The 66,856-nt window shown below is 32.0% G+C and overlaps 3 protein-coding genes across 5 annotated transcripts; 1 reads left to right on the top strand and 2 right to left on the bottom strand.

The window, feature by feature from the left end:
* The first annotated feature begins 10,329 nt into the window (after positions 1-10,329).
* LOC123916610 lies at positions 10,330-12,732 on the top strand. The gene is made up of 2 exons (XM_045968118.1): positions 10,330-10,753; positions 12,009-12,732. The coding sequence occupies exons 1-2, from the start codon at positions 10,491-10,493 to the stop codon at positions 12,496-12,498; spliced, it is 753 nt and encodes a 250-aa protein (XP_045824074.1). The 5' UTR covers positions 10,330-10,490; the 3' UTR covers positions 12,499-12,732.
* A 2,345-nt stretch (positions 12,733-15,077) lies between these two features.
* On the bottom strand, positions 15,078-35,564 carry LOC123916599 (myosin-15-like). Of its 2 annotated transcripts, XM_045968100.1 has the most exons (39): positions 35,432-35,564; positions 35,152-35,323; positions 34,936-35,082; positions 33,446-33,591; positions 33,180-33,336; positions 33,009-33,067; positions 31,913-32,069; positions 31,598-31,747; positions 31,347-31,483; positions 30,247-30,393; positions 30,052-30,153; positions 29,663-29,720; positions 29,435-29,536; positions 28,466-28,503; positions 28,249-28,375; positions 27,980-28,153; positions 27,752-27,883; positions 27,256-27,365; positions 26,900-26,963; positions 26,613-26,790; positions 25,828-26,033; positions 25,445-25,564; positions 25,263-25,361; positions 24,577-24,798; positions 23,794-23,933; positions 23,545-23,656; positions 23,262-23,309; positions 23,085-23,174; positions 21,655-21,825; positions 21,369-21,521; positions 19,043-19,219; positions 18,016-18,153; positions 16,983-17,053; positions 16,752-16,851; positions 16,625-16,681; positions 16,474-16,530; positions 15,857-15,937; positions 15,687-15,769; positions 15,078-15,576 (listed from the first exon to the last, which is right to left on the bottom strand). In XM_045968100.1, the coding sequence occupies exons 2-39, from the start codon at positions 35,269-35,271 to the stop codon at positions 15,432-15,434; spliced, it is 4,575 nt and encodes a 1,524-aa protein (XP_045824056.1). In that variant the 5' UTR covers positions 35,272-35,323; positions 35,432-35,564; the 3' UTR covers positions 15,078-15,431. The 2 variants fall into 2 exon arrangements, with proteins under 2 accessions (XP_045824056.1, XP_045824064.1); XM_045968108.1 differs by lacking the exons at positions 35,152-35,323; positions 35,432-35,564 and having other exon boundaries at positions 33,180-33,319; positions 34,936-35,074.
* A 4,695-nt stretch (positions 35,565-40,259) lies between these two features.
* On the bottom strand, positions 40,260-48,327 carry LOC123916591 (LRR receptor-like serine/threonine-protein kinase ERECTA). 2 transcript variants are annotated; one of them, XM_045968086.1, is made up of 27 exons: positions 47,162-48,327; positions 46,395-46,533; positions 46,219-46,290; positions 46,065-46,136; positions 45,892-45,963; positions 45,719-45,790; positions 45,553-45,624; positions 45,401-45,472; positions 45,227-45,298; positions 45,074-45,142; positions 44,891-44,962; positions 44,732-44,803; positions 44,554-44,625; positions 44,367-44,438; positions 44,222-44,293; positions 44,057-44,128; positions 43,861-43,932; positions 43,712-43,783; positions 43,562-43,633; positions 43,400-43,471; positions 43,226-43,294; positions 43,058-43,129; positions 42,867-42,940; positions 42,649-42,786; positions 42,126-42,473; positions 41,650-42,020; positions 40,260-40,964 (listed from the first exon to the last, which is right to left on the bottom strand). In XM_045968086.1, exons 1-27 carry the CDS (start codon positions 47,238-47,240, stop codon positions 40,593-40,595), a joined length of 2,955 nt encoding a protein of 984 aa, XP_045824042.1. In that variant the 5' UTR covers positions 47,241-48,327; the 3' UTR covers positions 40,260-40,592. The 2 variants fall into 2 exon arrangements, with proteins under 2 accessions (XP_045824042.1, XP_045824034.1); XM_045968078.1 differs by having other exon boundaries at positions 45,074-45,298; positions 47,162-47,989.
* Between the last annotated feature and the right edge of the window lie 18,529 nt (positions 48,328-66,856).

Below are 66,856 nucleotides of genomic sequence, written 5' to 3'. Positions count from 1 at the left end.
TCTTTAATATTTATATATTTTATTTCCTTTAATCTTTTTTGCATACATTCATAAAAGTAAAACATAAGTGTGCAAACTTTCGTAGTACATTGGTACTAGAAAAATAAAGATATATACTCTCTTCCGTCAGTCACTATTATAAGCAAATTTAACTTTTTGTGCATTAACAAAGTGATATATTTGGTTCATATTACGTACCAAATACATCATTTTTTCAATATACCAAAACAATTAAATTTGCTTATAATAGTTACTGGATGGAGTATTCTCTAACTATTTACAATAATTTTAAAATAAATTTATTTTAATTCATCCAATATTTATATATATTATATGTATTACTAAAAAATATGTGTCGCCTCTCTAAATATTGGGCCCTGTGCAGTTGTCCATCTCGAACTATGCTCAAGATTCCGTTGTTTGTGGGTATACTATATAAGTTTATTTTATCTTCCTATATTTGTCAAACTATTTTTCCGGTTATGATGGATTTTTTCACAACCACGACTATTGTGTTTATTTATACCTAAATAATAATAATAACAATAATTTGATGGATCTCACACTCACGTGAATCTCAACTGGTAAAAAGGGTATCTTGAAGAGTGCATTGTTAGTGTTAGAACAACAATTCCAGTTCAAAAGAAAACAGATACGTAAACACAAATAAAGAAAATACGAGATTTGATTACGGAGTTCGGCCTATTGTGCCTACATCTCCAACTGCAGAGTGGCATTCAAGCTTAGGGTTTACAAAGTATAACTTGCATATACCATGGTTCAATTTACTATCCAGTTTACAATATTACTCATGAACGATACCGTTCGAGTGACCTATCCACTTATCAATAGCTATGAACCATACATTCATATTTCATACCTGACGGTTAATATTGCTCTGAGAGTATAAAAAACTACTAACTAGTTATGAAAGGCTTTCACTAGGTCTCTCTATTTGAGACAACAATGCAACATTATTAAGACCAATGCTACTAACACTTTAATTTACCAGAAACTTACCAGAAACTTTTAAGCAATTAATCAAATAAATCAAGATTGCATCAAAAAGCATACGGTCTATTTGTTTAATTACTGTTACTTTAATTTACTATGTTAAACATACAATCTATATTATATTTTATAAAAAAGCGATAATTTAATTATAAAATTTGAAAATATTAACAAAATAATAAATTTAATGTACTAATGTATAAAAGAATATAAATTAGAGATTCTGATTTAAAATATATAAATTAGAGATTGTTTCAAGAACAACATGTGGCAATGTTTAATAAATAATTAATATATATTTCTTAAAATGTTGCCACTGATATAATATAGAGAACCTTCATCTTGTGTATACAAATTTGGATGCTCCACGTACCCATCATAATATATTAGAAAGGGCTTACTTAAAGTGTTTAAAGTATTTATTTAATAATATTTTATGAAAATTATTGCTTTTGAAAATTTAAATATATTTAATAATATTTTGAAAATTTAATTGTATTCATATTAAAAAACCTTTTAATTCTTTACCTAGTCCTATTCACACGGCTTCCGTTGTTGCTTTTCTTGTTTCAACCGCTATGTTAGTAAGAACCGCAACAGCCATTGGAGAGAAAGTGAGTGTGATATGAGAAAGTGGGTTTGGGAAACGAGAGAAAGTTATTTTGGAAATGGGTGAAAAATGAGGGAAACGAAAATGAAAATTGAAAAGTGTAAGGAATGCCATGTGAGGAGTGCTAGCAACACACTCTTTAACAAACACATTCTAACACACTTTCTTCTACTGGTTAAAATTTATATGGGTCTCATAAAAATTATATGGGTCCACATTTTTTTATGGGACCCATGTGAATTTCAACCAATAAAAGAGAGTGTGTTGGAGTGTGTTTGTTAAAGAGTGTGTTGCTAGCATTATTATTGTTATATAGGAGAAAGGATTCTCTCAATTTCTTTTTCCTTAATTTTTACTTTTTGGCCATTGATTCACTTTTCTATATTTTTTTAAAATTAAAATATTATCACATGTATTTGATCCAATGGTCCAAATGCACACTTTATTTCCTCAATTTATTTTTTAATGGAGAGAATTCATTTTCTCGTTATATAGTACTAATCTTTGTTGTTTTTTTTTTTGTAATTGCTACATCAACCTTTATTTATAATTATATGTTAATAGTTATTCAAGGCCTACATTTTTTTGTTGTTGACAAATTCGAGGTCTACATTTATACTCACCCGTCAAAGTGAAAGAAAGAACTTCTGATAATCCCATCAATGTCATGGAGATCCCATCAAGTGAATCGAACTTCTGATAATCATCAATGTCATGGATTGTTTAATGAGCTTAGAGGAAACTAAAAATCCTTGGTTAGCCCATATTTCGATCAAACCATTTTGAACTAGACTTGACTACAATATTAAGCAGATGTTTTCTCTCTCCACCCCCCGTGATTCTTTTATACCCCCAATATTCCGATTTTTCCCTTGCAAAAAATTTTGGTTCGCAGAAACCGAATTTTTTCTAGTACAAATTCAGAGTAAATTTCGGTTTTCAAGACAAAAAAAACTTCGGTTTCTATAAACCGAAGTTTTTTACAAGGGTAAAATTGGAAATTCAAGGGGTATAAAAGAATCACGGGGGGTGGGGAGAGAAAACATCTATTAAGCATGGAAGAGTTAGAACTTAACCTAGTATGGATCCTTTTCAGATCTTGAGAGGCCCCAAACAATTAGTAAAAAAGGCAGGTCAATGCGTCATTCATTTGATGAAAATACTAAAAACACCCCAATTTTTAGCAGAATATACAAGGTCCTAGAGTTTTTTTGTCTCTCAACATAAATATACATATCTGTTTGTACAAATAAGCTATAAGCTAGCTAGCTAGCTTATAGCTGAAAAGCTAGTTTATAGCTGATGGCTGGTAGCTTATAGCTGAAAAGCTAATAGAATAAAATTAAAGTGTTTGGCAAATTTAGTTGTTGTAAGTACAAAATAACATAAAAATACATGGTTAGTGGGTAGTTTTTTTTTTTTTTTAAGTGTTAGTGGGTAGTTATTATAATTTTTAAAAAATAAATAAATAAAATTAATGAGGGTAAATATGAAATAAAATGAAAAAGCTATAAGCTATAAGCTATAAGCTCATACGCTACTTGAAATAACATCTCAAAAAACGTTATAAGCTAGTTAGAGAAGCTCGTTACCAAACACATCATATTTTTTACAAACAAGCTTATAAGCTAGTTCAATAAGCTATAAGCTAGCTTATTGGACTTACCAAACAGTACCATACAGCAAAAAAAGAACATGTCCATGAGTTGTTAATTTAGAGATAAAAGTCTGGTCTTGTATCTTTAAGGGATGAAGTTTAAATCCAACTACCGTAACATGAATAATAATAATTTCCTCTTTTTCCTCTTGTTTCAACAAAAAAAAATTCCAATAAATTTTGAATTGGTTTAAAACTACAATAAGTGAATTAACATTTTGGGTTGATGTATGAAAGGTGAAATCTTTGGCACAATTTTGAGATGAGATAAACTTGGTTTGCATAATAATTAGTGTTCACATAAAGGGAATTAATCGCTATAACTTAGAATGATTGTTAATGGGACTAAAAGTACTTCTTCGGTCTTATTTATAAGAAACAACTTATTTTTTAGATTTATTAATAACTGATGTATCTAAGTATATAATATAGATCAAATAAATCAATGTATTTGGTTCATAATATTTGGTTCATAATATGACCGGAGAGAGTACATTGCAAAGTACTATCATATAAAAATGTTTAACCTAACAATATCAACATTACGAGTGAATTAGGACATATAAATTATTTGAATTAGTTTTTATCATAATAGTTTTGATTAATGGTTAAAAATATAACCAATTTATTTCTACCATGATATTTTTTTTAACAATCATACAAAGTTGTTTTTTCTTATCAGTTAAATCATAAAAAGTTAAAAATGAAAATACACATTATTTAGAGTAATACTATTTTGACATCAATTTCTCCTTGATATTGGGATAATTAACATTGTCATTAAAAAAATAAAAATATTATATTTAAATGTAAATGTGATTGAACTAACCTTTGGAATAGACTATATAATATATAAGGGGGACATCCCTCACGTTTAAGGAACCAAATTTGTCACATTAGCAAATTAATTTGAATTATAGAAACGTATAAGAAATCATGCTTATTTTTAAGTTACCGGTAAGCTATCTCTCCCATTTAGAGATTATCTTAAATAGTGTATGTAGGTTAATCACACCTACAAAAAGTGGTAGATAATTAATAGTGATTCCCTTCCACCACCACCACCACTACAACCACGTGATGGAAAGACGTGTAATTAATTACGTGATATACACATGACATGTTGATTGTTGAAGTTGAAGTGTTCCACATCACGTTCTTATCATTTCTTAATCCATTCTTCTACTTATCAAATTCCTATTAATTTGCTCTTAAAAATCACGTTAAAAAGGTTTTTTCTAATTAACCCTCTCATAAATTGAGGGTATATACTCTATGGTGACGTGACATGATGTGGCACCAATTAAATTCATCCACGTGTATTTAAATCAAATATAATTAATTTTTTACCATAAAGTAATTTTAACTACTTTTATTTTTAAATTAATTATATTTTAAGTATTATATTTTATGAATTTACATTTTGATCCTAATTGCTTCTAATTTGTTTGCCTCTTCTTCAAATTGTTTTACGGTCTCAAATAACTTTCTTCTTCGCATTAAAAAAAAAAGAAGCTTTATTCTTATCGTCAAAAAACTTTCAATTCATCTTCGTTATGATTTCACCTTTAGATTTGTTCTCTGATTTAACCTTCAAGCTTCAGATTCGTTCTTTGTATGGAATCTTCAAGCTTGAGAGTGATTAAAACATACAACAGAATAAAAAATAAAATCAATGTTACCTAACCGAATTCGATTCTGGAACAAACGTAACCGATGATGGACAAGTGATTCCGGAAGAGGTGAATGAGCGTTTGACGGTTGAAGGAATGGCAAGAAGAAGCGGCAATTGCAGAAGAGAAGAAACGGCGACGACGACGACAATTGCAGAAGAGAAGAAGCGGTCACGGCAAAGAAGAAGACCACGACGAAGAAGAAGTGTCTTGTTGAAGGAAGGATCGCAAGTGAAGCGGAAAATTGGTGGCCAATGATAAGAATGGAGAAAGAAGCGGTAAAAATTTGATGGTTGAAGCTTGTTGTGATGAAAATTGATGGTTAAGTAAAGCGTTTACACAAATAGCCTAAAATATAATTAAAGAAAAATAGTAACCTAAAATATAATTAATGAAAATAAAAGTAGTTAAAATTACTTTGTGGTAAAATATTATTTATGTTTAACTTAGATACATGTGGATGAATTTCATCGATGCCACATCAGCATAGGGCATATGCCCTCAATTTATATGAGGGTAGAGAAGTAGTCACCCGTTAAAAAATAGTAACCAATAAATTTGACATTAAAAACAACTTTTTTTTTTTTATATTTTAAAAATGTACTATAATACACATACTCCAAAACTCTTTTACCATAGTATATGACTCAATTAATCGATATATGTGATAGTTTAAGCTTTTGTATTAAAAGTTCCGTGAGTTTAATTCAGTTGATAGAAACATTACATTTTATATGTAAGAGCTGAAATTTGAACCCTAAATACCTCACTTATTTACTTTAAGGATGAAATTTCTAATCATCAGAAAAAAAAAAACAATGGCACAAATTATCCCACAGCCAACCAATACAACAAAGACCTCCGACAAATACACCTTACACACCACAGTATGAGCAGATCCAAATAAATACAATGGCAACCACCACAAGGTCTCACTACATGGTACACAGACCCCTCGTTAAATATAGCAACATGCCACTGACAACATATATATACCAAACTGATTGCTTGGGACACAATTAAAAGACAGAAGAACCCCCCACCCCATCACAACAAATATAAATGCTTCAAATGAGATAGAAACTCAATTTATTTATTTTAAAGTAACGACCGTCCACAAAAATTTAATTCTAAATATTTAAATGTGTTATATAAATGAACGTTTTATTTATTTATTATAATTTTTTAATAATAATATTTAATAAACACAGGCGGATTCTATAAAGAGAATGTTTATTAAAGCCGGTCTACTCAACAAGCACCAACTTCTTTTTCCCAATGGGAGTGAGTAATTATATGAGGCATACTGCTTATGCACACCATGCATAAATACCTCAGATTGCTTAGCGCGCCTCCCAGTTTGCTTAATGCGCCTCCCAGTTTACTTAGCGCACCCCCCGATTGCTTATCGCCCCTCAGTTTACTTAGCGCACCCCCAAATTGCTAAGCGCGCCCCCATCCCCAACATAAATAACACACAAAACCATTCCACAAGCAGAATGGTTTTGGATTACAACCCTCTAAAATCATTCGACAGTAAAAATGGTTTTGACATTATAAGTACATCTAATGTGAAACCATTCCAAAATAAAAATGGTTTTGGGGGGCGCGCCAAAAAATTTGGGGGATGCTCGAGAAAAAATTGGGGGCGCACGAGAAAATTTGGGGTGTACTAAGTATATGGGGGGCGCTAAGCAATTTGAGGGGTGCATTAAGCAGTTTTCATTATTTATGCATGGTGCATAAAAAAAAGCTTATGCACCATAACCACTCCCATTATATGATACGCAGCTTAGGATCGTGATTGTCTCACGTGAAAATTCACTAGAGGATCCCAACCCGTAGCTATTATTTGGTTAAGTTCTTTGTAGTAGATTGTCTAACACCCTTAATTTCTAAAGACCAACATTGATTGGATTCCAAATATTGTAATCACACTGCTTAAACTTTTTATTTGCATTTTAATAATTTAATTTTATATATGAAATTTTATGGTTCAAATTTGTGATGTTGAATTCCAAAATTCAGTTCAACAATGGGAGTGGACAAAATAAACGAAGATAAGATAATATGGTACTGGTAGGATAGGATAGGAAGGTTTGCATTAAATGTTTAATTTGTAGAGTGGTCCCCACCTTGTACTTTTTCTTTTGTGGATAAGCTTCACCAGACAAGCACCACATAGGCACATAGATTGAGTCTTACTTACATACCTCCAAGACATATTTTAAGAAGGGTCTTGTTAACATGTGCCCTTATGGCACATATTAAGATATACCAAAATAGAAATTTAACATTTAATGATACAAAAAATTTAATGCTTCAAAAGTTAAAATGCACAAATTAGCATTTAATAATTTCTATTTTTGCTTCCTTAACATGTGCCTTAAGGGCACAAGTTAACATTCTCCTTTTAAGAATTATGTTTTAAAAAATTATTTATTCAAAATATTTATTATTTAAAATGTTTAAATAATATTTTAGAGCTGTTCATTAGCATTTTTATTTAAAAGGTTAAGTTATGTTTAGTTCTGCCAAAATAAAATAAGTGATTTAACATGATTTAGTGGAAAATGCAACTCTTTAGAGAAGGTAGCTCGTTAATATGTTAGGTTCGAAATATTGTTGTTATAAGTTGCTGGAACAAGACTTCCATGCTCACATGATTATATAGATACATTCACATGATTTTTTGATTATGTACAAAATAATTAAAAAAATAAAATGAAAATGTAAATTTTGAGAGTGTGATTAAGAAAATTATATTTAGTCAAGTGACCAAGCATAATTCAATGTTAACGTTTTTTTGTACTTTTTTTTTGTTAATAAATTCTTCTTTGCTTATAAAAAGTTTACTTTGTCTAAAGAAAAAAGTTTATAAAAGTGGATTAAATATAATAAAAGTAAGTTTTTTTTGGTACATAAGATAAAAGTAAGTTAACATAAAACAAAACAAAAAAGAGGTTGAATAATAAATTTTTGTATAAATTCGTGTTTACTTATAAGTGAATTCTTCGGTACACATGTTATGTGGACGTTAGAACTACAATCTAACTTTAAATAAAAATTAATTCTACTTAAAACATGTCAAAATTAAATTTACATCCTATAATAAGTTATGATTACTCTAAATTTGGAACCAAAAATAAGTTAAGATGCGACACACACAAAATAAGAAGATGATTCTTATAAAAAAAAAATAAAAAAAATAAGATGATGTAAAATTTTATGACATGTTTGCTTCCCAAGTAACAATTTTCTTATTTTTGAATATTATGACTGTCAACCGTGACTTAGTCTATGAAACAGCATTTATATATTCATTCATTCATCTAGAAATACGAAGGTTCTTTTGGTATAAATGATGTTCAGTTGATAAAGAAAAAGATAGTGACAAGGCAAAAATTCAATAATACTATGTAAATGTTGAAAGATAATTAATTGTCCTTTTAGCATGCAAATTCTTCAAACGTTAATGTCCTTAATGTCCTTACATTACGCAATTACTTACGTTGTTAGCTTCTTCACATCTGCATGTGTCTCTTTCATTTCATTCAAGAGGCAGCCACATGAGAGGTGCTTTATATTACGAAGCCTGCAATCACAAAACGAAAGAATGTGTGGTTGAACGGGCGCTGCCAGAATTTAAGTATACTACCGTTTGACGTAACTTATTTCAAACTTTTTTAATCAATAAAAGGAGAAGTCAGGCCAAACAGGTTTTAAGAAGTTCGTGATAGAAAAAAATTGCTTAATATTTATGAGTAAAATACATAGATAAAAGACTTCCGAAGCTAAAAATTAACGATTGCCAAACATCTTTAGTTTTTTTTTTCTTTTTAAAAGCTATTATTTTCACTTTTAATTTTCAAATATCATCTAAGACCTAAAAATACCGGGTCAAACGATACCTATATCCTAATGTATGGCAAATTAATGGCTTTGTGAAAGAAAACAAAATCCTCGCAAGTTTTATTTGAACATCCTAAGAAAGGTAGTGTTATTCGTCGTGAATATAAATTTGCCGATATTTAAATGAGATTTTTCACTTATTTCATCTAAAGAGAAGAAATTCTGGCAATTAAACTATATATTCAACAAAAATAATGTGTTACTTATTTGCTAAATTTCCTTTGAATATGTTTTTGGTCATCTATTTTATCACACTTATAAATATAATTTACCTTTTTTTTAAAATTGTTGTCTTGAACATAATTCTGTTGGTAGAGACATTACAATATGCAGGGGCTTAGATTTGAATTCGAAATTTCTTACTTATTCACTTCAATGGAACAAAAAAAAAATCACTCTCACTTATTTAATATAGCAACAACTCCCTACAACAACAACAAGTAATCAATGACTCTTTCTAGCCAATCAGTCCAATGTAAAACCGAAGAATGACGACGATAGTAAAAACGGTCTAAAATCAATGAAGATATGGAGAGCATTGAATCCAAATTTTGATAGTGGTGATTGAGCCCGACCGTGAACACCAAGACATGACTACACACCAATTGTATCAATATTTCTAACCAGAGATTATGGAGACAACCAATTTGACAGAATTGATCCATAATAGTAACCCGAGTATTATTACCACCACCTCTCCAGGTTAACCTTGTGTAACCGTGATTGCATCAGCACATCCTTAACTTGATTTTCCACAAGCCAAACGTGATTCTTCCATAGTTTTCTCTAGCCTAAACTTCACAGCGAACTCCCTCATCCCGAATCAAACCAAGAGCTCTGATACCAGTTGATGGAGAAAACATGCATAGAGAAAATAAAAGAACGCAATCACAACTGGAAATTCCAAAACCGGACAAAAAAAAGACACAAATATAAACTTAAAGTGTTTACAAGTACTACTGCTTGGTGTGTTGAAACAAGGAACTTGAGGTGTCTTTATATAGCATTGAACTCCTCCACTCTTCACTTTTCTAAGCAACGTGAGACTTTTCATATATAATTTGTTTGACTTTTTTTTCTTCTTTAACAATGTGGGACTTACATTGCAATCAACCCAAACACCTCTCTCTTTATATGACACCTCTTTTTTATGCAGAATATTCTCATCTATAAACAAAAAAAGAAAACTAAAAAGTTGATTGGTATTAAAAAAATCCAAAAACTGAAAGCCTTATCAAGTACTAGTTGGAACAAGCACTGGATAAACAGCTCATTATTAAACATTTTTTTAGTATTAAAATTTAAAAATAAAAAAGAAAGAAAAGCTCTTTTTTTAGCATCCATCCAGTGAATTCAAAAGGGATAAGACCAAACAATAAAAAAATGTGTACTATGTTGTTAGGATACCTTATCCACCTAATTTTTTAACAATAAAAAACACATGCATTTATTATTATTATTATCATCACATTTTCTTTTCTTTCTTTTATTACTTGTCTTTTCCAAATTTATATATATACTCATATTCATATTCATTCATCCAAATCCATTTCCATTCATTCATATTTAACGCTATCTTCATCTTCATTTCTTCTGTGTAATTTGATTATTGTTATTATTATTATTGATGGGTTTTGAAACGGTTACGCGCGTGGCTTCACGCACTTCTGTGTTATTTGACGCGCCGGGGGATGATCATGATGATCAAGGGAAGGTTTTGTCTGATGAGGTGTCCAGTACGACGTCGTCTTCTTCATCGATCGGAAGAGATAGTGATGATGACGTGTCATCTGAGAGATCAATGGATGAAAATGAAAATGAAGCTCAAAGTAAATACAATGGTGGTGCTTTAGATGCCATGGAAGCTTTAGAACAAGTTCTTCCTATGAGGTATAAATTATTATCCATTTCTCTATTATTAAAATTTATTTTTTTTATTGTTTTCTTAGATCCTATCATGTAAATTTGATATTATATGAGATCCTTCATTTGTTGAATGTTTTATGTTAGTTATTATTACGATCGGAATTTGGACCAGATACATTAACTTTTGTTCGCTCATAGAAATATAGATTTTTATCTTAGTTTAAATTAAAATCATTTGTAAATTTGTTGATTTATTTATTTTTGAAGGGGGTTGTTAAGTTCTAAAGGTTGTATTTTATTTTTTTTTGTGGGGTATTAGCTAAACTAGGGTGCTAATTGTTGGATCAATTTCAAGATTTTTTTATGGCATGAAAATTTTGAGATTTGATAATTGGTGATTGTATTGTAAGTTATATCCATTTATTAGTGTTTGATGATGTGATCTATATGTTTTGTCTGTATTCCATTTGTTTCACAAAGTTAGCTATATGTTGTAATTGTACTTGGTGGGTTTTTGCTAAAAATAGTAAGATCTTGTAGATTAGATATTTGGTTCAACCAATGATTTCAGCATGTTTTTGGAAAATCAATTGTAACCCTTCAATCATTGTTTTCATAGAAGAAAACGTTTTTTTTTTTTTTTTTGCAGAAAAGAACATGTTTCTAATTGGTTTGTATAACTTTTGAATTGGATTGAAAAATAAAAAATTGAACATGGCCCTTTTTACTTATATATATTGTGTGGGGTGGATATGCAAAAAAGCGGCTCAAAATTTGATTTCTAGGCAGTGGTTTACATCGAATCCGCCCACGCGCGAAGTTTCGGCCGAAAAATTATCGGAATGATTTTCCACTTTCCAGTCCACTTATATATATTGTGTGGGGTGTTTACATAAAAAACTGTCTCAAAATTCGACTTCTAGGAGGTGGTTTGGTCGAGGACATTTGCAAATTCAAATTTTCTTTCAAGCTTAGTTTGGTGCGTGTTTGTAATCGCAGTGAGTTTGACAAAATCATGGTGGCACTGTGATTTTGTTGAAGCTATAAAGTGTAGCGTTTGTCAAAATCACAGCGGCTCATTGTGATTCTGACAAGCTCGCTTGGAATGGAGAGGGTTACTTTTGCAAACTCAACAAGTTGATTCAAACTTCAATCTAAATTGTGCAGTTTTATATTAAATTTACTATTGAAATAGAAATAACTTTCAAACATTGTACTCTTAATTTCAAATTAATTTTGTAATGAATAAAGGCTAATCCAAACTTTTATGGTTATGCAGGAGAGGTATTTCAAACTACTATAATGGCAAATCCAAGTCCTTCACAAGCCTCGCCGATGTTGTCACAACACCATCAGTAAAAGACATTGTGAAACCCGAGAACGCATACACAAGGAGACGCCGGAATTTGATGGCATTCAATCATGTTTGGGACAAGAATAGAAATTCTTCTTTGAGAAGCAATGGTGGTGGAATTTCCAAGAGAACAATGAGCTTAAGTAAAAGTTCTTTAGCTCTTGCAGTTGCAATGACAAATTCTGATAGTAACTCTAGTATTTCAAGTGATGATTCACCTTCTTCAAGCTCAAATTCTTCATCACCTTCATCATCACTTCCGCCACTTCCTCCACGAAATAGAGTGTCTTCTTTAGCATCTCCTTTGCAGAGGAATTTCTTTTCCTTGGCTGATCTACATCATTGTGCCATTGCTGCATCAATGAATATGTCAAGTTCTTCACTTGGACATGAAACAACTCATCATCCATCTTAGGTTACAAAACCTTATGTTAACTCATAGTGTTTATTAACTTTCTAAATTTTTTCATTTGGTGAGTATCTTGCTCTAGTTCTATTTGTTTGAGCAACGAAGAAGTTGTAGAAAATAATAATCATAGATAAGTCTTTTTTTTAGTATGGTCTCTTCACATTAACTATATATATTAGATGATATATAATGATTGTACATAAATCAATGTGTTTATAACGTTAGTGTTAGTCTTCTTGAGTTTACTTCTTAATTGATAATTTCCTTGCATAAAGCAAAGGCATCAATCTACTTGATAAATCCTTGTGATGACTTGAGAGAATTTTAAGTTTGATTAAAATTTCCTTTATACTTTGAATTTTATACTAATAAACTATAATTGATATATGATACTATTATACTTTGAATTTTCCTTTATACTAATAAACTAAAACTCCATTTAACCTTTTTTAAGCCAAAAGGTACAAAGGTTGCAACCAAATTACCTCAATTATGCTGACAGCCTAAAAAAGCCCATAAGAAGCAACTTTATATTAAATAAAAATAAAACAAAAATGATACAAAAGAATTTTGAGGAATTATACCAAAACTCAAGGGCTGAGAATCTCTCAGCCTCGTTAAAAATTTATTAAGGAAAATCCAATGAGATAAAACATTGAAGAAGGAAAAAAGAGTGTAGAGATGGAACAACGATTCAACATAAACAACCAAAATTAGTAAAACTTAGCTATATAAAGGTAATTCAAGCCTATTGTGATTGAAATTATTTAAAATAGAGCGAGACAAACTATTCTAGCAAGTGAAGCTATTTGTAGACAAATCAACGTTGACATTTTCTCAGAACAATAATTATTTTCTCTAAAAATGTAAGTGAATTTATAATGCATTTGTGAGAAAGAAGATACAAGCAATTTCTCCATCTATTATGAGATGAGTCTAATAAATATGTGAAGTTAGTTAAAAGCCAATATAACAAGTTGTTAATCATGTACCAAAAAAAATAAAACAAGTTTTTTTTTTTTTGACCAAAAAAAAAATAAAAAAAAAAAATAAAACAAGTCGTTAATCATTTTTTAATCAGAGATGATAAACTTTAACAATAATAATTTCAATGGTCAAAATAACTCCCATCAATTTTTCATGGCGAGCAAATGAAATACCATATACATGTTGTAACCATGTTTTTTTTCTAAGAAAGGTTGTAAACATGTTGTAATATTAAAGATTAGGTCAACATATAATATCGGTGGACATTAATAACGCGTCTCTTCCTCAATTAAATTTTAATTCCATGCAACAAACATAGAAATACACAAGTCGTCACCCTACTTTGACTACAACGAAAATGATAGAATACTCCGTCAAAAATAAGAAAAACGAAAATGGTAGAATACGTCATAAAATGTATGGTTCACAAATTTTTTGTTATATCTCTCAGATAAAGTTAAACACACACCTCAAGTACATCATCATTCAACAAACCGAGTACTAGCCAAAGTCATAAGAAATGACAAAAACTTATTTACAAGGGATGCTCTCACTATTCTATATGCGAATAGACAAATTTAGTCAACTTTTATTTCTTATTATTATTAAGTTAGTTGCTTAAACTCTTCGTATAAGACTCTCTTTGGACATAGGAAGAAGGTGACGTGAGTTGTTTTATAGAAGGATAAGGATCAAATGACTCATTTCTTAGTATTATGTCTCTCACATTTAAAAATCATTTAAAATGTTACTCCGAATCCGAAGAATCATATATCAATCTCACCAACAAAGTAATTTACAATGGATCATAATAGAACTTTATGGGTAAGTTAAGTTTGATTTTGAGTAGAAGAATTTAAATTGGAGACTTTTTCAATCCAACCCTTTAAAAACGTTGGGGTTATGGTAAACACATTTCCAGCAGTGTATTTTAACAGGTTCTATAAGTTGTGCCCGTCATTCTTAATTATAATTACAATTTATTTATTAAAAAAAAATTAGCCCCACATATATTGGAGATAAGACCTAAAGAGTTTATAAAAGTAATGTTTTCACCTTACAATATAAGAAACCAATATAAAAATCTATTATGATCATCACAATTTATCCATTCAATCACATGCCATTTACTTCCACTTACCAAACCTATAGGCTATAGAGTAGAAATAAACCAAAGTCTGGCATAGAGTAGAAATAAGAGACATGACATGTGAATTGATAAAAAAGTAACAGTCATCAAGCCATCACCATATATCAAATAATTATGAAAAACTATTTTTTTTTATACATGTGAATTTTAAGTTTTTAAAACCAAAAAAATAATTTTACAAGTCAGTTTTTCAGTATTTTTTTTAAAAAAAAAAACAATTGTAAATTACTTGAAGGGAATAAAAATTTGTTTACCAAAACTAGAAGAGAGTCAAATAGGCCCTGTATAATGCACATTCTATCATCAAAAAGAGTAATGAACAAATTCACCACAAAAAAAATGTAATCGTCGTACAAAGGGAATGTTTTTAATGAAATTATAGCATTGAATGCCTGCTCTAAGTTCTGTCATACAAGAGACACTACAATGCTGAAGGTAATACCAATAATTTAGAGTTCGCAAGAGCGAAAGTTCAATAAGAATAGTATTTACATCAATGAATGAAACTTCATTTCTAGTATAATTACAATTGCACTACCTATTTACAATACAAACATAAAAACCAATAGAAATATACCAAAGAGGATGAACTACTCCTATATTAATAACAGATGCAGCATGTCAAGCTTCCACTGTCTTCTATACATAGATCACTGGAATATGCTGATTAAATTAAACTAGGTAATTTAGGGGTAAATTACAAACCAACAAAGATCATTACTCTTCTCCCTTTGGCATCATGATTCATGAGCATGCTCAAAGTGATAGCAGCAAATCCAGAGTTGAATTATTAATCTAAAGGTCAAGCTTCAGCAACGACCAATCTACTTTGATGTGAATTAAGAAACTGGGCACAAGAATATTCTGACACGAATACTGGGAGATCAATCTCGTCCAGATCTATAGGAGGGATTGCCTTATCTACATCTTCGGCAGAGAAAGGAATGCTGCAAGGAGAATTGATACATATTGTTAACAGCAAGCAAGGGCAACTATTCATATTGATTGATATAACTACAAGAAGTTAAAAGAACTTGGATGGGAAAAAGCAGTGTACCTCAGATCATCATCCAATAGGAAAGAATTAGAGGGCATATTCTGATTGTCCTTGTTAACAATTTCCCTCATTACACTAACTACCTGTTCACCATATATGATTCAGAACTCCAAACAAACTACTAACATAAGTATACTCTGAAACCTGAATCAATTAAAAACACAACTTGCCTCATTGGACACACTCTGCGTTCCATACTTGTCATCCCAGTACATAGTACTTATTCGATAGATTTGCCTGACAGTCAATGCCTATTGAAAGAAAAGTGTTAAATCTTCTTTCCAATCTTATATGCTCAGACAAATGGTATATCAAGAATATTGCAAATACAATGCAAGTAGCATTTTTTTTTTGGGAGACAATCAAAACCCGTGCTAGACAAAATGCAAGTAACATATCAAACATACACTAAAAAGATAAACTATAGGAGAAATAACACATGTAGTAAAAAGAAGATCTCTATAGTGAATCTGAAAACCATATCCGGCATTGGTATTATCTCAATGAGTAGCAGGAATAAAAGTTTTGAAAAAGGAAGATAAGAAAGAAAAAAACAGTTATCTGATTTTCTATGTTACGATCATATTAACATACATATATATATGTTCTATATTAAACAACTAGAATCAAACACTCATGGCCCATGATTCCAGGTGATCGCGACTCTGAGAAATAGGTTTAATTTCTCACAAGCATCATCATAAAATGATAAAACTTACAAAACAGGAAAGTAATCCGTTTAAACATGCTAATATGACATTGCATTCCATTAATATAATAATCATACCGGACAAAGATCCTGTCGAATCTCTTCCAATGATTTTTTCCTCTTCTGATGTATTACCTGTATAGTTCAAACAAAGGGAAACATAAATAGGAGATAGCAATTTTATTTTGATACTACTAGATGTTCAACCAAAATAAGGCAGTGTTTATACCAAGAACCCAACAGCTTGCCTTATATAATTCAACTCATGCCAAGATGTTCCTGCATACTACATTTCACAAGTACTTAGTCAAACCCATAAAATGAAAAAATCTTGAAATGTTAGCTAGTTCAGTTACCATCTCCTTTGCATTGGCTATCCATTTCTCCAGCTCTGCGAGACCAGATTTCATATATTCACCATTGGAGAATGTGCAACATTCACGACGTAAAAGAAGACTACAAAAATGATGAGAAGATTAAAATAAAACAGAAAATAGAAAACTAAACAAAGGGAATTCAAACTTCACAACAAAGTAAATTGATGATTTGAAGCCAAAAATCTCATTCATGCAATCAAGGTTTTTTACCTGTTGAAGAGTGTAATATTGATGAAGTGAAAAACTTGCGTAACTAGTTTACGAATGAAGAAGGATGGCACCTGAACATGTAAAATTTTAGGTGAGAAAAGATGGCGGGAAAATAGATAATGGTGAATGATTGAATTTGAAACAGGTTAGCACAAAGCTGATAAATCTACAACCGAGAAATTATCACTGTATATTTGTTCTCCAAAACTTAGTGCGCCCCCCCAGTTTGCTTAATGCGCCCCAAATTGCTTAGCACACCCCCCAGATTGCTTATCGCCCCCTAGTTTACTTAGCGCGCCCCCAAATTGCTTAGCGCCCCCCCCCCAAATTGTTTTCCGCGCCCCACAAATTGCTAAGCGCGCCCCCACCCCCAACATAAATAACACACAAAATCATTCCACAAGCAGAATGGTTTTGGATTACAACCCTCTAAAACTATTCGACGGTAAAAATGGTTTTGGCATTATAAGTACATTTAATGTGAAACCATTCCACAACAAAAATGGTTTTGGGGGGCGCGCGAGAAAATTTGGGGGGGGGGGGGGGGTGCGTGAGAAAAAATTGGGGCGCGCGAGAAAATCTGGGGGTGCACTAAGTATATGGGGGGCGCTAAGCAATTTGGGGGGTGCGTTAAGCAATTTTCATTATTTATGCATGGTGCATAAGGAAAAAGTTTATGCACCATAACCACTCGCTGTTTACTACTAACTAACTACAATTTCACAGTTTACTACCTAACAATACATTCTTAAGACATGAAAATCCAAATTGTTCCATCAAAGCTTTGATTGAACAAACAAGAAACCATTGTAATCACTCTTTATATATAAAAAATTAAGCAAACAATTTCATTACCATGTGTTCCCATCATCTCATTCCATTCACCTTTCACTCACTGTATTAGGATATGGGAATCCACATCTCTTTGTGTATGGATATATAGATCAATAAATCATGATGAAAATGGATAAAAATATACAAAGAACTGATCAACACAGTAGCAAAGAGACTAATGAAATATTAAGGAACATACATGATTTCCACGAAGTTTGCTCATGAGTGATTCCAAAAATTTGACAATGTTGCTCCATTGACTACCAGATGATTGTTGAGAAAGGCCAACAGGAGATCTAGATGATTTTCCACCATGCCCTCTTCCTGTTTTGGGTGTCTAACAAGACAAGTATAATATTATAAATTACAAACAATGCATGCACCAAAACACAAAGGTAAACTTCAAATAAAATATTTAATTTTTTATATGTAAATTACCGAAACAAGGTATAGAAATTATTCCAAAGAAGTCGAGTACAATTACTAAAGTGTTTAAATAGACTATGCTATAACTAACGGGCCTGACTAACAGGTTAAATAAAACTCTGAATAAAATCTATAACAATAATAATAATAATAATAATAATAATAATAATAATAATAATAATAATAATAATAATAATAATACAATATTTACAAGAGAATCTAAAAGTTTTCCCAACTGCCAGTTATTTACATTTTAGGGTACTTATGGATTGAATTTATGTAATTAGGGTACTTGCAAATCTTTGTGTTATTGGCTCTATTTATATATAATATTCTCTAGTGTGTAACTCAATCATGTGGATTCTCTTATATGTTCTTCTCAGTTTCCTCTTTCTCAACACACCTCATTGTGAAACTAAAGTTCAGCTCATGTAACATCCACCATATAACTATGTTCAATGGAAGAAATTGTTTTATTGAAGGTGCTACACTGATATTAGAAAAACACATTCAGAAAAAATCAAAGCAATTCAAGCTGCTTTTGGAAATAGTGGATTAAGTCTGACTTAAGTAATCCCTCTCCCTCCCAGCATAAAAACAGAACAATGTTTTACAAACTCCATCTAAGACTGATTCACTTCACTTCAAGAATCAAGATAGATCTTCCCTTATGCATTATAAGTTATAACCATGTGATTACAATGGAACAAAAAACTGAATCACAATGTTTGAGCAATTGACATGGTAATTTAGTAACAAATCACATCTCCAAAGTATCAACTAAGAGTACAAAATGTCACCTGAATACATAGTTGCAGAAGTGGTGAAAGTTCTTTCTTCAAATTATCACGTAGAAGCCCAAAAATTTTCTCAACACATGCAGTTAGTTGTTGCTTGAAAAGTATAGCTGGATATCTTGCATCCACATGAGACATACCATCATCATATCCAATAAACTTCAATGGGGATTTTGGTCCCTGAAAGTAACACCAAGAACTACAATTAGGAGGAAGATATACTACGACGGAGGGGAAACCAATGTCAATAGTGTAAAATATATAAAAGTATATTAAAAACAATCAACAGTGAAAAACACAAATAAATCAATAAACCAAACAATATGGCAGTTACATTTAAGGAGACCTCAAAAATGATCTGTAAACGTGTAATGCTAAAAATTATCTCCACTTTTCTGTTGATTTCTTTGGGTAGAAAAACATAGAAATAGATATTTTGTTCTCCACTTTTTTCAACATTGAAAATTGGCGAACATACCATACCTTAAATCTTCCTGTTTGGGTATCTTGCCATCTTGGGTCCATTATGTGTTAGAAATTATATAAATAAGTAATTGTGATTGATAGTATCATGTAAATAGGGAAGCATTAATACTCATATTTATTTCATGGATTAGTATGTGTGTGTGTATAAACATATAAAAAAATACAGCTCTGTTGAGTAAGATACAAGGATTCTATCACTTGCTTCCCTGTTTTCTCTATCTCAAGATGGTATCAAGGCATAATATAGATCTATTATTGAATCGCCCACATTTGTCCACACTCCATATATCCAATCCTGAGTGTGGGCTACCCGCATTTTGTCACGAATATCGAGGCCTAACTCATCCTTACAAAACCGGCTTGTAAGGTGAGGATTGCCTCACCTTTATAAACTCTTCTCAAGAGTCCTATCTATCCGATGTGAGACTAAATCCCACCGAGTGTTGGCCGCTAACACACCCCCTCACGCTTCAGCCCGGCCCAATGGGCCTGAAGCGTGAACGATGTCGGAAGCCCAACGATAGACCCGATAGGCTCTGATACCATGTCACGAATATCGAGGCCTAACTCATCCTTACAAAACCGGCTTGTAAGGTGAGGATTGCCTCACCTTTATAAACTCTTCTCAAGAGTCCTATCTATCCGATGTGAGACTAAATCCCACCGAGTGTTGGCCGCTAACACATTTGTCCACGCTTCATGTGTAATCCTGGCCATGAGCACATGAGGAGGTATGTTGAGATCCCACATCGACTAGAGATATGACCAAAGTATATCTAACAAGACTCAGGCAATCCCCATCTCTTGAACTAGCTTTTGGGGATGAGTTAGGCCTAAGTCCGAATTAATTTGACTCTAACTTTTTTCTCTGGTGCTACGTCCCAGGTCAGTAGTGTTGTGCATCTATCACCAAACACTAGACAAGATTAGTTGTATTATTCAACTATTGGTATTGCATTGTGCTTTCCGTGTCCCCAAAGGCAAAGTTTAACCATTTGTATTGCAATATTATACTTTTCTTGCTCCCAAAAGTGCGTCAAATGCATTCATACAGTTTTCTATAGATAATAAACAAACACAAATTGTTAGGGTAGATGTATGCAGTCATACCACTACAGAGAGGCTGTTTTTATGATTTTAACATGTGACTTCGAGTTTGAGGTCACAAGGCAACAATCTTACTATTGCACCAAGGCTCATCCCCTGACGGCTGAATCATCTAAAAATCCACACTTGAGTTTGGGCTTTTTTTAGGGGTTTGGGTGGAAAACAGGTTTTAAAGAAGGATGTGTGCTTCTTACTCATTTCTGAATGGCAATTTCACCTCTCTGTTACTGCACGACCCCATTTGACACTTTCCAACCATGAAATGGTGTTTTTAGGTTAGCATTTGGCATTGTCTGCTAACCCATTCTCGATCCATAAACTCCAGGAAAGTGCTCTGTTTTCCTTTTTCTTCTCACAGTCCAGCAGGATGCTAAGGTTCTCTACTTTCTCTTTTCCTTTGTGCTCTGTTGTTTCTGACTTTTTGTTCAATTTTTTTCTCTTTACTGTGGTTCTGTTCTTTTTTGTTTCTTTTTCTTTGCCTTGTTATTCTTCCATGTGAAACAAGACTTACTTCCCTTGTTCCAAGTTAACCGTCAAGTGTCTTACAGTTCACCAATCTTACTAGGCCATTTTTATCAATTGACAACAGCCTTCATTTTAGACAAAACTAAATGCAACTTAGACTAAGTTGATTATCAACCACATAATATTGCTTACATAATGGAAGTAACTAACATAAAAACACATACTCACAAATACATATGTGATGATCCAAATGTTCAAATAGATAACTCACATGGCCAGTTCTGCTGGTCAAGCCAGACGATCCAGTATAACGTTGACCATTTGTAGCTAAAAAGCCATTTGAACGTAAGTTCCTCTGTAAGAGGCATAGAAGAGCAGAAGTATTGGACAGCCAATATGGCAAGACTATGTCATCTTCCCTAACCTGAAACATCCAATGAATAAATCTCAAAAAATTACACAAACATCATACAAATCAGAAACAGAACTATATAAGATAAACTTTGCCAAAGAAAATTGTCAAAGTAGAGGTTTAAAATTGAGACCATGTCATTTACCTTTAGAGCGTCATTTATGCCTTCAATAATGTTATCAAAAATGGCTGTCCGCTCAGATTCAAAAGCATGCCAGTGAAGAAGACATTTGTATATGATACGAGCTGCAATAGGTTTACCATTTTTGAATCCCAAATTCTCTTTGATACACCTAGAGAGGAATTCATAATTGTCCTGCAAAACATATGATATCTATCAGCTTAGAGTGCATGATTACATGGAAAAATGACAGGGTGCAAGCAATCCTAGCTTCTTATTAAAAAAATTAGTTCATTGCACTTTGAAGTTAACAAAGACTCGCATCCTTGCTTTGGACCACTTGTTGATTTTGTTCCCCTGTTCTTATACAAGTCAATTGACTTTTATCATTTTTAAGCATAGATAACATTGCCCAGCCATGGCAACTATTTTGTTAAAATGATGGCAGGAACACAGTATATTTAATGAAAAATGATATATTCTTCAAACACACCCCTGAATCCTGAACCACATGCCACTGGTTTTCTTTTATTAGATTCTGTTTCAGCATTTGTTGTAATCGCAGTGGTTAAGAGACTTGTTTCTAAAGCTAATGGCAAAAATTGTCTTTCACATTCAATTTTTTTAGGGTAAAAAAAAGGAATCCCTTCCTAAAAAACTACAAAATTGGAAATTCTATAAGTTTCAATCATTCAATGCAGAATTAGTATTTCTCCTAATCTCATTTTTACTTTTCTCAGACTTCTTCAAAATTCTGCAAGTTCCTCTTATGTCTTCAATATTCCCAATGTTTCCCCTGAAATTTCAAACATTCAAAGTTGGGTCATGTCCCTACTTCATCCCAAGTTAATCATCATCCTTATGTGCATCCCATACTAACTATATTAAAATCAGGGATAGTCAAACCAAGACTAATGCCAACTGTGCTTCCGACACATTCTGAAGCAATAACCGCAAAAGAGGCCCTTGCGTACCAAATTGGCATGCTTCCATGAAAACAGAATATGATGCATTGATGAAAAATCAACTTAGAACTTGTTCCTTTCCCGTGAATCTATTGGTTGCAAATGACTTTTTGAATTATGGAGAATCCAGATGGCTCATTAAACACATGTAACTTGTAAGGCCATATGAGTGGCAAAAGGCTTCCTCAACATCCAGGGTTTCATTACATGTAAAACTTTAATACCCAATAATTACTGTCAGAATTATCCTTATATTGGCCCTTACACAAGACATCACTTGCCTCTAAGGCAATCAAATGTGAATGTGTTTCTAAATGGTTGTTTGATTCAAAAAATTCCACAGCTTTTGTTCCCCTACATTTCTATCATTTCAAAACTTCAATAAATTTTAAATATATTGAGATATACAATTTAAGACAGAACCTGCACAGGGGGAGGGTACTGAAACTAGAGATATACAATTTAAGACAGAAGTTAAATAAGATCCACCTGGTGCCTCTCTGCTGTCGACTTAGATCGATGAGAGTCTGACATGCCTAGCGTAAAAGTAGCAGTACTTTTTGTGGGTGTGGGTGTCTCCTGCATCAAATTAGAGCAGAGTAAAATAATTGTAATTGTGTTTAGCGATTATTTTTATAAGAGGAAAACGATAAAGTAGTAGCTTACGAATACGGGCTTTCGCTCAGTGCGGGAGACTATTGGAGTTGAGTATTTCTGTAGCAGAAAGAAAAGTAAATTAACTAAAAGTGTCACTACAATGCAACTGTCAACATAAGGAAGCCATGTCTATTAAAGATCTTATTTGTATGGGAACATGAACCACAGAGATAACAAATTAATAACAGAAAAGGCAAACTACAGTAATCTATACTTTTTCAAATAAAAAAGATCTACAATAAATTTATAAATACACATTCTTGTCAACAGGGACATGAATGAGGCAACTTACTTCTGAAAACGACTTTGCAAAACTCGGGCGGTTACTCTTTCGAGGAGCACTTAAGGTTTTCTGACGAAGCACGTGATTTTCATCCTCCAAACTCAATAGCTTTTCTTCAAGGCTACATTAAATAAGTATGAGAAAAACAGTAAAATACAACCCTAACAAGCACAAACAACAAAGAGCATAAAATGTGGTTACATGTAACACCATTCAGTGACACAATCATTTTTTGTAGGAAGGGAGCAAAAAAGGCACCTTTTCACATTTTGCTCGAGCCGAGAGCATTTCTGTTCAAATCCCCTCAGTTTCTCAATGGTTTCGTCTTGGCCTTTTTGAGCATTTATAAATTCATGCTCTAAAGATGTGTACTTTTTCTCAAAGGAATCCAGTGCAAACTGAAAATATAAGACAAGGAAAGCAATACAATGTATAAATTCAGAAGAGAAAACAAACAAACAGGCCAGTAACATAGACTGTGCTTGGATTGGCTTATGAACAACTTATTTGGGCTTCTCTATTGGCATAAGCATTTGGAAGAGCTTATGAAAAAAACTTATAGCATATATGTTGTTTTTAGCTTATTCCAATATAGCTCTCTCGGGTAACTTACGGAAACAACTTAAAACTTCTATAAAAACAGTTTAACCACACTTTCTCTTTAATTATCGAAATATCTTATAATTTTCTCCTAATGATGCTCCTGGAGATGAAAAAAATTCTCTGATAACTTTTAGAATAAATTGTTCATAACATTGGTAACTTAACAGAGTCTCTAAATAGTAAATACTCCCTCTAGTCCTTATTATATATAAGAATTTACTTTTTAGGTTCCTTTAATGATTGATGTATTTGGTCTATGATATATTATAGACTAGATACATTAAACATTCAATGAATCTAAAAAGCAAACTTTTTCTTATGATAAGGACTGGAGGGAGTACTATTTGGGCTTGTGCATTATTCCACATTCATGTATTAATATGATGAGAATAAAAAAAATTGTCAGCGATGAAAACATTCTAGCAACTAATGAAGCACCTTTAGCATAGCATTTTCCTTTCGTAATTCATCTACAGAAACTAGCTCTCTCTTTAAAGCAGATTTTTCCTTGGCTGACAATTCCAATTGATTTTGCAGAACAGCATTCTTGTTGCACTCATTAATTGTAGCCAATTTGGCCGCATCTAATTCAAGATTCAGAGCTTCTAACATTTTTCGAAGTGTAGAGTTCTCTCTTTGTTTGACCTCTTCATTAGAAACCTGCACAACAATGCAAAATCATGATAAAAAGTACTATATATCTAACTGTATTAAAATTATGGATTTTTTTTAAGATCAGACTCAACATCGCAAAGGAATCTGCACCAGTTAATTAACTCATGGACAGGTCTTACACTTAAATTTTACAAAAGTAGGAAACAAATAACTTGAAAGTTTAAATTTTTAAGAATATGGCAATGCTGCATATATTCATAAGATGAAATAATTATACTAAACTAAACAACCTCCTGTCACCATCTTGTCATTTAAAATCATTTGAGCCCCATAGTAAAAATTAATGAAATGCTGGCATAGCAAGTGCTAAACTTATAAGAGAATGTTGAAGCAGCAAGAACAGATTGCATCCCAAAACACAATTGATGCAGGAAGACTTTCTATATAGAAGTATTAAAATGCACAAGTATGCAACCCATCCATAATATCATTTCTTCTAGAAGCAATACCCTTATTTTCTTTTCTAGGTGCAAACGCCATGTGAGCTCTTCCATTTGCTTCTCAAGTTTAGTTTTAGCCAGACGGAGGGCACCAGCTTCATTAGCCTCCTAAAAAAAGTTGACAAATAAAGACAATTAGAACAACTTATGTTACAATGGATCTCCCATCCAATGAAGAGGAAAAAACTCACTTGTTTAAGTCTACGAAACTCCCTTTTTGCTTGTCTACACCGCCATAGACACTGTATTGCCACAACTGAAGCAAGATATCGCTGGAAAGCTGACCTAACCTTGTACATCCTCCAACAGGCCTATAATATCAATATTACATATGATCAATAAAACAATATAAAAAATCCCATCATCCACAAGTAACCAGCCATAAATGGAAAGATATTGAAAGTCAATGCAAGGACAATTGAATCCAAATCACTGAATGCATTGACAACCACGATTAAAATGATAAATACAAAATAAAATCAACTTCATTAAAGTGAAGTGATTAATAAGAAAAGGCCATGATATTGACTTTTCAAAGTTCTACCACATAACAACAATCTCTTGATAAAATTACCTGAACAGATATAGCGGCTCTATGTTCTTTTCCATGCAAGAATCTTTGTTGAGTAATGAAACCTCGAACATGCGATTGTATGATAATAGCAGAAGAATATAATTTCATGTGTGCATGCCTTGTTAGCCACATACGTATATACTTTTGCACAGCAATAGCTGCTGCTGTTTCCCTTTTAGCTGCATACATCTTCTGGGCAATGTATCCTACAAATACAAAAACCTATGAGGACCAGGCTGATGTAAGTATTGAAGTAGCGATCCCTAATTCACTATGTTTTAAGTGCTCACAGAAACAAATTTGAATGAGTTGACTAGATCTAAACAGGCAGCCAATCAACTTGCCACAAATCCATCAAAAGTTATCTTGGACCAAGAAACAAGTGATGAATTGACATGTTTCTGATCTTGTCGTTATGAAAATAAGTAAATTCAATTTAACCTTAGCTATATTAATTCAAACCACATTCAGAACTACTTCCCCACAATTTGTAATTAAAATTAATCATAAGGCCTCAAGACAGTTGACCATGTAATAGGAATATAATAGGTAGGCCAACTATTTTTCCAGGAGCAATGATTCAATTACTGGAAATCTTCGTTTGTGAAGGGGGATAACTAGTTCAAGTCAGGCAGTCGTCCTCTAGGTAAGGCTGCATACTATAGAGCACTATATGTCGGAGTGTATGACCCTTCCTTGAATCCCATCATGGAGGGAACAATATGTCACTTAGCCCCTCCCAATAGACAGCCATAATATTAAAAATAAAAATTAAGAAAACTAACCCCTGCAGCATGCCTGAAGAGACACTGCAGCTGCTCTTACTGAAATGAAATGCCTGCGTGTAATAAATGTCCTCAGTTGGCACTGAATACACTTAGCCGCCTTGTCCAAAACCTCAGCACGTTTGGAGTCCAAAACACCAATTTGGCCAGCCCTGAGAAATACTTTGGTCCTGCCCAACTGAACAAGGAAAAAAAAAACGAATATAGCCATTAAAGATGCAATCACACTTTTATATTCCTAGTTTTGTATGTAAAACAGCTTCATGTATGGTCCCTAAAGAGCATACCTGAAAATTATCAAGCTTGAGCTTATGTAAAATTTTCTCAGTTGCAGCTTTATCATCATAATAACTGTTAACGCAAACAATGCATTTTTATCAAATAAGAATTACATACAAAAGTTGTCAATGAGAAGATAATGCAGTCTATGCCATAAAATAAAAGGATTAAATTGTTCCAGTAACCATGATTGTTTGTAACAAATATTAATATTTAACGATAATATCAAAATAAGCAGATGTAAACCAACTTGGTATAGCTCAACACTTTAGCCAAACAAAAACATTGAAAATAATTGGAATGCAAGTAATAAAGTAAGATACAGTTAGCAGGTAACACTGAAAACCATCTTAAAATAACTCACCTTCCATCCAAAATCTCAGGGCCTATTAATCCATAGCGATCTACAAACTCTGAATATGTTCTTCGGGTGGGATAACCTGCCAGACTGATCCGAATAGCTTCAAGGACGCCCTAAATAAAATATAAATTATAAATAACACTGCTCGATAAATGAAAATCTGCTAGAAAGTAAACTAGAAGACAGACATGTGAATCATGGCTACCTTATTTGCATGAAAATTTGAATCAAGCCCACACAATCATTTTGGAAGTCATAAGTTAAAAAATGGCAAAAACAGGAATAGCGGAAAAAATAAAATGTACTGCCATTGAGGACCAAAATCATGTTATAAGTTGTACCACATCAAGTATCGGTGTTATAATTCGGTGAACAAAATTTCCATACACGTAATGTAACAAAGAAGATAACAGCCAAATTAACAAAGTTTACTAATTACATGTTGGCAAATTATGTTTCATGTTGCAGCTAATTAAAGAGATCTATATAGGCTACTAACCCCACAGCGTAATTGGTGTATGATGCTCGCATTCTCAAACATTTGTGGTTGATTCAATGAATTTGGCTTCACACATCGTATGTAATGAGGCTCTGTTGACTTGAGGGTCTCCATGAGTGATTGCAGTTGTTGCTGGGAATACAAACAGACAATAACGACCCCCATCGCAAATAATCAACAAAGTAAAACTGATTTAGTACAATATGAAAAGGTTGTAGGTTTTCACACCTTAAATCTGGTAGCCACCGAAGAAAACTTGTATGATGATCTTGAAGATTCCTCTGGTAGTGGAGGGAAAAGACCAGACACAAAAGGGCAATTTGAAGAAGAAAATAAATTACAATGTTCTACAACAACATAGTCACGATTTTTGTCCAAAAAGGTATCTGTATGATAAGTGACCTGCGTGAAACAGTGAAGTTCTCTTTAAAATTTGCAAAATTATATCACAAGATTGCTAGTCCAAATCAAGAGAAAGTAAAGGAACATATACTCACCTTTCCAGCATAATGAGAAACTATAAAATCTGTTTGTGAAAACTTTTCCTTTTCCAACCTAGGGTGAGACCGGAAATGCTGAAACAACTTAGTAGAGAATGTTTCATGTGTTGATTTTGGAAACATGCTGCAAAAAGAAGGGATTCAGGAATAAAGCTAAATTTGCAATGATATCAACAAATACACACCAATTAATATTAAAGAACACAAACGCTACCAAGCTTCATCCAACAGAGCAATGACACCAATGGGTTTCTGCAAAAGAAAGCAATAATAAGACAATAAGAAACTGAAAATTACACATAAAAATTGAAATCAAAAGAAAACAATGACTTACACATTTGTAAGATTCATATCTTAGCAATGTATACTCAAATGAAACTATATCACTTTTTATTGGCATGATCATTGTTAGTATATAAGATAATATCTTGGTATATCTTCTAGGATCAGTTTCTAATCTTAGAGTGTCTTTTAGGATTAGCTTCATATTCTTTCGTTATTGTCACAATTTGTTTCCTAATTTCTCTATTTATTTAGGATTAGAAGTATTGTATTTCGATAAATAGGGATTAGTGTTTAGTCTTTTGGATCAAGTCAGTATCTGTTAAGAAGTCCCGCATCGGATGAGTTGCCTGGACAAGGGTTTATAAGTAAGAGGCAATCCTCACCTAACAAGCCAGTTTTGTAGGATTGAGTTAGGCCCAACTCCCAATTGTAATATGGTATCAGAGCCTCTCCAAGATCGGTTATCCTCTCACCTAATAAGCCAGTTTTGTGGGGTTGAGTTAGGCCCAACTCCCAATTCTAAGAGTATCAAGTTGTTATCAATAATATTAAAAGTTTTTATTATTTCTCTCCTCATATTATCTAAAATCATAACTTCAACAATTATGATTGTATGAATCCTAGAATAAGCAGGTCATGATATATTGCCGACTAGCAGAGTCGATTGCTTATTTAAAAAGATCCCTTTGCACTTTCAGAACCTCTAACCTGATGTACTTGTTCACAGTTCCTCGGCCACCATTATTTCATACCCATATCTCCCGCTTACAACAAATAATGCATTTACCACAAAATCATATATGAAAATACTAGTACTACATAGCAATAATAATACACAACTTACAAACATGCACCTAAAAAGGCAATAAAAAATTTAAAATAAAACAATAATAAAAACCTTTTCGATCAAGTCTAGAACATCTTGGTTGTCCACAAATTCAATGTAACTCCAGTTAATTTCTTCTTTACCATACTCCTCTTGCTCCATCTTGAATACATGCTGGAATAAATGACATGGCAAAAGTTACAAAAAAAAGATAGGTGAAAAAACATCAGCATGTCCAAGTTCAGACAAGAAGGCATTAATTTGGTAAATGCAAATTAACATAAAATAACATGTGGATACCTCGTTAAAATGTTGCTGAAGCTTTTCATTTGCAAAATTGATACAGAATTGCTCAAAACTGTAGGAAGTGAATATTGTTGAGCAAAATAATCATAATGAAAAAAAATAAGCAATATGAATTAACAATCGCAGTGAATAAACCAAAATGTAATTATGGGAATAGAATATAAACAAGATTAATATATAGATCATAGCTGATACTAAAGAAAAGTTAGTATTAAGCATTTTCTACTAGTGAAAGTACACACACGAATAAACGCCAAACCTATGCATTGTAATGTTCCATAATGTAAAATACACAGTGAATTTACTTGTACTCTCCATAATCGACTGAAGTATTTACAAAACAAAAAAATACTTCAAGTGACAAGCAACTGAAACCAGCTTACCTATTATCCTTAAAGCACTCAAAACCATAAATATCCAAGACTCCAATTTGCATCGGGGAATTGATATCTTGTCCAACAGACCTATTGATCTTATCAACAAGCCTGTTACAGCAGCAAAAACAGATGGAGCTGTTAGCCAAATATGCATAATAAAAAATTACATGTTTGTTGATTTTGCATTGACCACATGTATACCAATCAAATAAACGAGCATAAACAGTTTTTGCCAAAGCATCCCGACCAGCAACAGCAGCATTACAATCAAGGGCCTTGATAATATTTCCTTCTCGAGTGTGTATTGATCGAGTACACAATGTTGCCAGCAGTAGGTCTACATCACACCTAGTGAAATAAAAAATTAAGTCATTAACTTTAGCAACGGACAAAAGTCTCAATAAAATTATGTCTAGCCATTACATTTAAAAGGAGAAACAACCAATAATCCCATTCATTTGGTATTTTTATCGTTTCTACGAAACAACAAAAATAATAGACACAACCTGTTGAGGGATAATCCCAATATTTCACTGTACCAAAGAGACTAATGCTAGTTATTCTGGTGTCAGCTGTTTGGGTTCTTGCACAGATATAATCCAATTATTTAAACTTAATCTAACTGCTCATCTTTGTGATGTCAATAATTTACAAAAAAACAATATTTACTTTGGTATGCATCCATGTCACTTCTTAGTTGCTGCTGCATATAGAACTTTTTCTATCCCCTTTAAAAAAAATATGGCCGATATGTTTGGGATACGGATGAATGGCACAAATACAGCACAGGGTACAAAGCTGAATGACACAGATACGGCACGGGATACGGAAAACTCCAAAAAATAGGATTTTTTATTATTTTTATCAAAAGCCAGGATTCCAAGTTTTTTTATTTTTTAGAATAATAAAAGAAAGTGAACCGCAGTTGGAAACTACATTGTTCCTTGATGATGAGAATGGGGGAGAAGAGACCGACACAATTAGTGATAACTTCTTTTTCTTTTCTTTTCTTTTTGACAGGAACAATAAGTGTTAATTGTTAAGTAGTGAATATTAGACAATTTTATGGAGCCAAAATTTATTTTGGATAGTACTAATGATCTTGTTTTTGCTATACTCTAATGTGAATGTTTCTTTATTATCATTTTTACATATGTTTATATATTGCGCATTTATATATCGTGCTATACTCTAATGTGAATGTTTCTTTAATATCTCAACAAATACTGATGAGGGAAATGGTTATAAACTATAGGTCATTTTAAGAAAATAAGATTCAAAACATAATATAAATCACGTACCTGAAAAGATCGGCAGCCATCTGCATATGAAATCTTGATTTTTCATCCTTTATTGCTGATGAGTCATGCTCTTTTCCAGGAGAAAATTCAACATTTCCCAAGTGCAAAATTGCAGCTAAGACACGAAATATGGCTTCCTGATGGAAGGAAGAGAGAGAGAAATTATAACAGAGGGCCCACAAAACACTATTCATTGAATGACTAAAACATGTAAGAAAGCAAGAGTACACTGCTGAAAAACAATATTACACCTGATCCCCGTGACTGATGCCGACAATATCCATTGCCCTCCTCGTCCTCATGTATTCTTCAGCATTGCTTACACCGTTTAGTTCATAGATTTTACTTTGATTTAAATAGTGGAAATGACTTGGATGTCCTAACTTATACTCCTCTGCATCCTAAAATGAGGCATTCCAATTGCGAAGTGTAACAATTAATACTTTGACATTATGAAAACCGTAACATGCATATGCAATTATGCACAATGCAAATTATCACATTATGCTGCAATGTAACTCTAAAATAACAAATCAAATAAAAGCATTTTCAAATAAATTGAATACCCTTTCAGAGGCGCACAACTGATAGAAGCAGTGATAATTTCTTTCGGGATCCTTTATCTGCACAACTCGTGATCTTTCTAATAAGTAAGTTCTGATTGCAGCACCAGATATTCTACCATTTCTATCAAACTGAATTTCAACAAACTTCCCAAAACGACTGCAATCAAAAAAAATAGTAAAAGGCTATTAACAATTATAACTTCAATAGAAGAGTATTTGACACTACTATACCATAAAAACAGTTTGCACAAAAACTGTAAACCAAATATGGTATCACCCAAAACAATCGGATGCATAGCTATAATTATTGCTTCTGAACCTGAATTCCCTAAATCTACAAAGGCATCGGTTTCTTATAAAGTATAAGAATGTTCTTCCCATTTTGAGAATTTAAGCATCTATACACTGTTTGCAAACTAGGCACAAATAAAGGATTACATTTCATGCAGATATCTAAAGAAAAACATATTAAATTACAATTTGAGAATTACTTTCCGATCAATCTCCTTTAATCGGGATACTGACTAAAAATTCATGTCCACAATTTAAACATGTCTTCAAACATGTTTCCATGAAGTTCCTCTTAAAGTTTGGGTTGGGCTAACTCAATCCTATAAAACCGGCTTGTAAATTGAAGAATGTCTCCTATTTATAAACACATTTTCAAGTCATATCTCATCCAATGTGGGACTCTCCCCACACCTCCCTGATATCCAGGATTGGAGATTTGGAGAGTGACCGAAGTAGTCCTATAGCATGACCCCAACGGATCATGGATATGCTATGCTGACATCTTAAATTTTGAGTTTGATCGAAGTCAATCCTACAAACCTGACTAGTAACGTGAAGGATATCTCCCACTTACACATTTTCATGACATATCTTATTCAATGTGGAACTCTTAATGGTCCTATGCTTTCCAATTTCCATAAATACAAATGGCGGACTAGATAAAATGACAGCCCAAACACTAAGTATGCACTTTGTTTGTAAATTTTATGAGGTGGAAGAACAAAGATTGCAGAAGATGGAATCTAAGAAAAAAGGCAGGTAGTAGAGTAGGAAACATATAAACAAAGGCAAGAACCAAATTTACCTTGAATTGTCATTCCTAACAGTCCTTGCATTGCCAAATGCCTCTAAAAGTGGATTTGACTGAAACAAGGAAAAATGAAATTAGAATCCCACACTGATGCTAAAAAAATTGAAATTTGGCACTAAATTGATGCCTACACCCGTCGATTGCTTGGGTTCAAGAATATCTTACTTCAAGAACTTGTTGTTCAACTGTTCTATCATCACCACCGGTACGGCCACCAACAAAAGTAAGATATTGCATGATCAATTTTGTTGTCTCAGTTTTGCCGGCGCCACTTTCACCGCTTACCAAGATAGATTGACTTTTACCTTCATTCATCATTGCTCTAAATCATAACCAATAAAGGCTCACTAGTATGCAATATATAAAATGAAAGACAGAAAATATCAACAAAAAAAATAAATAGAACACAAAAGCATTTAATGCATACTAACCTATAAGACGCATCTGCAACAGCAAAAACATGTGGGCTAAGCTCACCCAACGGAGCTCCCTTATACTGCTCCATCATATAACTATCATACAAATGAGGAAGCTTTGTGAAGGGATTAACGGCTATTAAAATGCTCCCTGTATATGTCTATAGCAAAGACAAGTCAGGCGAAACGCAGAAAATGATAGTCAGCGTTGATAACAAAACCATTCATATTAGCAACAGCCACACATTAAAACCATGTGAAGTTCATCGAGTAAAATAGTCAAAAGGGGAAACAAAGTTTTTTTTTTACCTAAAAAAAAAAAGGGAAATTAAGTTTTGATGGAAAAAAACTGAGTATATTTTTGACTCAATTAATTGATGCATGTTTTCTTTTTGACTCAAATACTCAATTGATGCATTTGAAAATGGTTCTTCCTGTATGAGCATCCCAATCATATGCACCCATCCAAATCTTCAGCAGAAGACCTCATAAATGAAAGTAATAAAATAGAATCAGTCAACGTAGGTTGGTCTAGTTGGTAAGGAGTTGACTCATCCCCCGCAAAACTGTGGGTTGAACTCCTGATGTCAGCATTAGAACCTTGTTGGTGGATAATCCATAATTACCTCTATAAGCGCTCTCTAAGCCTTGAGACCTACCCAGTGAGCCCCTGTGATCCAACTCACCTAAACTCTATAAGCACTCTCTGAGCCTTGAGACGGTGAGACCTACTCAGTGAGCCCCTGTGATCCAACTCACCTAAACTCTATAAGCACTCTCTGAGCCTTGAGACCTACTCGGTGAGCCCCGATGACCAACTCAACTAAACTTTTTTTTTTGTCGGTAGACGAAGCGACAAACACCACTTGAAACTCGCAAACAACTGCGAGGTCCTGGATTCAAACCAGATGAAAATGTTCAGCTTAACAATATTGGTCTTGCCGGTTGGACTAGGTGTTATGGACAACTTACTTAAACTTTTAATGACCAAAATAAAATAAAATAGTATTATACAGAAACAGCCAATAAAGCATATATCAACTGTCACACTATTCACATGGAAACTCACAAACTCCAAAGCTTCTAAAAAACAACAATTCCACATGAAAACATCAGTTTCAAATATTAATAAAGAGCTACATTGAGTCCCCGTGAACTTAACTCAGTTGATAGGGACATGAGGCCGGTGTTTGAACCCCGAACACCCACATATTCACCTTAAGGGTGAAATTTCTCGTCACTAAGCTACTTAACAAAACAAAAACAAAAAACAAAAAAACTACTCCTTCTGACCTTAATAATAAGCAAATTTCCACTTTTCTGGTTCATTGGATAACTAATGTATCTGGTCTATAACTGAAAAGTGGAAATTTGCTTATAATTAAGACCGGGGGAGTACATTGAAAATCATATAAATCTACACTCATAAATAAAGTCATAACCAATCTCAATTAAACATGTAGACTACAAATGAATTAACACGAACTCACATAACACGAACTCACATAAATATCATTAAGCGCATATCTCCTTCGAATATTATACAACACTCCTGGTTCATTCAAATAAGTCAATCTCGTCATATCTTCAAATCCACCGAGCTCATCTTCATCCGCATCTCTCGGACACAATTTCTCCGCCGAAACAAAAACCTACACCGCGCCACTCAAATTATCAACGATTCACAACAAACACCATACAAATAAATAAGCGAAACTCACCGTGTTGCCAGAATCAGTTACAATCTGAACAAATTTATCATCAGAATCGATTACTTCAGCAGGTATCCAAGCTAAATCCTTATCTGGAACCCAAACTGTTGAACCCTTGCGTACATTCATCGTTGATGAAAATTGTGAAGTGAAGAATGAAATTGAAGACGAAATTGAAACCCTAGAAGATGAATGAAGGAAGAGTTGAAGTTCTTAGTTCCCGCCTTGTGAGGAAAGTTGAAAGTCAAAAATAATAATCGAAAATGGCGATAAAGCGGATTATTTATACCGTGGTTGAGCAACACGTCACATACTGAGTTCAGTTTTCGACTTTTAGCTTTAATTTTTGAGTTTCAAATTTTTTAGCGTTAGGTTGAAGTGTTTGGTGTTTATTTGTCTGCCGTGTGAAATTTAGCAGCCATATATTATACTGGTGGTACTAGTATTTAAATGTTCAAAAAAAATAAGAAAAGGAAAGGGAGATTGAGTCAAATATCAAAAAGAAAATAAATTGAGTCAAAATAAAGGAAAGAAAGAAATAGTGGTGTAATTGTCAATAATCAAAAATATTTTTTTATTATAGTTAATATTAAAAAAATATATATTTGGTCAAGTAGCCTATTGACTATAAGTTTCAGGTTAATAAGTGGGATGACCGGGATTCGAATTTCGGCCCCCTGCATGTATAATGTGATGTCCCTACCAATTAAGCTAAGTTCACGGAACAATATTAAAAAAAACATTGAAGGTAAACCAAGTATCTTGTTTAGTATATTTTAATAATACTTCTTCCGATCATTTTCATAAGAGACACTTCACCACTTTAGATTCACTGAATAATCAATGTATATGATATATAATATAGACCAGATACATTCATTATTTAATAAATCTAGAAAGGTAAATTGTCTCTTGGATTTCATTAACATTAAAGTATCTTTTTTTCTAATTTTTTTCCTTTCTGATTGCGGACTTCCCTTTTTTCCAACAAAAAAAAAAATTATCTTTCTAATTATTATTTTTATAATGATATATTTAAAATATTAACCATTAATATATATTGTCAAAAAGGAGCATTTCATTTAGAGGAAAATGATAAACAATGTCCCGAAACATTAATTAAGCATATTAATATAAAAAAATTATTTTAAAATTTGTGCATTCAATATATTAAAGATGTAAAAAATTACTATTCTCCCTCCCTCCCAAATTATACTGACCCCCGAACCAGATTAAACTGGTGGTGAAAACCAAAAAAAAAATTATAAGGGAAAAAAACTCAATTTTGTTGTCCCAAATTATAAAAGAAAAACCAAAATTTCTCTTTTCCAATAACACTTTCTACTTATTCTCATAAAATTAAATACAAATTGCATCTAATTTTCTCTCTCTCCACTTTTACTAATAAACAATAATCAATAAAAATTATTTGTACCTTTTTTCATGAAACCTATTTCAAGAAAAATACAAAAATACATGCTCCAAATTATTATAATTTGAATTTTTTTAATAAGTGTTATTTTTGTTTTTTCCTTATAATTTTGGACGGATGGAGTATCTTCTTGACATTAATTTTATCTTTTTATCACATTCTTAATTATTTTTTTATTTTTTTGAAGGAATCATATTCTTAATTATTATTCATATATCTTTTACAAATCTTGTAATTAATAATATGAGAGATCAAATGGTAATTTAGTGGAGTATAATTTTTTTTATCAAATACTATATGATATTAATTATACTAGTTGTACTTTTTTTTTTTTTTTTGGTCAGGTACTAGTTGTACTTTTTAATTCATATTCATATAATAAAAATTTAAACAACTTGTAATATTGAATAGAACAAGTACATAATAGGAAATCATATGAAAGTTACTTGTTATCAGATGTTACTTAACTCTTATTCAATTTTATTTATTTTTTTTGAAGAAGCCACTCTTATTCAAATTTTGAATTGTCAAAAGTCATTTTTCTTTCAATAATCGAATGTTTAAGACCGCCTAAGTGATTGAGCTTATGTGTATTGAGTTTTCCCTAACTATAAACTAATCATTTGAAATTTTCGAGTTCAATTTTATAATGAAATAATTCTTAATCAAATTTTACTTACTTTTCGGCCAATCTATCGATTACTAGATGTCACTTCCTCTAAAAATCGGAGGATTGACATACAAAAAGGTTAGGACCCAAAAATAGTCAAATAAGTGAAAAATGCATAATAAACGCCTATAACACTCTCCAATCCTAAAAAACATCATTTATCTACTACGCCTATAATGTTTGTGAGATAGTATGTGACTTCTATCTGTATCAACTAAAAGTTTGAAGGATCCATGTATCAAAACATTTGTTGATTATGATCAATGCATATTTGCCATGCACGACGATTGTGTTTAATTATATTATGCACGATGGTTTGCCACAATAGTAAGGATGCTATTGATACAAATCAATTAAAATTTCAATTCAAAAATGTAAAAGATGAGACATAGCTCACTCACCATTCTCATAAAAGAAAATATTCAAAATCATTTCCAACTTTTCTCAAGTGAGGTCTCACACCCCTACCTTTAAGCAATGTCTCCCATAAATCTACATGGACAATAAAAGACACTGTTCTCTAAGCCCAAGATTGGAGGTGAGCAATTGAGAAGGGGGTATGATCGGTTGAGAGTTTTTAGTAGGAATGCACAAAGACTGACTAATCATTGGGCTACCATTGGAGAAACGGTACAATTTTCTCTTCCCACCTCCCATGAATCTTTTATACCCCCAATATTCCAATTTTGCCCTTGCAGAAAAATTCAGTTCGCAGAAACCGAATTTTTTCTAGTGCAAATTCAGAGTAAATTTCGGTTTTTAGAAACCGAAATTTGTTTTCAAGGCAAAAAAAAAACTTCGGTTTCTACGAACCGAAGTTTTTTCAAGGGCAAAATTGAAAATTTAGAGGGATAAAAGATTCACGGGGGTGGGAAGAGAAAACATCATCTTTGAACAGTTGGAGGGAGAGATCCAATCCAAGAGCTACAAAATTGTTTTTGTTATTTTCTGTTTGTTGGTCTCCCCTAAAAATACTTTTTTGCCCTTTCAAAAAAAATTCGAAACGTGTTTTCCGAGTTTTTTTTCCATTGAAAATAACATTTTACATTAGAAAAATTTTGGGGGGGAGGGGAGGGAAAAGAAAATTTCGTTACATTTAAGGTTTCAATGAAATTGGCTTCAGAAAATGCATTTTAAAATATAATGAGTGCCTTTTTATTTTAAAGATATGATTCATTAGCATTTTACTCTTTTACCAATCAAAGTACAATTCTAAAAGGTTTTACAGAGCACATTCACTTAACTCCTAAAGGCTAGTTTCTATTTCCAATAGAAAGTACAAAATTTTGAAGTTTCACAATGTGCTAATTGTAAATTGAATCAATGGAGAATAATGAGCTACAACTATAGGTGAATATAACTTGGTGGTTGTATTCACTAGTTGTATGTCTTTATACTGTCAAAAAAAAAACGTTGTATGGCTTTATCTTCATTGAATTTCTCCATTTATTGACTGCCTTTACACTTCTAAAATGGTTAACCAAGAAATTAAGGTCATGTATGAGTTCCCTCTAGGACGAATTGGTCGAGAAAATTCGATTCTGATTGAAACAATTTTTTATCAGATTTTACCTATTTCATGGCTGAATTCTCACTTCCTTATATGAGTTGTGTTATTTGAACATCAAAATATTGACAACATATGTGACATCATATATATTTATTTTTATCTCTCTCGTACTTCTTATCTTCTATATTTTACCCACATTTCAAAAATACACATAAATTACACTTGAGAGAATAATTTTAACAATAATTTTATGTTGTACAAAACATCATTTTCCTTCTTATATAGGGTCTAAAAATATGAAAGGCTCAAGTTGCTTTTAGCCTTTGAAGCGATGAAGTTAAGGGTATGGGACCATTGAGCAGAGTGAGGGTAGCTAGGTCCTAATTTTGCTTATTTTCTCTTCTTTCTTTCTTTTATGTAGAAAAAGCTTAAAATTTACTACATAGACATAGTTTTTGTTGGGTAACTCTTTTGAACACTTGCATAAAATTACTACAAACATACAGTACAAGTAAATTAACGTATCAACTATCTAATTGAAAAAATTAGTAGTAGAAAGTAGAATTAATTTTGAATTTCAAGGTGATATTCATAGAATTACAATGAACTACCGTAATTTTAACAAAAAATACATTTTTAGAGTTTCAACAAAATTACAGTTTCAAAAGTGAGTTTGTCAAATCTGGTTGCTCATCCATATATACACACTAAATTAAACATTCACAACTACTACTAGAGACTACTAATGACCATTAGCTATGATGCACATGGTAGGGGTGGAGGTAATTGATACAACATTTTTTTAAAAAATCTAATGTATAACTTTACAAGTAAGTACGTTGATATAAAATATTAAAAAAAAAAATTAATTACTACACTGTTGTTGTAAAAACATACTCTACTAAGTTGGAAAAAAAATCAATTATAATGAAAAATAATATAATACAATTTGTATTTTAACCACACTTTTATTATGTTTTGGATAATTATTTATTTTGTCGGGCATCTCAACTATTTTCATCGAAAGCAAAAAAAAAATTATATAAATATAATTAAAAAAATCATTTAATACTGTTTTTCCACCGCTGGAATGTTTTTTCATATCCACCACCTAAAAACAATCAGATAAAAATGTGTAGATATCGACACATAAGCAAGTACCGTACATATATCCGAACAAATACTTCACCATTTTAGGAGTATCTTCTTCAAAGACCATTAGATTTTCATTAAATTTAACATTTTACATACTTCTAGTCAACAAGGCACGAAAACCAATGACCCTAGTGGTATCCAAGTGACTGAAAATTTGTTAGACATAGCACCTACATATGAAAATAAGCATCAAGGTAGTGTAGTAAAAGATGCAATTGATACCCCTTCTGAAATACTGCCAGCATTCAGACAAATACTGATCCAAGCCAGCTACAAAAATCAGTGCATTATTGCTGCTCACACATTATGCACTAATACCATTAACACCATATCTACCCCACTCTGCATAATGGTCCCATAACCTTAACTTCATTACTTCAATCTTGTGTGCTACCAAACATAAAAGTACAACAAATTTGGTTTACACACCTTTCAAATTGTTGTAAGTTTGTTGATGAAACATAATATCTAACTTGTCACAAACATCATCACAAAAAACTTACACTAAAATACTAAATTTCTTATACACATCTTTTAATTAACTAAATAATTAATTAAAAACTTGTACACCCCATTTTTAAATTCCTCATCATCAAATTCTGTATCCCTTTTTTTGTTGGGATTTTTAATATACATGACTCATGAATTTGATAACTAAAAACTGATTCTTTTCAAAATAATGCTCATTCACTGTTCTGAGAGATTACTTCTCCGAATTTGAGGAAGAGTTGAGCATCCGAGGTGCTCATGGAAGGACAGTTCACCAAGTGTGGTGTCTTGAGATTTGCATACTCATCCATGTAGCACGGAACTTTGGCGGATGGATGAGATGCAGGCTGTGGAAGAGTTAGTTGTTTTGGTGGTGTGATTGACGGCACAAGACTTCCTAATACACGCGCAACTTCGTGCATTGTTGGCCTATCGGCTGGTTGCCTCTTTGTGCATAATAGAGCAAGCTGAAAAACTTTCTTTACTGCTCCAAGGTCCTTGCACGTGGCAGTAATATCGGGATCGGCAGTTTCCATTACTGCATTGCTAGCTGTCTTGGACAAAATCTGCAAAAATTAAGATAGTTGCTATCATATATCAGATAAACAATGTGGGAGCAAGACAATATATAGCTAATAACAGTCTCTGAATATAGTCTGCAATTCTTTAAAGCTTCACTCATATAAATTCAGAAGTCAAAGGAGAGTAATGTCTAATAAAGTTCACAAAACAATATTAATACACTGAGCCACTGAGGTCGAGATTGATATTTTAGCATATTGGACTTGCATTTTGTTGGGTATGCCTCATAGTTTACTGATAACTGGGAAGGGCGCTCATTGCACAGTTTAGGAGAAATCTAGTAAACTAATCCGTAGTAGTTAAACACAAGTTGTAATCTATAACCATAACTTCTTTTTATTTTTTTGAACGGCTCTATAAACCATAACTTGAATAATAGAAAGGTATTGCGCGCCTGCTCACTTATAGTGGACATAGGCACAAATTTTCGTATTTGTTTTAAACAATCTTAAAACATAAGCCAACCAACGTTTTGATGTCCAAAGAGTGAACATTTGAATATTTAAAATAAGGTACAAGCATTCTAACATGTCGAGAATATCCACAGAAAATAGATTATATAGCCAAAAATTCACACAAAGGACCGTGTAAGAACAATGTTATATGTGTGTGTACATGCATGCGTACAACAGTGCAATACAACTGTACTAACAGTGTAGAAAAACTTACTAGATGATGGAGGTTGGATTCATTGTCAACAGCTTTTCTTCCAGTTAGCAATTCAAGTAAAACAATACCGTAGCTGTAGACATCAGATTTCTCAGTGAGACGGGAAGTTCTGGCATACTCCGGATCTATGTAGCCAATTGTGCCCATTATGTAAGTAGAAGTATGGGTCTTTGTAGGGCAGAGACTTTTGGCAATGCCGAAATCCGTGAGATGCGGCTCAAAATCTGCATCCAGTAAAATGTTCGACGATTTCACATCTCTGTGGATGATGCGAGGACTGCAATCATGGTGTAAATATGCAAGTCCTTGTGCTGCTCCGAGTGCTATTTTTAGACGCAGATTCCAGTCAAGTTTTTTCTTCTTGCAAGCTCCTGATAGCAGGGTAAATAAAAAATACATGAAAATTCTACAATGTTCTCTATGATGGTTAAGAGCATGTGTTCAACATTCAAATAATAAATAGAATTTGAACTTACCGTGAAGAAGATCCCAGAGACTGCCATTTTCCATGTAGTCATAAAAGAGAAGGTGGCCATAAGGTGACAAAGAGTAGCCTTGGAGACTGACCAGATTCCGGTGCTTAATGCTGCCGACGGTCGCAAGCTCAGTCTCAAATTCTTTCAAGTATTGTGGATAGTGAGAATAGAGCCTCTTTATGGCAACTGGCTTGCAATTTTTAAGAACACATTTATAAACGGTACTCGATGCACCACTTCCAATTATATACTTCTCACTCAAGTTTTCAGTCATCCTCATGATATCGTCATACACATGAAGTGCCATATTCATATGAAGAATCACTAGTTTTGGAGGAGAGAAAGTAACTGTCCATTTCCAAGTAAATGTAGTCAGTAGTTTATCAACTTCAATGTTGATGATGAGAATAATATAATACTAAAAAAAACTGTGGTGAGAGATTGATTATCTACTAATTAGTAATTCCTAGAATTGAAGAATGCAATTCTCAATTAAAGAAGCAACAAGGATAAGAAGAATTACTTGATTTGTCTGGTTTGTCGAGTGATCCATCCGGAAACGGAGATGGATGGTGTGGTCGGAAAGCAGCCAGAAGTATCATAAGAAGAATTACAAGGGCACCGAGTGTAATTCCCAGAATAGCCGCCTTAGATAATGTAACTGCACGGTAAAGAGAATGCATCACATCTCAAAATACTTATAACCACTTGAACCTTAGTTCACACGTAGGTTCAGCTTACCTCGTACTGAAGGATGAGGGCCTTTACATGGAAAATTCAACCAGTTACCACAAAGACCAGGATTTCCAATGAAACTGCAAATAAAAGATTCTATCAATCAATCCAAAAGAACATGTTGATAACCAAGTAGTTCACATTGATTTGTAACTTAAAAGCAATAATGACAATACACGACAACAAAGGGCACTAACCTATCTGGTGAAAACCTGGTAAAGTTGTTGCTTGTGGGAATAAGACCAACTAGTTTGTTATATGACACATTCCTGAAAAGTTTACAATAGATATTCAACTCATTATATTAAAGTGAAATTATGTTAGAAATATTATGGAAAAATTTGTTCGAAAAAGTTTAAACTTACAGCAGAGAAAGACTTGGACAATTTTCAAGTGACTCTACATCCCCAGTTAAGTCATTGTTTTCAAGCCTCCTGCGTATTATTTCAAATAAAAAAATTAGAACGAGAAAAGCTAATTCCACAAAATTTCTGAGGTAGACATTGTTGTGTAGAACTGAGAAAGAAAGGCCAGCTTACAATGATGCTATGTTCTGAAGTTGACTAAGTTCAACAGGAATAAAGTCAGAGAGTTGGTTATGAGAAAGATCACTGCAACATCGAAGCAAATAGAATAATCAGAGAGAAAAAATCAAATAAACTAGTTCAAACTTTCATCAGAAAAAAAAATATCTAACTTACATTTCCATAACACTTTTAAGATTACCAAACTCTGCTGGAATAGGTCCTGTTAAGTTGTTTCGGCTGAGATTCCTAACAAAATGAATACAAGCAATTAGTAACAGGAAACAATCCAGATTTGAAGAAATAATAACTAAGTAGATAACTCACAGCTTCAGAAGATGTTCCAAGTCACCAAGGGAAGAAGGAATCGGTCCAATTATTTTATTGTTTGAAATGTCCCTAGAAGAAATAATCTATTAGTATAAAGTCATTGATATGAAGTTGAGGAAATAAAGTGAAAAATATTTCATACTTACAATGTATCCAAATTACCGATCCGTGACAATTCAATCGGAATGGGGCCTTGGAGGTTGTTTGATGAGAGATTCCTACGGACAAAAAGCGTAATGAGAAATAGAACCAATTAAGCAAAAGATTAATTGGTTGAAGCTTGAACCAAAGTGAAAAAGTGGCCAAGCATGGAAGTAATCCACATGTATTGTTCAAACTTACAAAGAAGTCATACTCTCCAAGCTCTGAAAAGTAGCCGGTATTGTTCCATTCAGCTTATTCCCATGCACATTTCTATAAGAGAGGATAAAATTCCATCAAATGAATGATGAATGAGTTGTAAAATAAACCTTGTAACCAATTAACAGTCCAAGTTTCATTGCTTACAGGCTGTTAAGGTTTGTACATGAGCTTAAATTACCAGGAATCGGCCCCACAAGGTTGTTGTTAGCAACATTTCTGCAAGAAACATAGATTGTTCATGAAACGACAACAAAAACCAACTATGAAACTTCAAAGAAACAACACTTACAAGTCAAATAGATCGGTAAGCTTTCCGAGCTCGGGAGGTATATGTCCACTTAGAAGATTATCATTCAGTTCCCTACAAAAGATTGCATATTAAAGACTGACCTTAAGCCAAATTTTCATGAAATTTAAATTGAATGATCATTAACTATTTGAAGATTGAGAGGTAACTTCTAGTTTAAGCATCTTACAAATAGTGAAGCTTTGACATATTTCCGAGTTCCGGAGGGATGGAGCCCGTCAGCTTGTTTCCATGCAAGTACCTAAAAACATTTCATAAATTGTGCCAAACCATATAAGAATCTAAATATTTTTTCAATCGCGTTGTTACGCACAATATATAGGACAAAAACAACAAATGTTACTTACAATTTTTCTGTGTAGGTCAAATTACCCAAAATCGGAGGGATTGATCCGGTTAACATGTTACAACTCAAGTCCCTGGATTCAAAATTTAGAATAAGATCAAAATAACGATCAAAGGTTATATTATGAAGTACATTTCAGAATCTGCTAAAAAGTGCTTACAACACAGCAAGTGCTTGCATGAGACCGAGCACCGGGGGAATATGTCCCGAAAGTTTATTCCCTTGCAATGACCTACAAATTTAAAACAAATCTATTAAATAATTCCTACAGAAGAGAAGTGAATGACTAAATATCATCTAAATAAATAGTTTAACTTCAGAAAAAAAAGCATGTGATACATACAAGGTTGCAATTTGCAGAAATCCGATATTGAATGGAATCTCTCCGGTTAACTGGTTGTACGATAAATCCCTGGCATAAACAAAGGACGTTAAAAAAGTAACAAGAAAATAAACCAAGGAAGCAAAAAGTGAGTCATAGAATAGGATTACATACAAGACCTGGAAGGAGGTACAATTTCCTATGTTTTCAGGAATACTTCCTGTCAAGCTATTGTTTCTCACATCACTACAAAACATTAGGACAAAATTATCATTATCAGAGTATCATATGCTTTAGAAAATGCACAATTTGACAAATTGGAATAAAGAAAGTGATTGTGAAACTTACAAATACCACAAGCCAGTTAATTGGCACATGTCCGGAGATAGTGAACCGCCCAAGTTGTTTCCTCGCAAGCCACTATTATATATGATAAAAAAACTAAATAAATGCTTCATAGAAATTATATTGATAATTTCATACACATTGTTTATACTTACAGATACTGCAAAACTTCATTCCAGTATATAAGCCTTGGTATTTCACCACTAAGATTATTCTGTGCCAGGTCCCTAAAACATATACACAAGGAGATAAGAATGTTGGTCACAGAATTTATAATAAGCATTGAGAAGAGAGTTATGAAAAATACTAGAAATAACTTACAGTATCTTCAAGTTAGGAATCTGAGACAATGTTGAAGGAATTGGTCCAATTAACTGATTATTTTTCAAAATCCTGAGAAAGAGTATACAAAAAAAGATCTGTCATGATCCCCTCCAACGGTCGGCAAACCGAAATTTCTAAATCACAAAAATTTGATATCATCGGACACTCACAGACTTTCCAGTTGTTTCAGCTTAGATATCGAAAATGGTATATCCCCCCGTATTTCGTTGAATGACAAGTCCCTAAGAAGACAATGAAAATCCAAATTCCATGTAAGGCATGATAATGTGAGGTCAAAATACAAACTGAATTCAATTATTCTGATTGTGAAGTGAAAACATACAAGCTATTCAACGAAGAACAGTCACCAATCTCATCTGGTATCTGACCTGATAACCGGTTTTCTTTAAGATCACTGTATCAAAAAGGTAACAAAGAGGATAAGCAAAACTACAATGAATGAATAGGAAAATTATCGAAATGATACAAGTACTTACATAGAGACCAAACTCTCAAGGTTCCCTATTGCCGGCGAAATTTCGCCATCAAGATTCAGACCTGAAAGATTGCTGCAATAAAAGAAATTAATTGTTATTCGCCAACATTAAAAAAAGATGACCAAGATTAATTAATAATATATACAATGTCCAAGTCCAAGATAACAACAACTCACAGTGCAACAACATTGAAGGTGACATTATCACATGAAACCCCTCTCCAAGCACAATAATCTGATGTTGGTGAGTCTGTCCAATCATATAGAACATTATCCACATCTCTGAATGACTTCTTTATCTCTAACAATGTTGCCCCTTCAATTGAAGTATATTCAAACATACATCAATATATGGATAAGATAGTTACATTGAACCACTAAATCAAATGAAACTCATTATTAAATTAGTATTATTGAAACCATATAGGATTCAACTTGTCTTAAAAACAAATTTATCTACATACATACTATGTCTTAAAAACATGCAGAAAAGAGGACAAATAGCAGAAGCAACATAATTGATGCCAACATTGTTGAAGTTGGAAACATTTATTAAAAGGAAAATAACAAGATCCAAATCATAACCAAGTTAAATGTTATTCAATAGAAAAAGAAAAGGTGCTGACTTTTTTACAAATAAAAAATTGGACTAAACTAAAAACGGCTAGGGAAACAACCTATTTGGTTATGGAGAAAGAAACCAAGTAAAAAAAATAATAATAAAAATAATAATAATAATTAAAAATTCAATCTTTTAAGTGTTTTGTCCAATACCCTTCACCAAAAACAAAGAAAAAAGCACATGGAATACTCAGCTTTGTAACATAAAAATCACAACTTGTTGGTAAAGCTTCAATCTTTGAATATTGTTGTGTTCTATCCATTCCAAAGAAAACAACAACAGGGACAAAAGAACAACCTTAAAAGAGTAAAACAACACTCACCATCATCTGAATCCACTGAATTGACATTGAAACAAATGAGCAAAGCAAGAACACAAAATACTCCAAATTGAAATGCCATAACTCAACAACCACCAAAAAACTCTTTCTTTCTAGAATCTCTTGTTCATACACAAAGAACCAAACACAAGAAGAGAAAAACAGGAAAAGGGTGTTTGTTAATAATGCTATACTATGCTATGATAGCAGTAATTGTAGGACTCACTCACTCACTCACTCACTAGGAACAAACCAAGCATTCAAATGGTTGTTGGTAGAGAGATAAAAGGGTAAGGTAAAATGAGTAAGAGAGTATTCTTCTGTGAATTCTCCATATAATATAGCTTTTTATGTGAATATGAAGAAAGATTTAGATTTTCAAAGTTTCTGAATATATCAAAGTGTAATAATAATAATAATAATACTAATAACTGAAGAAAGCTTTTCAATGTTCAATCACATCGTTGTTTCTGCCACACAAACAACACTTCTCTCCTCTCTCATACTAGCTAGTACCAAGGAAAATGAATGAATAAAAAGATAAGAGAGAAAATAATTTCACATGTAAAGTTAAAAAACCATCTGCCACCATTTCTGCTAAAAACCTGCAAACTCTGCAGCAATACTACTACTACTACCTATTTCTCTCTCTCATATACTACTAACTTTCTTTCTTTTTTACATTTTGGTTTATTTTCTCTCTCTCTATAAACTGTTAAGTTATGTGGTATGAATAATTCAGCTATTGAGAGTAGTAAATAAGAGTGTACAGTAAGGTGTGGTGTGTCATTGGATTTTACTTTTGATTCTCAGATGTCACTATCTTTGCAGTTTTGCTATGCCATTATGTGTGAGAGTTTGTGGGGAAATGGGTCATACTAGTATAAAGGCACTCATTTATACACACTAACTGCTTGCACCACCAGTTATACAGGAGTACTGTATTTCATACATTCATACAGTTTTGGATCTATACCATTTTCTTCCCCTTTTTTCTCATTTTTCTTAATCTAAGTGTTGAGTTTCTTTTTTTTTTTATTATTTATAATTTATCAATCCTTAAATTAAGAAAAATAAGAGAAAACATGAGGAAAAATTGATGATCCAAATCTCATTATAGCTATTTTTTTATAAGTTAAGAGTGTCTAGGCTTCAAGAAGTGAGTAGACATCTCAACTAAGTTGACACCCATAAACATTTATACCCTGAACTTATATCTCATAATATATATATATATATTTATAAAGAAAAACTATATACAAAAAGAGGGGGGCTAGGCTGACCCGAGAAGAAAAAACTGATACTAAGCATAGAGTTGAGAAAATGGAAAGAATTGGAAATGGAGATGATCTTAACTCCTAAGAGCATAGAATAACTTATTTTTTGCTAAAACATAGCTAATAGTTGATAAGTTACAGTAAAAAATAGGCTTAATTAGTAAAATGGTCTCCTAAACACATTTTTGGTTTCAGATTGGTCCCTTAAAGAAAAAAAATCTGAATAGGTCCTTAAAAAAAAGTCTGAATAGGTCCCTTAAAGACATATCTGTTAATCAGTTTGGTCCTATTAAGACCTTTTTTTAGGGATCAAACTTATTAACGGAGATGTCTTTAAGGGATCTATTCAGACCTTTTTTTTTTCTTTAAATGACCTATTCAGACCTTTTATTCTTTAAGGGACCAATGTGAAACCAAAAATGTCTTTAAGGGACCATTTTACTAGTGGCTAGAAAGTCTAACTTAAAGGTGAATAAGTGGAGTGTCCCGAATTCTGGCTCCTGCACATATAGTACAATGTCCCTACCAACCGAGTCAAGCTCACGGGGACGACTTGAGTTTAATTATTATTATTTTTTATCATATAGTTAATAATTAATATAATGGTTAGAAATTCACTTTTAGTTGAATAATTGAAGATTTTGAATTTAAAATTTGACTTATATATATATATATATATATATATATATATATATATATATATATATATATATATATATATATATATATATGAGTCAGGATCCGTTGACACCAACTAGTTTGACACCAAATGTTACACCTCTCAATAACGTTTTAACCGATATAAATTTTATAAAATCCACCGTTGGATTGAAAGTTTACATCATATAGATCATTTGTGTAAAATTTCAGACAAATCCAAAATCATTTGATATGCTATTGAGACACATAAAGATTAACGGCATTTAAAAAAATACAAAAACCGTTAATTTTGATGTATCTCAATAACATATCAAATGATTTTGGATTTATTTGAAATTTTACACAAATGATCTATATGATGTAAACTTTCAATCCAACGGTGGATTTTATAAAATTTATATCGGTTAAAACGTTATTGAGATGTGTAACATTTGGTGTCAAACTAGTTGGTGTCAACGGATCCTGACTCTATATATATATATATATATATATATATATATATATATATATATATATATAATGTGAAATCATTACCAATTGAATTATATTTACGTGAATTGAGTTTAATTATCAATTGTAATTAACATTGTCAAAAAATATGATTGAATTTTCTATGTTTTTACCTGTAGTTATTAAATTTTTATAAATGAGTATTGGGTCTAACTCATTTTTACAAAACCGGCTTGTAAGGTGAGGATTGCCTCTGGTATATAAACACTTAATCAGGTCATCTCTCAATCGATATGAGACTCTTAACACACACCCTCACGCCCGGCACTATTGGGCTTGGTGCGTGGACATAAACGGTAGGTGACCCGATAGCGGAAACCTGATAACAGGTGGCCCACCGGATCGTGGAGAGGCTCTGATACCATATTAGAATTTGAGAGACTTATATTAAACCACAAAAGCTAGCTTTATAGTTGAGGTTTGCATTACAATTATAAATGCTATCTATGTCATATCTCTAGCCAATGTGAGACTTCTAACACACACTCTGACGTCCAGAACTGGACAAGCTGGAACGTGGAATTAACAACAACGGGTGGCCCAAATATGGGAGGTCTCCACAACAAACAACCAATGGATCTAGGATAGGCTTTGATACCATATTAGAAATGAGTATTGGGTCTAACTCATCCTTACAAAATCGGCTTGTAAGGTGAGGATTATCTCTAGTATATAAATACTTAGTCAGGTCATCTCTCAACTGATGTGAGACTCTTAACATAAATTATTAAGAAATACATTTTATTTTATTTTTGTAAGAAATATTTTATTTATATAATATGAAAAAGTAGTGAAAAAATTGTCAATTTCTCGTAAGGAAATCCATTTGAGATGACAGTGACGTCTTTATCTTTTCCTTTCACTCCATTGCCAATCTAGGACATTAGGTTCCTGTTTATGATATCATGTATCATGTGGCTTTTTATCTATTTATTTATCGTTCTTGGTTGGTGGCCATGAATTCTCATATTTATTATTAATTTTGGTTGATAATTATTTATTTATAAGCTCCATTATTGTTCAAACAAATCCTCGGTGTGTTTTTTAGTAGTTTTTTTAAAAATATATATAAATAAATTTTGTCATTTATTTTGCAATGAGTTTAGAGTTTAGACCGAATATATATGTGATAAACAGACAGAGTATATTATTATGAAAATCAATCATTCACAAAATATCAATAAATTTACTAATAGCAAAAATATAATAATACAAGAATAGGTGCAAAAGGGAGATAAATGGAAATTGAAACACAAACATTATTTGAAGTTTGAAACTAATTAGATAATCTAAAGAAATCAACATCTATAAAGTTAGAAATTGTGCTCCACCAATAAAAGTGTTGTTATAAACTGTTTTTTTTTTGTGTCAACGTTATATACTTTTTTTTAAGTCCTTGCTATAAAAAAAATGAAATTGGTCAATGTTAGCTTCTTTTAAGTCCTTGTTATAAAATTAAAAAAATAAAAAATATTAGGGAGAGTGAGAGAGACCATATTTTCATGATAAAAAAATTTAAAAATCTGTTTGGTTCAACGGATGGAAGGAGAGGGATTTTAATGAAAGGAAGGGGAGACGAGGGGAGGGGAGTGATCTTAATTATTTGTATGTTTAGTTCAAAAGATGGGCGGGGAGAGGAGAGGAGGAGATGAATTTTATGTTTGGTTCAGAAGGGATAGGGGGAAATTTAAAACAAAGTTACTTTTTTATCCTCATAATCTTACAAAAGTTCCATAATTTTAAAATTATAAATTTATTTATTTTTTTTAAAAAAAAAACATAAATGCAATAGATACAAAAATTGTGCATCATTCATTGACTCGGAACGGTCGCTGATCAGTCGAAAAGTCGACTACACATAAGTCATTTCTATCATTCACACTTAAGAGTCTATTAGAAATATGTATATGAGTCAACTAGCTTATATATTCAACGTTAAGTTCATACATAGTTAATGTGAGATCGATCACTCACACTTGAACCAAACAATCTTTCCATCAAGTGGGCATCTCTCCTCCTATAGTTGATCCAAATATCATCCGACTTTTGCTTATTTGAAGCACGGGTACATATAAAACGGTGAAGCACCCATGAAGAAGTTAGAAATATACTTCATTTAGATATCACATTGTATAAAAATTTATGTCACGTTCATATTGATCCATGTCATAAGGTCATCAAAGTGACGATAATTGAAATTTAATTAGGTTGTAAGTAGGTACAACTGTCGCGATCGTCCCACTATTTTCAGCATATGGCTATGGTTCAGATACAAACTAAATACTTTCTTTCGTGATTTGATCTCTGCGGGTGAAAATAGAGTGATTATTGCTCATGACCATTCAAAGTAGTTATTCTTGGAAAACAAGGCAATCGCTCGGATGTTCCCCTAAGTCACCCCGGGAATATGTTGCATAATTATTAAGATATGTTGCATAAGTATTATATAGTTTTATTTAATTATTATATTTTAATATTTATTATGTGACATGTATTTGGATTTTAATTTTTTTTCCCAAGACATATATTTGTATTTAATCATATTAGAGTTTTATCATTTAAGAATTTTAATTGATTGCTGATGGAATTAAGTAAAAATACTAATTGATTGCTGAAACAACACATATTATATATTTGTTTCACTTTGTCATCATCCTATAAATAAACTATGATATTCGCTATAAACAAACACAACTCAAATTGTATCTTCTTTTTATTTGAAGAGCGATTAAGACATAAGAAGTCATAGATGAAAAAGAACCATAAAAGCAAATGAATGTTCATTACTCCTCTCTCCTTATTGTATATGGATTCTGATCCTCTTCAATCTCTCTTGTCTCCACTTGTCTTGTAAACCCTTCAATTATCTCTCAATTTCATTCTCTATAATAAAAAGAGATGGCAAGTTAGGAGAAAGATAGAAAGGAGAAAAGAGAAAAAATGATATAATTTTGAAAACTACCGACTCATAAATAGAGATATGAGACGATTTGTGTTTATTTTAAATTACTATCTTTTTACAACTTTAAAGTAAATATTTGAGGAATAATCAAACCATTTTTTTCCTTTCAAATCACTTGATCCAGTAGTGAGTCATAAATGATAAATGTAGGGCATCTCTCAACAAAAATGGTTCGCCGCATATTGGTACTACTGCTATTAGTCTCTCTTAGACTCAATAGCATAACCTATTATAGGTTAAGCTATCTAAAAATAAAAATATAGTATTTAATGAAATAAAGAATTTAATGTTTAGATAATTAAATACACCACATGTTCAATAAATTTTTTTTCACATTTATCTTCTTAACATGTGCCCTTAAGGGCACAAGTTAACATTCTCCTTATTTTATTATCTAACATAATTAACATCTACAAGCGGTGAAAATCAACTAAAACAAATACAAATAAAAATTTAATATATAATTATTTTACACATACATGTATTATTATCTTAATAATATAGTAAGTTACTAATTTTTAAATTCAATAATGATAATTATATTATCATATACTACTGGTTTTTTTCTTTCACCACCAGTTTAATCTGGTTCGAGGGTCAGTTCTGGGATCAAGTGGTTTCAGCCCCTCCCGATCGTAGTTGCGGGGGATCATCATATACTACTGTTTAGGTAACTATTTTTTAACCATCAGTATCTGCGTAATCTAGTCAGTTCTGACATCAAGTGGTTTCAGTCCCTTTCAAATCACAGTTGTGAAAAATCGAACCGTAAACCCTCCCACTAAGTCCAACATCAATTGTCACTAATACAACTACTTTTTTTTTATTACAACTAAACCAACTAATTTGATCAACAATATTTACATAATATAAAGCTAAATTCATAAAACAATAAGAGTAAACTTGTGAGAGTGAGTGGGGAAAGTTGAGAAAAGAAGGGGAAAAAAAGGGGAAGAGAATTTACTGCAGGCCACCATCAAGCAATAATCGAAAACAGTGACATATAAACATGAAAAAGGAAGTAATAATATTGACCTCGTTTGTATTTAGTAAGTAGTATAGCTAGGACTAGAAGTAATAATTGGTTGAAAGGAAAACTTTCTTTCTTTCTCACACTTTACTTCTAGTTTCATTTCAAGAATTTTTATTTTAAGTAAGGAAAACATAGCAAGAAAATTATTTATGGGATAATTATTTTGGTCTAGAATATGTAGGACATTCTCATTATAATTTCTTTTAATGTATATTAAAAGATGAGGGATCCGTTGACTTCATGAGTAAGTCTCTATTTACTTACTCCGCTTAATAACTCGATATCGGCAATATATTTTTTCAATTTAACCGTTGAATGTAAAGATCTTATTGAGTAGATCAAGTCCACAATTTTTTATAAAAATTCAAAAAATGTAGTTATGTATTCAGACTACTGAAATTCAACGGTTTTTTTAAAAGTTTGTCGTACGTTCAATTGAAGTTATCAGAAAAAGTATCAAACGATTTTGAATTTTTATAAAAATTTGTGGAGTTGATCTACTCAACGAGGTCTTTGAATTCAACGGTTGAATTGAAGAAATATAATGCCGATATCGAGTTATTAAGCGGAGTAAATCAACGGAGACCAGTGCCGTATCTGAGGGGGGTGGCGAGGAGGGCGACGGCCGTAGGCCCCCAAGTATAAGGGCCCCCAATTTTTTTTAGGGATATATATATATATATATATATATATATATATATATATAGGGGTTTTCTAACTTAGACCCTAGTTAGGTCTAAGTTAGCAAGGTGCACCTTTTCAATTGGACCAAAATACCCATTCTTTTAATTTTTGAAAGAATAGAGCAACAGGGGCATTTCTGTAATTTTACCAACCATATACACGTGCCCCACCTTTTGAAACCATTAATAGACGCGGCTCCAGTGTCGCGCGCGTACCGAAGGACCATGGTTACAGACCGTTGATTTCCATCAGACAGCCAAGATCTGATCTCATCAAGACTGTCTGATCAATCAGACAGCCCAGATCATCCTGATCCATCCGATTCCAGCGCCTGCGACACACTGGATTACAACCTGGAGAGAGAAACATTTGCTTTTTAAAAGTAGGACACGTGTCACAAAATGGTTGGCTGGACGTGATTTTTGTTCATTTAATACTTTGAACTCAATTATTTCGTTGTAAATTAATTTTTTATTTTTTTATTTTTATACCAAAATTCATAATTTTTTTTTGTCTACAAATAGAGGCTTGGTTCGTTTGATTTGGACACCGAAAAAAAAACGCAATTTTTCACTACCTTAATCTCATTTTTTGTCTACTAAATACGTTACTTGTGTGTTGTAATTTAACACGCACCACTCAACCAACTCACTGAAACCATTATACCAGGAAAATAGTAGATAATATTCTGGAACTTTTGGTATATTTTATGAAATTTTTGGAGACCTGAAACTATTTTTAGTTAATTAAATGAGATAAAACGGTAATTAAAAACTAATGTTTGCTTCTGAAACCATTTTACTGGTAGAATGGTTGCACATAGTTGTATTCTGAAATCATTTTACTGGTAGAATGGTTTCAATGAGTAATTTATTAATTGTGTTTGCTTTTGAAACCATTTGTCTGGTACAATGGTTTCAGAGAGTTGTAATCTGAAACCATTTTGCTGGTAGAATGGTTTCAGTAAGTTGATTATTAGTTATTTGCTTCTGAAACCATTTAGCTTGTAGAATGGTTGCACATAGTTGTATTCTGAAACCATTTTACTGGTAGAATGGTTTCAGTGAGTAATTTATTAATTGTGTTTGCTTCTGAAACCATTTATCTGGTACAATGGTTTCAGAGAGTTGTAATCTGAAACCATTTTGCTGGTAGAATGGTTTCAGTAAGTTGATTATTAGTTATTTGCTTCTGAAACCATTTAGCTTGTAGAATGGTTTCAGAGAATTGTACTCTGAAACCATTTTCCTGGTAGAATGGTTTCAGTGAGTTGATGTAAGGTAGTGAAAAATGAGATTAAGGTAGTGAAAAATTGGGTTTTTTTTTCTGTGTCCAAATCAAACGAACCAAGTCTCTATTTGTAGAGAAAAAAAAATTATGAATTTTGGTATAAAAAATAAAAAATAAAAAATTAATTTACGACGAAATAATAGAGTTTAAAGTATTAAATGGAAAAAAATTAACGCAGCCAATCATATGCTGACACGTGGCCTTTCTTTTTTAAAAGCTTTCTCTCTCCGTGTGTGGCCTTCACCCACGCGCGCCTGTCGGCGCGTGTGATGCACGCGCTTGGATTTTGTCCAATAACACGCTGCCACGTGTCCTGGGGGGTGGGAAAAGAAGGTGGGGGCGCGTGTACTGTTGGGTAAATTACAGAAATGCCCCTGTTGCTCTATTCTTTCAAAAATTAAAAAATGGGTATTTTTGTCCAACTGAAAAGGTGCACCTTGCTAACTTAGACCCAACTGGGTCTAAGTTAGCAGCCCCCATATATATATATATATATATGGGGTTTTCTAACTTAGACCCTAGTTAGGTCTAAGTTAGCAAGGTGCACCTTTTCAATTGGACCAAAATACCCGTTCTTTTTAATTAATTAACCAAAATACCCATTAGTAGACGCAGATCCAGTGTCGCGCGCGTACCGAAGGACCATGGTTACAGACCGTTGATTTCCATCAGACAGCCAAGATCTGATCTCATCAAGACTGTCTGATCAATCAGACAGCCCAGATCATCCTGATCCATCAGATTCCAGCGCCTGCGTCACACTGGATTACAACCTGGAGAGAGAAAAATTTGCTTTTTAAAAGTAGGACACGTGTCACACAATGGTTGGCTGGGCGTGATTTTTGTTCATTTAATACTTTGAACTCAATTATTTCGTTGTAAATTAATTTTTTATTTTTTTATTTTTATACCAAAATTCATAATTTTTTTTTGTCTACAAATAGAGACTTGGTTCGTTTGATTTGGACACCGAAAAAAAAACGCAATTTTTCACTACCTTAATCTCATTTTTTGTCTACTAAATACGTTACTTGTGTGTTGTAATTTAACACGCACCACTCAACCAACTCACTGAAACCATTATACCAGGAAAATAGTAGATAATATTCTGGAAGTTTTGGTATATTTTATGAAATTTTTGGAGACCTGAAACTATTTTTAGTTAATTAAATGAGATAAAACGGTAATTAAAAACTAATGTTTGCTTCTGAAACCATTTTACTGGTAGAATGGTTGCACATAGTTATATTCTGAAACCATTTTACTGGTAGAATGGTTTCAATGAGTAATTTATTAATTGTGTTTGCTTCTGAAACCATTTATCTGGTACAATGGTTTCAGAGAGTTGTAATCTGAAACCATTTTGCTGGTAGAATGGTTTCAGTAAGTTGATTATTAGTTATTTGCTTCTGAAACCATTTAGCTTGTAGAATGGTTGCACATAGTTGTATTCTGAAACCATTTTACTGGTAGAATGGTTTCAGTGAGTAATTTATTAATTGTGTTTGCTTCTGAAACCATTTAACTGGTATAATGGTTTCAGAGAGTTGTAATCTGAAACCATTTTGCTGGTAGAATGGTTTCAGTGAGTTGATGTAAGGTAGTGAAAAATGAGATTAAGATAGTGAAAAATTGGGTTTTTTTTTCTGTGTCCAAATCAAACGAACCAAGTCTCTATTTGTAGAGAAAAAAAAATTATGAATTTTGGTATAAAAAAAATAAATAAAAAATTAATTTACAACGAAATAATTGAGTTCAAAATATTAAATGGAAAAAAATCACGCCCAGCCAATCAGACAGCGACACGTGTCCTGCTTTTAAAAAGTAGATTCTTCTCTCCAGGGTGTAATCCAGTGTGGTTCACGCGCTGGAATCTGATGGATTCGAATGATCTGGGCTGTCTGATTGATCAGACAGTCTTGATGAGATCAGATCTTGGCTGTCTGATGGAAATCAACAGCCTGTAACCATGGTACTGCGGTACGCGCGCGACACTGGATCCGCGTCCATTGATGGTAATTTGGTTAATTAATTAAAAAGAATGGGTATTTTGGTCCAACTGAAAAGGTGCACCTTGCTAACTTAGACCCAACTGGGTCTAAGTTAGCAGCCCTATATATATATATATATATATATATATATATATATATATATATATATATTATAGATGTCAATAATATAAAATAAATAAATATCTAAATTCTTATGAAAATTTAAAATAATATGTCAAAATATCTTGTGAAGATTTTACATATAAATATATGTTACAATTATATTTACAATAATAAATTGTTAGAAAGTTATTGTTTATATTTTTGTTTTGAATGTGTAAAACAAATATTTTTGCTTAGAATCTTTTAAGATTTGCTTCTTTTATAAATGTATAAGATTTGCTTATTTTTGTTATCCAAATGTTGTAATTGTTTATCGAATTCTCTTAACTATGTGTGTGATTGTTGCATCTGCATAAAAAAGTTTTTCAAAGGTAAAATTATTGAAAAACTACTTGAGATCATCAATGTCACAAGAAAGGTTGAATGGTCTAGCCATTTTATGTATTGAGAAAGATATGATAGAACATATTGATATAAAAATAATTATTAGTGAATTTGCATATAAAAATGCTCGTAAGAATTGTTTTGTATGAGTATTTTGATATTAAATAAAAAATTCAATGTTTATTAGCAATTTAATTTTTTTAAACTATTTAATAGTTAGGCCCAAATTTTAAAGTCGTCCATAGACCACCAAAACCTTAGAAACGGGGCTGACGGAGACTTACTCCTGAAGTTAACGGATCCTCTCATATTAAAATTATAGTGTAAAAAAAATGTATTCAAATTTATAAACACATGATATACCAATTTGTATGTCCCACAATTTTTTTCAACGAGATATGTAGAAGATCAATAGTTCAAATCCACAAATTTTGACTTGGTTTAATACGGCTGGTTTATCCACAAGACAGGACCACAACCCTCTGGCTTTAGGTACGCTCCTTTGGTATTAACTTGCATTATCAAGGATCCAAAGCAAAATATTTAAGGACAAAATTTATATGCATTTTTTTAGATGCAGTTTTTTTTGTTTTTCTCATAAAACGGTAGTTATTTATATTTTTTAATTAAAAAAAGAAGAAAAAAAATTGTTTTCAAATAAAAATAATTTCTCCCGTGTATCTAGCACATTAAGAACTGTGTATATAAAACTGTACATAAGTTTGGTCCAATATTTAATTGGATACTAAACCCAAATAAATAGTAATCCCTCTAATCTTTAATATAACAGGAAGTTTGATTTCTAGATTTATTGAAAATCTAATTTATCTATTATAGACCAGATACATTAGATTATCAATAAATCTAAAAAATAAACTTCCTCTTATATTAAGGATAAAAAAGAGTACTAGTATTTAGATATACACCCATAAAATTATAGTATACTTTATCATTTAATTATTTTGACATGTAGTAGTATTATTTAAGTTTTTTTTCTCTTTTTTTTTTCTTTTTCTTTTATGTGTATTTAAATAATTGTGCCTAAATTGTGTGTTCATACAATATTTACTCGGACTCTAAAATGATTAATGCTGGAAACGCTTCTCTTGAAAATTATAGATTTTTTTGGTATTTCTTGAAAATTAGAGATTAAAATAATAATTTTTAAAAAAAATTGTGTATTCAATTTTTTAAATATTAAACTTTTTCTACTAATTAATACAAATTTTCTTTACTTAAATATATTAACATGTGATCTTAAGATGCATATTAGAGTAACCCTTAAATCAGTGTGCAAAGGTTTGCGTCCGTTCTTGCAACTTGAAATATCTGCAGGGGTGCAATAGCGTATTGGACCCGATTACGTTGGTTCTTTTGGTTTCTAATGAGTCATTTAAATTAATTACACAGCATGTAATCTTATTAATTTTTTTATAAATAGCAAATTAATACTCGATTCAGGTAAATTTATCTTTTTCGATACACTAAAAAAAGTACAATACTAATCTAATCTATATAAGAAAGTTGATTTTTATGGAAAATCCAAAAATAGTCTTACTTAAAAATTTGTCATGTGTCCAAAGTAAGGGTAATTGGTGTCCAAAAATTTGGTAACTAGATTGAAAGTACACAATTAACCAAGTCATCTAAGTCACATTTCATCTTCTGAAAGACATAGTTGCATTTTAACCAAGTCACAAGCCACTTAGTTACTTTTGAAAACAAATGCATGTGACAATGTTTTTTACTTTGCAAGTTGCCATGAGTTATCTTTTGGAGGCAAACTATGATATTCAAATTTAAAATTAAACATATTTATATATTACTCAATCTCTCACTCAACATAATCACTTACTTCTTATTTCCTCTTCTCTTCTCTTTATTTGTTCTTATCCTTCTCACTTCAATTCCATAATCTAACCTTGCTAATTTTTTTTGCAGGAAAATTGAAAGCATTTCTCTCAAGCAACAAAAACACGTAAAAGGAAATAAAGATGAACTAACAATGTTTTTTACAATAGCCATGTTTTCATCATTTTATGTTTAAACACTGGGTAAATTCTAACTGATATATAAATTTTAACTATCATATACGGGATAAATTATCACTGATAAACAATTTAAAATAATTATCATATGTGAGACAAGTTCTTACTAATAAAAATTTCAAAAAAACTATTTTACACAAGGTAGATTCTAATTTTGGACCAACCCTCGGTCTCATGACACTAATTTTGGAATGCAATGCAACATTTATACTTCTACAAGAAGTATAGAGAAAAGGGAATATGAAAAGCATATCGCTAATGGGTGGTACGATTTTAAGATTCGACACATACCAAAAGTTGGAGACATCCTACATTTCATGTTAACTGAACTACACTACGAACTCAATGTTCATATTGAACGTAATGATTAATTTCATCTAATATGTGTTGTGTAATGTTCCTGCATCTTTTTGCTATCGAAAATTAATCTAACTTTAACTTAGCTGTTTTGAATTTCTAATATTTGAAATCCCTTTTGAACATAATCAATTGCTCAATATGTATAATATTGTATCTTATTGTGAAATTAACTTCTTATTATGAATGTAATTTATTTGACTATCAAGTTTGGACAAAGATGGAGAACTTTTTGTCGTCTCAACAACAAAAACACAATGTCGTTTTCGTCAATAAATGTCTACTTACTGAAAATCTTGTGCATTATTTGAAATGTCTATCTTAATGCGATTTTTTATTTTGTTCATTTTTTTTAATAAGAAAAATTGATCTTCTAAATTTATTGAATAATTATTGTATTTGGTTTAGACTATATACATCAAACATTTCATAAATTTTTAAAAAAAAATAAAAAATTATACTAACAATCAGAAGGAAATATATTTTATTCAACTAAAAATCAATTCAAACCTCCCTTAATTAAGTTTGCAGTTTGCATAATTGAGGAAGGACCCCCAAAAAGTTACTACTCCTACCTATTTACCTCGGGAAGGTGATTGTGTTCCGTCTCTATTATGATCATTGATTGATTCCTATACGGACCCCATCCTATTCTCAAAAGCCTGACAAACAACCACTCCCTAAACAAACACCTTTTTTTTTTTTTTTTTTTTATATATTTCATCATTCCCATAATATAAGCAAAAAAAATATTTTCACATTTATTAAGAAAAATAAAATATGATAATTTTAAGGTTGAGTTTTTATGTGTTTGTTGAAATAAGTTTCGTGAAAAAATGTAAAAATAATTTTTATTGGTTATTGATTATGGGAAAAAGAAGAGAGGAAGTAAATTAAGTAAAAATTTATCAATAAAAGTTAGTTTTTTTTGCTTATAATTTGGGACATTAAAAAATGATTTTTTTGCTTATAATATAGGAGGAAGGAATATATATATATAAGAAATTTAATGATCCACATTATACGCGGTCAAAATTGTTATACGTAGTTAGAGAAAATCTGACCGTTTAATTAAGATTGGAAGATCAAAATATCAAGAAGATTTAATCAAACTATATAATTGCTTTATATTTAGATCGTTTAATTAAAATTAAACCGACCATATGCAATCTTAACTACATATAATTCAAATTATCTAAAAAAGAGAAGATCTTTAGAATTTAAAGAACACTAAATTAATATTGCTAAAAACAACTTTTTACAATTTCAATGCATTGAATGCACGAGTTTCAAGAAATTTTTTTCCTTATTTATGTGTTTAACTAGTGTACCGGGTGCACTATTTAACATTTTTCTAAATTTATTTATATGTACCTCTTCCAAAAACTTAACAAAACTCAAACCTATAACCTTTCAAATTTAAAATAGGATATTTTTATAAAAGATAAATAAATAAAAATTAAAATGGGATATTGAGTTCAAGTGGTTAATGATGAACTTCCCCTAAAACGAATAATTCGGAAGAACTTGAGTTTGATTTCTGGTAGACATAATTCTTAGCTGAATTTTACTTAACTTGTGGTCAAACTCTAAATTATTGGGGCTCTATTTCCTTAAAAACGAGAGGATTAATACCAAAAAAAAACTTTTAAATTAAGATTTATCTTTTTACCACTTGACTATTTTTTTTTTTAATCACCAGTATCCGGCCCACTAGACCGCTTAATCTGGTTCGGAGGTCAATTATAATATCAAGTGATTTCAGCCCCTTCATATTGCAGTTGTGGCGGATCAAACAATAATCTTTTCAAATTAAGCTCAGCGTCAATCACCATTAAATCAACTAACGATTGGTACCACTCGACTATCTTTGAGGCTAAACTCTAGTATAAAAAATTTAGAATAAATAAGTAGTGATTCGGTCCAAAAATAAAAAATGTTTAGACTTTAAAGAACATTTATAAATGTCTCGTGAGCTTAGCTCAGTTGGTAGGACATCGCATTATATATGCAGGGGACCAATATTCAAACTCCGGTCATACTACTTATCCATCTTATAGGTGAAATTTTTAACTACTAAAATACATGACAAAAAAAAATTATAATTTTTTTTTTTGAACGGCTAAAAAAGAACATTTATAAATTTATTTACATTTACAGCACCACCTCCAAAAACCTATCGAAATTTAAACTCAGAACCTTTTCTTGACTGAATCTTTGAGGCTAAACAAATGGTAGTACCTTTCTTTGACGCCGTTAACGTTGCTATCAATAATCGAAATAGGTCGTTTTCACATCTGCATGTATTTTTCTCTTTCAATTAATATTGTTACCCAACGATTTTACCAAAGTCTATAGGAGAAATTTCGTTATCCAAACAACACGACAATCTCTTTAAACTCTAACATTTAATTTTATTATACTTTATGACACTTTGTCTTTTTTTTTATCCTAAGTTTTTAATTTAGTTACTGTTACTTTTTGTACCAAAATAAGATATTGTAAAGAGCTTTCATAATCCACTACTGTTCCCTGTATTAAGTCATGTTCCTTATTTAGGAACAAAAACCTCTCCATCATTAGCTCATCTAGCTTTCCTCTCTATGTTTCCACGTCATACCTCTTCTTCAACAGTAGAAATCAATTAAAGACAATTTATTGCTATTTTCTCATTCTTAATTAAAAAACTCTATTACAAAAATATAATCAATACTCATTTGCGTTTGAATTCATTACTCATGGAGTTATAGATCGTTCGGGTAACTCGCAAAAGATGATTGTCTCATGCGTAGTTTTCATTGGACCTCGTCCAATGTGCTCATCGACCCTTCATTTTATTTTTTATAATTAAATTGAAAACTGCAAGTGCTAATTAAAAATTGGTAGAGATTTTACAAGAAAAAAATGTTATGAGAGAAAATCTCTTTCCGTCTCACTGTTAGTAAAATGTATCTACAATTTTTTTTCATATACAAAAGAGTCACATGCACAAACTATAAAAATGATGTCTTGTAAGGATAATTCAATTGATAACTACTATAAATATTATAAAAAGAGTGGAGTTTAAATATCGAATTCCTCACCTACAATTCTCTAAACCAAAAAATAAAAAATGATATTGTGTTGGCATGTTTAATGGCCAGTGTGGCACCTTGGGGTGCATCATTCATCTCCGACATTAATTGTGCTAATTTTTCACACCATCAAACATTTTTTTATCAGATTCTCTTGTAAGAATAATTTATGTATCTTGCTAAATAATTTTTCCGGGACACTCTTTAAGCATTTCATTAAATGAAATAATTTATTCAAAAAGTGATACATTTCAATTTTCAATGCTTTATTCACACATTTTCATAAAATTTTAACAAGTTTGTGCTAAGATTTTATTAATGTGAGAAATTTGTGTTAAGGTTTTACATCACATGTGAGTTAGCGTGAATATGAGTTTATACACAAGAGATAATTCTCACCTTACAAATCAATTTTATATAGTTAAGTCACCTTGATAAGTGACTGCTTAGGATCATCTTGAAAAACAGGTATAAGAACTTGACCATAATTGCGACCTGCCGGTAGAACCAAAGTTAGCAATTAAAAGAGGGATTTGACCCTAACAGCGACCTGTCGGTAGAACCAAAGTTATCAAACAAAGTGCGATCCTAACCGCGACCTACCGGTAGAACTACAGTTATCAAACAAAGTGCGACTCTAACCGCGAGCTACCGGTAGAATCAACACTATAAAGTTCTTATCTCAAGAACAAAAGAAAAGTTCTCACAATAGAAAACTCTCAATTATATTAAACTTCAAGCTGTCCTTTGAGAAGTACATAGGAGCCCTATTTATAGGTATTGACTTTGGACTTGGGAGTGTGCTCCTCTTGAGGTCTGAGGTTCGATTCTCTCTGGCGCCAATTTGGGTGGGCTAATTTATCTTCTTCAAAAAAAAAGGAGCCCTATTTATAGTCTATCCTTACATAGTAGAATTTATTGTTCACTATCATACATTCATCACAGGCCTTCGAAAATGACCACTAACATGCTTATAAATTTTCACTAGCCACTATAATTACTTAGTGCACCACTATGAAGCATCTAGAGAGCTTAGGGAGCTCGATCCCCGCAACTGCGATCGGGAGGAGGCTGTAACCACTTGATGTTAGAACTGACCCACAAACTAGATTAAACTGGTGGTGGAAAAAAAAATAGAGCTTAGGGAGCAACTAAATGTCATCTAAAAATAATCCCAATACCAAAAACGAAAATTACATATAAAATTAAGAAAAAATGGACTTAATTATTTTCTTTTTTGTCCAATATTATTAGACCACATATCAGCTCATGGATGCTTCTTATAATGTGAATTTGACTTCAAGTTGGACTCAAAACATCTTCATCCAAAATATTTTAGTGCATTTTTATAAGTTACTTTCCACATGTTTAGTGAACTCATGGTCTCATCACACCTGTTATTGGGCCAACCACATTTATATTCACGCATTAAGCCCAATAGTCCTGAACATGCAGGATTTTGTTAAAAAATCGCATATCAAATGCGAGTTGACATCGACATGAGTTTATAAAACATACAATTAACCTAGTTCAACAACAAGCAACCATTGTTCCTAGTCACGTGCTTATTAAATGTGACATTTAAAGTTTTTTGGGTCCCATAATTCTACATCTCAGGCTGCAGATGTATTTTAGAATTAGTATAGTAATACTTAATAAATTGATTTCCCTGTGTGGAAATGGATCCCAAAAGAATAACATCCCACTTCGAGAGAGGATATGATTGTATGCATTATTTATTTATTTATTTATTTTTGCATTTTTTATTTTACTTTATACCCCGTATAATTTACTCCAATCCAGTCTAATAGTACAGTGTAATGAATTCACATATTGGTAGATAAGATTGTTACGAGAGTGGATTTTGTCATGTTAAGTTAGGATAAATTTTCTTTTGAACCATTGATTTGATGGAGAGAGAAAAGAAAAAAAAAAGAAAAAAGTGAATTAAAAGGTTGAGATTAAAGAAATTAAGTAACATGAGAAAAATTAAATAGAGAGAATCTATTCTCCGATTATTACACATGTACATTCTGAATTCTAATTTTGTACTGTATAAAGTTTGGATATTTTAATTTATAGTATTAATAATAATTTTCTTCAACAAACATTATATTTGGTTCAAATAGTTTCCATTATAGAAATTAATCACAGCTAACTATTAATAAAATTTTCGTACTTATGACATACTGTAATAAATAAAAATAATAATTGTTCTTCATAATATTATGATATTGATGCACTCATTCAGCTCTCATGAGTATATTATAATATTAAAATATAATTTGGTTTGTTTTGTAAAATAACTTTTATTTGAAAAATCTATTTAATCACACTTTAAATAAAGATCTAAATGACCATTACAAGATGTAATGTAATGATATAAGATATAGACCTTACAAGATGCGTTGATGAATTGCCTTAAAATGTGTTGCATATGGTTTGGGTCTCATCTCGGCGTCAAGTTTGGAAACAACATTATAAACTTTGAAGACTGACTTAATCATATATGAGTAATTAAGGACTTTAGATGATGACAACCTTATATACCTATAGCTTCCACAGCCTACAACATTTTAGTTTTCTGGAAATTTGCAGAATTTTGAGGCCAAAGATACTTATGGAAAACACGGTCACTAGCAATCAATGCAAAAATAAATCATCTATTAAGAATCTTTAATGGTGCAACAGAGACTCCCATAAACTATGTTGAAAACATCTCAATGGTGTTTGACATTACCTTAGGTAATTTGAGAGGTACACGATTAGACATATCGATAGATCAGAGAGTCGATTAGACATTTTGGTATATTAGGGAATCAAGTAGTCCATGCGCTAGACCATCTAGCCTGAGAATATCCCTCGAACTTTTCTCGCCCCCTTTTTATCGCAGTTGCGAGAGATTGAACAGTGGTCATCCTTATCAAATTTAGCGTCAATCACTACTGAACCAACTAACTATCAATCTTTTCCGTTAAAGTTGTTTAGATTATGAGACGTCATTTTATCTGTTAAAACAAACCTATGCCATATTGAGTTTCTGGTCCCTCCGTCGGCCAATAAAACAATAAGTCCTTTCTTCTCACTTATGTTATTTGTCAAATTGTCACTGTTAATTTTGTTGTTATTTTGAGAAAATGAAAATATTAAAATAAACCAACTCAATTATATTGTGCAATAACTAAGCTGCTTTGATTTTTCTAATGCACTAGTAAAGGATACCACGTCGGAATTAATTCTGCTCTAAGGCCCAAAGTCATTGGGCCCAATCTAATAATTGGGGCTCTGATCCACCTCTTTGTCTT

This window comes from Trifolium pratense, linkage group LG1, assembly GCF_020283565.1.
Source record: "Trifolium pratense cultivar HEN17-A07 linkage group LG1, ARS_RC_1.1, whole genome shotgun sequence".
In the NCBI taxonomy this organism is placed as follows: domain Eukaryota; kingdom Viridiplantae; phylum Streptophyta; class Magnoliopsida; order Fabales; family Fabaceae; genus Trifolium; species Trifolium pratense.
Note: the sequence above shows the minus strand (reverse complement) of the source record. Positions and strands in the feature narration are given on the sequence as shown.

Bases quoted from the DNA above. Each gene is read 5' to 3' on its own strand.
- LOC123916591 (XM_045968078.1), bottom strand. From the start codon at position 47,240: ATGGCATTTCAATTTGGAGTATTTTGTGTTCTTGCTTTGCTCATTTGT. The intron at 44,439-44,553 runs GTAAGATGCTTA...AATCTTTTGTAG, and splicing joins ATGTCAAAGCTTCACTATTT to GGAACTGAATGATAATCTTC. The intron at 44,129-44,221 runs GTAAGCAATGAA...CCTCTCTTATAG, and splicing joins TGTACAAACCTTAACAGCCT to AAATGTGCATGGGAATAAGC.
- LOC123916610 (XM_045968118.1), top strand. From the start codon at position 10,491: ATGGGTTTTGAAACGGTTACGCGCGTGGCTTCACGCACTTCTGTGTTA. The intron at 10,754-12,008 runs GTATAAATTATT...ATGGTTATGCAG, and splicing joins GAACAAGTTCTTCCTATGAG to GAGAGGTATTTCAAACTACT.
- LOC123916599 (XM_045968100.1), bottom strand. From the start codon at position 35,271: ATGAATGTACGCAAGGGTTCAACAGTTTGGGTTCCAGATAAGGATTTA. The intron at 29,721-30,051 runs GTAAGCTGGTTT...CACTTCCTACAG, and splicing joins GAGTGCTTTAAGGATAATAG to TTTTGAGCAATTCTGTATCA. The intron at 24,799-25,262 runs GTATTGCTTCTA...ATTGTTGTGCAG, and splicing joins ACCTAGAAAAGAAAATAAGG to GTTTCTAATGAAGAGGTCAA.